Genomic DNA, 72,089 nt, shown 5'->3' with positions numbered 1-72,089 from the left:
ATTGGATTGGCTAGGGCAGGTGCCCTAGCCAATCCAATTGGCGCCTCCTTGTAATTTTTAAGAGGGGTCACCAATCCAATTGGCGCCTCCTCCTAAAAGTGGGGTAGATTGGGAATTTTTTTGAAACCTGGGTTATTTTGGGAATTTCTTCGAAAAAGTGGGTTATCTCGGTAAATTTGCCACAAGAAAGATGGAAAAGAAGAAATAGATAAAGTACTAAATTCCATTTATGCCTTGTTCGCTACTATTAAATTGAAGAAGATATGGAGGCAACATCTTCAATACCTTAAGTACATAGGATTCCAACCAAATAAAAGGAAGAAGAATGATGATGTGTTCTTTGTGTCATATATGCCTCCTTAACGAATGAGAAAATGGTCAAGCTAAGAACCTTAAATAAGTGTTGCGTGGGAGGCAACCCACAAATCAGTGTTATTTATCTTTATTTTATCTTTCAATTTTTTGTTATATTTTAGTTATTTTCCTTTCGTACTATGATCCAAGAAAGAGTACTAGCTAGATGTCATAAAGGTTTTTCCATTTGTATTTTTCTTTGTTTGAAATTAATGAACGTGTTTGCTTATGTTGTTTCTTAAAGTTTAATTTTCTACATTACCATTGCTATCATGAAAAAGAAAAGAAAAATTCACCAGAAAAAGAATGAACAAAAAGAGATCAATAGTGAAGTTCTCTTGCAGATTAAAAATTGATGAAGAAAAGGGAAACCAACTACATGTACTCAATCTCCAGATACCCCAGGTAAGATTTTAGTCAAATATTTCCACTATTCACTTTTCCTTCTTATGAGATTATCTGTACATTAGTAATTTTCTAGAATTTTAATTGTTTCTAATTTGAGTCTATTGGTCTGATAAAGACACACTCAGACAATTATTTGTGAAAACTCTAAGCCTTTTTAAGCCACATATTTCAATGTTATTATATCCCTTGCTAACCACTTTGAGCTATATCTATTCATTCAGTGACATTGCCATATTATTTAGCCATTTGACTTGAAAGATAAAAAATTTCCACTATCTTTGGAGTTAGGTATAACTAAATATTTTACTTGTTTGATGCAAAAGAATAAGTTTGGGGTTCAGGTACTAAAGAAATTAGTCAAAAGAAAAGGAAGAAAAACAAGAAACACAAGAAGTTAAAAATAGCTTCTTCCAAAAAATAATATGAAAAATAACACCAACAATATGCATTCTCTAGTATCAAGTAAATTAGAAAATAGTGATATGAAAGAAATTAAGTTAACATCAGGAAAACTAGGTACCTAACTCTAAATATTTAAGCCTACTATTATAAATTATCCTACCCTGACATAAGACATGTTACAACCTTGAAAAAAATTTCCACTATCTTTGGAGTTAGGTATAAATAAATGTTTTACTTGTTTGATGCAAAAGAATAAGTTTGGGGTTCGGGTACTAAAGAAATTGGTCAAAAGGAAAGGAAGAAAAACAAGAAACACAAGAAGTTAAAAATAGCTTCTTCAAAAAAATAATATGAAAAATAGCACCAACAATATGAATTCTCTAGTATCAGGTAAATTAGAAAATAGTGATATGAAAGAAATTAAGATAACATCAGAAAAACTAGGTACCTAACTCTAAATATTTAAGCCTACTATTATAAATTATCCTACCCTGACATAAGGCATGTTACAACCTTGAAAAGACCTCAAAATGTATGTTTAAATATGAATTTGATTTATTCAATTAGAAACTTTACAAATTCATTATTAAATTCTTTTGTATGTTGATTGAGAGATTATCCTGTCAAATTGAGTGCATATATGTGAGATGAGAGGTGTGTTTAGTACTTGTATGTTCAGAAGAAATTTTAAGAGTTGATTGGATTGAAGCAGACAACCAAAATCTTGATCAAAAATAAAATAAAGGTCACATACATTGGTAAGGGTAAGTATTTTAATTCTGATGAAATATTCAGTGTGTAGACATGTTACTTGAGGACAACCAACATGTTAAGTTTGAGATTATGATGAAAGTCATCATTACATGATTTTTATGTGAAAATTCGGATGAAATCAGAAGATTAACAAGTAAAAGTCACGTTAAAAGTGTGAAGAATTTAGCAAAAGTCTACCACGAGGAAGAAATAAAGACTCGGTGCAAATATTGGAGAAAAAGTGAAGAATGAAAGCATGTGGCCCCGAATTTCTCGCGCGTGTGATGCATCTGATCATGGCGCGATGAGGCTGGCATCATGGTGCGACGTAGCAGTATTGTGGCGCGATGACGCGTTTTTTGCTAACACCTATAATTTCTATTTAAAGGTATTTTTGTTAACTTTTTTAGAGTACTAAACTTTGGAGATAAAGTGACGGCTATGAGTATTCAAGAGGAGAACTTTGAGAGCATTGGAATCATTAGAGAACTATTTTCCCATAGATTTTGATGATTAAAACTTACCAACTCATGACATTTGTAAATTTATCAATGAGTAGCTAAGTTTCTCTATATTAGGTCTTTTTGAGATGAACCTAATTTTTACTTTGTTGGATCATATGTTTGCTTGAGATTTATTGAATACTTTTATTATTATTATCTTATTTAATTGTTCATGAGTTTGATGCTTTTGTTTGTTTACGAGCGCGTAAACTAATCTAGATACATAGTGATTTATGACCGTTACTCTAAGCATCTGACCTAGGGAAAATTATTCAACGTAATAATTAACTAGGAATAGATAATTATAAGTTGTTGCTTTTGAATTGACACTCGTAGAATGCCTAATATTACTCTGAATTAGTCTAAGGAATTAAGTAATTATTTTTTAGGTTAATGAGCTACACACCAAGGAATTGGGTATAGTGATCTTGTTAGTTCACAGTAAGATAACAATTAAATTGCAATTCAATAAGTACATAGTTCATCAACAAGTAAAATGAGGGGATTCAATATAAAAGACCTAATCGTCTTTCTCATCTTGAATTTTATTTTTTACTTTTCTCGTTCTTTCTCATCTGCATATAATTACTTTCTTAAATTACAATTCTCTTGGAGAGGATCTTTTTATTATTACTTCAATAATATCGGTACATTTTCCGAGAGGTCGTCATGTTCCCACAAAACAAACCCTTTTTCTATCCCCAAGTATTTCTCAATCTCTCCAACTCTCAATATATAAACCACACAATTACAATGTATTTAAAAGTATTTCCCATTCCTCTTAGATACTTTCAAAGATTTCCAAAATTCTAAGAACTCTCTGGAGTTTAAACCCTTGCCTCTCTAAATTTACTATTAAGATTCCTACACCTTTCTCTCTGTCTTCGGTTAATAAAGTTCTTAAGGTTATAAAGATAAGAATGATAAAGATATATATTTATAGTTGATGAAATTCATAGGATCTTTAATGAGTCCAAAACGTAATCCATTAATTGTTAGAATAAAAATATTATAATTATCTTATAATATCTTTTATTTTAATTTATAATATTATAAATATCTTATAATATATTTTATACTATAAATATTATAAATATCTTATAATATATTTTATAGTAGTATTTATTTAGAGTATTTTAGAGTATCTCAAAATTAATATAAAATATTCTAACATTAATGAAAGAATCCACGAACCGAACCGACCAAACCCGATACGCACGAACCCCCCTGACCAAACTCCTTTTTTGACTTTCTAATTTCTAACAATCTCGAAATATTTTTTCTTTCTCTTCATCACTCAAAGGTTTTAATGCACACTTCTTCAATCTTCACATTGACTTGAAACTGTGGTGATATCAATTCACCCATCAACCATCTTGTTGCTTCCCACCATGTTGAATCACTATTCAACAACCTTGATCAATTTAAAGCCACCCTTAACCTTGATATTGTCACTTGCATACACTTGCTTCTAATCACCTTTTTCTACTTATGTATTCTAACAAGCCCATAAACATGGTTCTCCATCCATCTTTAACTCTCCTTGCTTTCGAATGACTCCCTGAAGGTCTATGTTTCTATATTTTGCAACTCTTCAGCCACATTCAAAGCATAACACTCAAGATCAGTATAACATTTCCTTTGATATGTTACAATATCCCTCCTTTCCTTATCACGGGTCAAATGATAATTAAAGGCCTTTGTAATTGTTCCCTCACTATTACTAGTATCCATAATAGGAACCTCCATCTCAAATTGAGTATTCTCTCCTATAGTTTCTAAAACTTCTTCCCCGAGTCTTTACTCTTCTTCCCCTAACAAGACTCATTGAAATTAATACATCTATGATTAATAAGCTTTTAGCCTTAAGTTTCCAATCCCAAAAACTCATAAACCTTCCTTCCTCTTGGATAGCCATTGAAGACAAAATCCATAACTTTACCATCAAGCAGACTGATCTTGATTTGATCAATAAGTAAAGTTTTGGAGACCTTTGAATAATATTAGGTTTATAAATTCCTACTACAAATTATCATAGGTGTTTGGAAGTTTATTCATGTAAATGAACACCTTCAGACCAAGTAAGCTTCTTTGGCACTAGCCATACCCCAGAAACTCAATGATAACTCATTGTTCAAATGTGTATTTATCCCTTGTCTTATGCAAAATTCATTAAAGTTCTCTAGAAAAACCTGCATACATCCACCATGCCTTGACCTCAAATTCCATAGCTTGTTATCTCATGAAAGTCTTCACTAGATAATGTTGAATGAACAAAAACATTGGGACCTTCTAAACATATATAAGCCACATATTTTAGACCCTTTAGATATGATAATTTCGCCATGCTAAATCTTTAACACCCCATGTTCAACTCTAGTGCAATAGCCTAAACCATCAAACATGCTCATGCATAACAAATTTTTCCTGAGTTTTGGAACATACCTCACATTATGAAGAAGAAACTCTCGATTATCAGACATTTTAAGTTTGAATGTAACAATACTATAAAATTTGTAATCCTTTTTGACACCAAGGAGAAATACTCCACCTTGATCCAACTTTGAAGTCACAAAGTATTCTTTTCGTGGAAACATGTGATAAGACCAACTAGAGCCCATGACCCAACAACCCTCTTCAATCTCTAAACTCGATACCACTAATGCATCAACACTCTCATAATTATCCTCATCCGAGAAAACTTCAATACTAATAGATCATAGTTTCCCCTCCCCCGTGACAATCCCTTTTGAAGTGACCTGGTTTTTGAAAAGTAAAGTATTTTACTTTTGGATTTTCGAACTCTTTGACTTGAACATCCCTCTAAGTTCACTTCCTCCTCTTGAGACACTTAATCCTTCACCATTATCGTCAATCTTAAAATATTTAACCTTTGAAAATTCTCTAGATCTCAGATCCTTCTGGACTTTATCCAAATTAATAGTACGTTCCTTACCATAAAGAAAGGCCTCCTAAAAGTGCTCAAAGGATTTGGGTGATGAGCTCAACAAGAGTAGAGCCTTGTCCTCATTTTCAATCTTCAATTCAATATTCTCAAGATCATCAATTAATCTTATGAAATTCTACTAACTTATCTACTATGGATTTGTTTTCTACCATTCAGAATGAGTAGAGTTGTTATTTTAGACATAACTTGTGAGGCAAAAAATTGGTCATATATAATGATTTAAATTTTGCGCACATCGAAGTCACGGGCTTCTCCCTAGCGACTTCCCTTGGAACTTTATCCTATAAGCATAAGATAATTTTGCTCCTGGCATTATCCACCATCTTTATATTCTCTTCTTGTGTTAGGCGTTCAGGCATCAATGCATCACCCTTCAATGCTTCAATACTCTTCTCTTGAGTTAAGATTGCATGCATCTTCACTTTCCACAACCCAAAATCGTTGTCTCTAGAAAATTTATCGACCTCCCATTTACTTATGGTGCACACTTGTAAACAATACCCCTTTGCCCCACGGTGAGCGCCACTTATTTTGAAAAACTTGTAGAATAACTCAACGAAATAAAGAAGAATTATTCAGATTTCAAACACACCAAGAAATTTAATATGTGGGGACAAAGAACAACGACAACCAAAATAAATGTCCTAAAGCAACATAATAACCTGCCAAAAGTGAAAGCAATATTTTAACAAGTCATAAGAAGATAAAATACAAGAACATAATAACTTGTTTACCCAATTCGATCAAACAATCTAGTATAGGAAAGAGGGTAACTCTCTAATTCATTATACTTCCAAAATTTGTTACAAGATATTACAAACGAGTCATAATAAAAAACCTTTGGAGTTCCCACAAACCAAATCATATTTCTACCTAAGAGTTTCTCAATCTCTCCAAATCTCAATATATGAATCACACAATCCTAAGGTGTTTATAAGTGTTTCCCGATCCTCTTATATATTAAGATCAAAGGTGCTCATGTGGATGAGGGTGAGTAAGATTTGAAGGTGACTTTTAAAAATACGTTGACACCTTGCAAGTTTTGATCAAAAAATGGAGGGTGGTACATGTAAACACTTTGATGCTTAAGTCAGATATCATCGATAATGAGAGGTGTGATTTAGGGTTAAAATGCAAGTACCTCATTTGATGTCTTACTTCTCCTTTTATATCTAGGTCAAAGGGTTTTGAGGACCTAGAACCTTATATGCAAGACAACTATCTAAAAGTGACAACTATTAAAAAATTATTTTCTCTAAGACCGGAACATCCCACTTCAACCATTTTATATATTTAAGTTTCCTTTTAAACAAATCCATGGTTGTTTTCGTGGTGGTAAAACCTTCTTATGGACCTTAGCTGGAAAGATGACGTCCTCGTCCTGACCTAGTCCTAATGAAGTCGTAATACATTGATTCTAATTTGAAGGCCCATTGTATTCCTAAAGGGTTGAAGCTTCTAAGGGATTTTGTATTAGGTTGGATTGTGGTTATTTTAGGCCTTCCGATCAGGCTGGAACAATAGCCTCCTAAGGCTAGTTTGGTGAGGCCAAAATGAGGGTGGTATTTTTATTTTTCGAGAAACTATTTGCGAATAAGGTTCTTGTCAAACTCGTCCTTTTTAAAGTTGACATGTTATAGTTTGTCATTATCGGTCTTGGGGTACCAACAACTTTGTAGTCGTTAGTCTCCATCGACTCATGTTCTAACCTATGCCATATTATATACTTTCGCATTGGTTATGAAAATTTTAGATTATTACACTTATGACTCCTTGTTTATTCCAAAACTATATTCTCTTCGTCTCAAAATAAAAATATTTTAAGATTGTTGCACATAGATTAAGAAAAGTAATGATTAAATAATTAAATGTAATAATTTTACAAAACTGTCCTTAATTACTATCGATTGTCATAAAAGTATAGTATGATGTAATATCTTGAAAGTAGTGTAGACAATATTTATTAGAGGTAAAGTTGATAAAAATTAATTAATGTTGTATTAAAAACGTAAAAAGACTCTTATTTTGGGACAATTTTTTTTACTAGAAAGAGTCGTATTTTGGGACAGAGGGAGTAACGTGTCTTCATAGGCCTGACTCTATAAATGATAGGTTTGGGGTGTATTAAATTCTCCTTATCGTAATTCCTCAATGTAATAATTATGGCGTGAAAAATGTCTATGTAATGACTAGTGTCAGGTCTAGGTGGCCTTTAATGAATGGCCTCCATCGTTCTAAATCTCTATATAGTGAAAATTTTGGGTTATTACGCTTCTAACTCCTTGGTAAGTCTTTTGTGTTTTCCCACTTCCTTCACTCTGTTAGCTCAAATTCAAGTTTTCTCCATTTCCTAAGAAGTGCCTAGTTCTTTCTAGTTTGTTTCTTTTATTGGATTCCATTTATTTCATCAATTTATTTCTCTAGTGGTATTTCTCGATCCTTGCCACTATATTACTCATGTCTTGGTGTATACATTTTTTGGTAGTTCCATTTGACTATGTTATGTTCTCTTTAACTATGTGTTTACATGTTTGTGGGTTTCATACTTTACAATTGTCATTGGTGGTGATGACATTCATTCCTCCCTCTTTGATGGTGGTGTTGTCCTTCTCTAATGGTGGTGATGAAATTTTATCCATATCCTCTTATTAATTTATTCTTCTTATTTCTCTTTGTCATTCATACTCATAGGAAAAAGTTAATTTTTAGGAACGACAGAGGGAATGCAGAGTTTGATAGGGAAGTGTTAGTGTGTGATCCATTATTTTTTACTTTTTATCTATGGATTAACTTCATTAGTATACCTCTAAAGTACTTTTCGTATCTGTCGATTTATATGCCTTGGAAAATCACATCAATCGCGCCTATCTTGGTTGTTGGTCTATTTACTTTGACTCTGACGAACTGTGACGTTTTAATTCTCAGATGTACTTTCCTAGTGTTGAAGACCAAATATGGTTGGTACCCCATTTTGGTTTCCTATGTATGATACTACTTCTTGGGATTACAACCTTTAGTTTCCGTTGAGTGTTTTGAGCGCCATTTTCTGTCAAGTTTACCACTGGCCCCTTCACAAATTTACCTTTTATTGCGGGCCCACTCCTAGAATTTCCATTACCTGTGAGTTTATCTTAACTTGAAACCCTATGCCTCAGTATTTTGAACCATGTTCTATTTTAAATAGGATTTCTGTAGAGATATCTAAAGTTTAGTTATTAGTGTGTTTGTATTTACGATTTTCAATCTTGTAACACGCCCTGTTATTGAGTTTTGTTGGAGGTTAATGCTCCATTCTCCCATTTCTAAGACTTTGTATGAGTTTATGCATACTATCAGTTCACTTTATAGAGTAGGCTTTAATAGATGTGGTCGGGCACTTTAAGGTAAATGTAAAGGACTTGTGCCTCACACCTGAGAGGTTAAAGTACGGGGACACGCAGTCTTTTAGGAGAATGAAAGACTGCAAAATATCTGAATAAGAGGATGTTTCCTTGTTGTGTAGATTTGTCCCATCATTTCTGATGCGAGGGATGATGCCATTGAAATATTAGGTGTTTATTAATCATCCTTTATTTTTCCATTTTTTCGTATTTATTTATTGTATTTGTTTATTTCATTGCAGCTGATATGGAGGATGATAATATACTCTAGAGGATTATGGAATGGAAAACTGATTCTCTAAACTCTAATTCAATAATGTCTACATGTGTCTTATGTAACCCTAGCCATAATAAGGGGACTTACATAGTTGACTATGATGAAAATGGAAGGTCGTCTTTGTATCCAAAATGGTTGAAAGTTAGCACAATCTTGTCCACCAAGGAGCATTTTGAGATGGTGATCTCTAACGACGGAGGTGATTCTAGGTTTCTTCCTTCAATTGTGACTCCTTTTACCTCATATCCTTCAAACTTTTGAGACATCAATTGCGTCGTCTAAAAGTGCAACTTTCCATTAGATGTATTTTGCATGATGTCAAAATTGAGACACTTTAACATTAATGTATTTTGAACGGTATCCTCTGATTCTTAATGTGCATCTTAGCATTAGGAAACATAAAATCATTTGGAAACAAGTCTGAAGATAACAACTAAAATCAAGTAAAAGGCGGTTAAAGAAGCAATCAGATCAATATGGTTTGATAAACTTGATTCACCGATGTTGGCATCTAAATGGAATATAATTCAAGTCTCGTCTCAAAGTAAAGCTCAAGCAAGTTTCTACAAAAGTGAAGCATCTGATAAGACTTGAAGTGTGTGAAAGCTCTCCCTGATTCGTCTGAGTGAATACCATTATAAAAGCATAAGGGCTTCCTTGTAAAGTTATACGACTAATCACACACACACACACACACACACACACATACACACACACACACACACACACACACACACACACACACACACATAAAAACAACTTTTTAAACATGTTTTTCTCAAGAAAATATTTCTAAAAATGTCTTGAACTTGTGTTAGATGACTTGGAATTTGTCAAAAATGTTCTAGAAATATTTTTGTTTTTGCCAATCGATTTCCACTTCACCCAATTGATTGGGTTAGTGAAAAAATGTGCCCTAATCATTTAGGACACCATCTTAATGAGTGGTAATGACTATAAATTTTTTATCCTTTTAAATCAAACCAAACGATTATTTTTAGGCTAACCAATTAATTGGTACATATGCCAATTGACTAGCTCATCAATTTTGGCCACAAAAGTTTTCTTTTTTATGCCAACCTCTATCCTATAATTAAAGGTCCTTTCCCACATATTTTCACATCCAAAAACATGAGCTTTCATTCCTCACTTCTCACTTTCTCTAAAATATTTTTCTTTACTTTCTCTCACTAAAATTTAGCCATGGCCCTTTTGAGAAAGTCGCTTTACAAGTGAGAAAATTATAATTTTGGAAGGGTATAACTGTATCTTAACCAAGGGAGTTTGTTTTTACCTTGGTTGGATATTTCATCCATTTAGGGATTATTTATCTGGTTTTGAAGCTAAACTTGTTAAAAGCTTAGTTTTGGGGATTTAGTTTCTAAGTCATCGGTTCACTTTGAAGGCTCATCCCATTAAAAAGTATTCATTTGATTCGAGATTCACCCGTGGTAAAATTATCATATTGGTTGGGGGTTATCCTATGTAAAACATCTTTTCAGTTTAAGCTTAGTCCGGTTTTAAAAGCTTGCTAAGGTTAGAGATCAACCCAGAATAAAATCTCATAGGTTTGTGAGTTCATGCCGGTTTTAAAAGCTCACCCAGGTTCAAGACAACCAATGTAAATCATGGTTTGAAGCTTGAAGACTAACCGCTTCGATCCATCGTTTGGAGGGAAGACTCACCGCTTCTCTCGGTGTCAGCTGTTTGGTTGGAAGTTAGCCACAAACTTCATTTTCCTTGTTTAAGGGGATTCAAGAGTTCAACCTACTAAAAGCTTTTAAGTTAACTAGATACTCTCATGAACAAATATTGGGGAAATGATTAGATCTTTTTCTTTTGACTGAACCTCTATAACTTCTAGTGTTTACTCTCTTCCCTCAACTTTTATTTTTTGCATTTTACTTTATGAATTTTATTTTGCGCTGATTATTTTTAAAATCTTTTTCTATTTTTTTTTAAACTTTGAAATTAATTGTAGAAGTTTTTCAAAATCACTTTTTTTCTAAAACACACAATTCACCTCCCTTTTGCGTGTGAAGTCACATGTCCAACATAAATGATTCTCATCTGGCTCTTCTATAAAGCGAGTTATCAAACTGACAGAATATTCAATATCTGATGTTATAGCTATAAGGTACATAAGACTTCATCCAAACTTCTTAAATAGAGTCGTATCAACCTTAACTCGTTTGTCTCCTTTTAGGAACTTGTTGCATGGAACTATAAGACTCTTTATGGGATTACAATCAGACATGTGAAATTTGTTTAACATATCCTTAATATATTTATTTTGACCAACGAAGATACCATTGTAACCTTGCAAAAATTCAATGCCCAAAAAATATCTCATCTTGCCTATGTCAGTCATTGCAAATTCTTTTATCATCATAGTTTTGAACTCTTGAAATATCGACTTATAATTACTGGTATATATAATATAATCTACATAAATACACACAATTAAAATTTCACATTTCTCTTTCTTCTACACAAATAAAGTGGGTTCATGTGGAAATTTCAAAAAATCATTTGCTACAAGATAAGATTCCAACTTGTTGTATCAAGCTCTAGGAGACTTTAAGGTCATCTTAAGCTTGTATACTTGATGCTTACATCCTTGAAATACATAACCTGATGGCTTCTCTACTTAGACATATTCGTTGATTTCTCCATGTAAGAAAATTGATTTAAAATCAAGTTAATGAATACCCCATTTTTTGTAGTTGCCAATGCAACAAGAATTCTGATGGTTTCACGACAAACGACTATCACAAAGATCTCACTATAATATACACCTTCCTCTTGAGTGTATCCTTTTAATATAAGTCTATCCTTGAATTTCCAATCTCCTTCGGCTTTATTTTGAAAATCCATTTGACTTCTATAACTCTACAATTTGGTGGTAGATCAATTAGCTCCTATCACTACTACAAATAACCCCATTTCACCTCGAACGCGAAGGAGATTTAACCTCGGTTATATATGCGAGGTAACAAACGGTGACATGAAAACTTGCCACTTTACCCCTCAGTTTTTAAATAACCGATAGGAAAAGTGACACTTGTCATGGGTTAGATCCCCATCAACTTCATTTTTTGGATTCTCAAAACTGCCTTACACTTTACCTTGATTTTTAATAATAACCGAGGGGTAAAATACTATTTACAAAATTTTATTTTTAACCTGTTTTTTTTTAGTTTTAACTTGCAAGACATCAAATTTGTTGACAAATTCTAAATCTTCATCATCATCAACACCACCACCAACAACAACAAAAACAAAATCAATAGAATCCTTAAACATTAAATCTCATCAACAAAAACAACAACAACAACAACAACAACAATAACAACAAAAAAATCTATAGAATCTTTAAACAATAACAACAATAATAACAACAACAAAAACAAATAAACAAAACCAATAGACTCGTTAAATACTAAATTTCAACAATAACAACAACATTATTAAACATTTTACTTGATACAACTACAACTAACATTAATAAGTTACTTTCAAATTTGCTTAACTAATATTAAACATTTTTAACAAGAATTACTAGAGAAAAGATTACGTTAAGAAACTAACTATGAAATATTTTTCTGTTCTTTCTTTCATTATCATTGTTTTTAATATTTCGGTTTAAATTTTAACACTTTGCATCCAAGATGGGTAGTTGTGACATTAACGATTTGATTGGCTATTGAGAATTTCACGCGAATCACTAATCTTTCACGTGGATTGATAATTTGACAATGTCTTGACCATTGTTACTTTATAAATAGACGAAAAAGATTTGCTACTTAATTTTTTCTCAAATTGGTCATAAATAAATAAATAAAAGCTACTTTACCCCTCAGTTTTCAGCAAAACCAAGGTAATTGGTGATAAAAAAGTTTAAAAAAATTAAAAGGGGGATAAAATGTAGTTGATGTGATTCAAAGACGTGTACTCTAAATACTTTACCCATCGATTTTAAGCAAAATCGAGGTAATAAGTCATAAAAAAATTAAAAGGTGATAAAATGTTGTTGCTGAGATTTGAAGACTTGTCCTGTAAATACTTTATCCCTCGGTTTTCAGCAAAGCCTAGGTAATATGTCATAAAAAAAATTAAAAATTTAAGAAATGCTAAAATGTAGTTGTTGGGATTCGAATGCGCGTCCTCTAAATAGTTTACCCCTAAGTTTCCAAATAAACAGAGGGAATATATAGTATTTTAAAAAATAAATTAAAATATGACGCATCTATGATTTATACCTCGGTCTTTTATTGGGTGAGGTGCAAGTTTTATCATAAAATATATTATTTGTAGTAGTGCATGTATCATTCCTTTGAATTGCTTGAATTTCATCATTGTATCCCTTAAATGTTGTATTTGCTTATGCTTATTTATATGTAATTGGATATGAACCTACAAACATGGAAAAATTCATATAATCTTCCTCGATTAAATCATCACCAATGACATAATCTCATCCATTTGGTGGTCATCTAGTCCTTCCTTCCGCTTAATTTTCTAAAGCTCTTGAAATGGTGGAATCCAACATATTTGAAGTTGAATTTGGAGCTGCATCACTTGTAATTGTTGTTGTATCATAATAATTTTTTTGGATTATATCTTCATCTTATTGACTAGATTCTTCCAAATGATTCAACTCATTTGTATCAAGTGTTATGCTGGTTTTTGCTTCACCCCAATCCCACACAACACCCTCCTGAAATTTAACATCTCTACTTATCAAAATTTTCTTTTTGATTGGACCATAAAGTTTGTAGGCCTTAGACTCCTCACTCACACCCAACATCACACATTTGATACTTTTGTCATAAAGTTTTCTCCATTTCTGATCAGGTATATGAACGTATCAAATCCTGCCAAATATTCTAAAATATGAAACATGTGGCTTAATTTTCCTCCATGTTTCCTCTAGTCTGACGTTCTTGACAGCAAGAGTAGAACTTCTATTTAAAATATGAATCACACATTTTATAACTTAGGTCCAAAAAGATCTCTGACCTCATTTTTCCATCAAAACACTATGAACCATATTTATAATAGTTTGATTTTTTCTCCCAGCTACACCATTTTGTTATGTCGTGTGTGAACTAGTGAGATGCCTTTCAATACTATGTTTATTGTGAAATTCAACAAACTATTTAGAAAGATACTCTTTAATGTGTGCTTTTCGCAAGTATACGAACGCGTCAGAGTAATATAAAAGATTGTCGAATCCACAGAGACCAAGTGTCAATCTATCGTTATCTATTGTTATGGTGTTTATCTAAGGTAATCAAAATATGGGTTTTTAGAGTGTGCAATGAAAAGTAAAGTGTTGAATAAAGTTCAATATAATAAAGACAAGCTCGAATGTAATTCACATAATCAATTAATAATCCAAGTATTGCTAATAGAACTACTTATGGGCAGTATTTCCTACTTTGAAAAGAACCAATTTAACAGGAACTGTCACTTTCGCATATTCAGAACCGAGTTGTACTCCCTAATCAAACCCTCTTATTGTCACTTATAAAAAGACGCGCATTGCGTTAGAGTAGTAAACCTATTTTTAAGAAATATAGTATCTTGACTAAGTTGAAAAATATTTTAACCTGGATTTCTTAACCAAAAGAGGTTCTCACGAACCAGACTCTAAACTTATAAACACGTCCGAAAATAGTTTTAAAATCACTTTTCTTTTTAAGTTAAAACTCCTAATGAACTAAACAAAGCGCTTTCGTTGTTTTTGAAATAGTTAAAAACAACTAAGTTTAAAAAGACGTTGGACGGCTTTCGATCTTATCCAACGGAAATTAAGTGCGGGAAAACTTAAGTTGAAAGTTAAAATAGCCCTTAAGTGTTTCTACGAACAATTGTACGGATTATCGGTTCAATTACGATCCTTACATTCTAACCTTTATAGTTTTAGTTAAACATAGTAAAGTAAAAGTGTATTAATTTAAATAAAAGTAGTGCGAGTGCGGAAAGTAAATAAAAGTAGTGCGAGTGCGGAAAGTAAATAAAAGTAGTGCGAGTGCAGAAAATAAATAAAAGTAGTGCGAATGCGGAAAATAAATAAAAGTAGTGCGAGTGCGAGAAATAAATAAAGTAAAGTGAGTGCGAGAAATAAATAAAGTAAAGACAGTGCGGGAAATAAATAAAGTAAAGCGAGTGCGAGAAATAAATAAAGTAAAGCGAGTGCGAGAAATAAATAAAGTAAAGCGAGTGCGGGAAATAAATAAAGTAAAGACAGTGCGGGAAATAAATAGATAAAGGTAAGGCAATAAAAACCTACTCCAATCGGAGGATTGAATAAAATGCAAAGCGGAAATGAAAATGGCGTCAGGATTAACTTCCTTCCAAAATGCTCCAAACTCGATCACAGACTTGATTACACAATTGTGGTAACACCTCGATGTGAAACGATTACCACTTTAAAATACTGAATATATGCCTAACTGAAACTAAGTTTGCTCTAAGTTTGCCTCTGTTCTAAGTTTGGATGCTTAAACAAATGAAAACGAGTCTGTATTTATAGGCAAGTAAAATATTAGAAATGACAAGGATGCCCTTCAGTTTGAAATTGGGAGGGAAAACTTTTCCTCTTGTGGCGCCCGCCACAAGTCCATGACGCCCTCCATAAGGCCAAATTATGGCGCCTTAGTGGAAGTAGTGGGGAACATGGCAGTTGAGGGAAGTTGAGCTAGGACACGTCATGGCAGGGTCCATGGCGTCAGCCACAGTGGGAGCCACAAGTGTAAAATGCTGAATTTTAGGGGTTTTAGCTCATTTTCACTCCTTTTCTCGATCGGGGCTCCGATTAAAGTAAAAACCTGAAAACAAAGAGAAACATAGTAATAACACAACAAAATAACAATAATACAACTAAAATGCATGCGAAATCGGAGTCGAAAATACAGTGAAATTCAGTGTCATCACTCTTCCCCTCTATCAGTACACAATATTTGAATGAGAGCACCAACTTATTTTTCAACTAAGGCTTTAAACTCTATAAATACACCAAGAATATCACCTTTCTCAATAAAAAATACATCCATACTTTCCTACTTAAATCATAAATGAAAGTGAGTATGTACCTTTTATTTTCATTGAAATTTAGGATTGATAGACCCACAAATATCAGAGTGAATTAACTACAATAACTGAGATGCCTGCAAATTACTTGGGGTGAAACAAGATCTCGTTGATATTTCCCTTTGCAACAATGTTCACAAAGTTGAGTTGTTGGTTTAAAGGAGGGCAACCCTTTCACCATATCACGTTCCATTAAACTTTTCAGTCTAGTGTAGCTCAAGTACCATAACGAGAGTGCCATGATTGGGCTGCTGGCACATAACTAACTTGAAAACATGATTGAAAGACACTTGACTTTACACTAATATCAAACATACGGTTACTAATAATTAAGATTTTAAAAATAAGACAATTTTCTTTAAACACTCTACACTTGTTTTTGCTTTATTTCAACCGTTAGTCCTCTTTCCTGAAGTTTCCATATACTAAATAAATTATTTTTCAGCTCATGCACATAAAATACATCATTTAGTAAATGAATGACTCAATTTATCAAAAGTTTAACTATACATTTCCCACTAACCTTTAAAGCATAATTATTCCCTAATTTTACTTCATTTGAAAAAGAAGCATCAAAGGAGGATAATGAATGCTTTCTTCATGTCACGTGGTTGCTGCAACCTGAATCAATGAACCACATGTCTTGTGTATTTGATTTTCCATCTGATGAAAGTTATGCCATGAGCAACACTGCTTCCTCATTGGTCTCAACATAATTTGCAATGTTGTCATGTGGTTTCTTTGGGCATTCATACTAGAAATGTCCAAATTCATGATTGTAATAACATTCCACTGCTGCCTTGTCTACTCGTTGTCTACCTCCTCGGCCTTTTCCTCGAGCAAATCCAGTTCGAAAGCCACCTCTTATGCGGCCACAACCAATATTTGTCTCATCTTGAATCACTTTCAACACCCGCTCTTCATGTGAATTGTGGTCATTCATTTGTTGCGTGTGTACGAACAAACTACTTTGGAGTTCATCTACAGTCATGGAATCCAAAACATGATATTCTTCAATAGAACACACTACATAATCATACCTAGAGGTCATTGAGCGAAGAATCTTTTCAACAAAGATAAGATCTAACATTTGTTCATCGTACATTCACATCTTATTTGCAATAGTGAGAGTTCGAATAAATAATCATTAATTGATTCTCCATTCTTCATCTATAAAATCTCCTAATCACGTCGTAGGGCTTAAAGCTATGTCGCTTCATTCTAACCCTGCCTTGGTATTTCTGTTTTTCTTGTTTGATGTCTCCTTTAAAATTATTTTAAGCACAAATCAATTGATTGTTTGATAGAGATAATTCTTTCCCTTCAAGTCTTTTAGCTTAGGCTCATTCACTATTATATTCTCTAAGATTACCCGATAATCATAATACTCACTCAAAACTACTTTATATGTGTTATCAAAACGAAAAATAACTAAATCACCCATATTTTGCACATGATAAAAAATTAAAATAAAACAACTATGATAAGAAACAATTTATCATAAACATGAACATAATACTAATTTTAATAGTGAGACTTTTGTTTTAGAAAGGCCATGGATGAACGCTCGTAAACGTGGACAAAAAATCATGGTCTGTAACCCGCTACGTATTCCACACAACACCTCTTATATAATTTCCTCTCTCAATAAAGTAACCAAATATTTTTCCATCGGCCACGTGTAAAACTCACGATCCACAATTTTTATTTATTTATTTTTCAAAATATCTCCTCGTCCACTCCAAAAACGCCACGTCGTTAATTCTCCAACACTATCTTCTTCTCAAAGCTCACGTGTTCCGCTCAGGCACCGTAGATCTTATAGACGCTAGTTCTTGACCGTTGATTTTTCAAAGACGAAAATTGTGGTTACCGTAATTTTCGAATTTGAGTTAAATACTAGAACCTCAAGTTCTTATTATACCTTCTCTTTCATTCTCCAATAGATTCTTCGTCTAGATTCATCGATTCATTGATCAAAGGTACTTTGTATTAACTGCTTCAATGTTCTTTGAATTGATTAATTGATTCCACAATTTTTTCACTGATCACTGAATATAGAGAAATAGGGTTAGTTAGTTGAGTGTTGTTTTTATGAAACTTGTAATTTGAAGTAATCAATTGATGATAGATTTGAGTTTTTATTAATTTCTTTAGTTGAAGCTTGTTATTGATTCATCATCGATGTTATTTGTTGCTAGTTTAGTTAAGCAATAGATTTTATTTGATGTTATGTTCATGTATTCTTATTTTGGTATTAATATAGATGCTGAGTTGAGTGGTTAATCAAGTGATTGTTTAGGGTTTAGTGGTTGATAAGATGATTTAGTGATGCTATTAGTTATGCTCTAGTCATTTGGTAATTTAATTACATTGTGGTTGTGGTGTTGCAGGGTTTGGCATTGAGAATCTGTTATTTGAATTTGTTTATAAATACTGATTAAGTGAACCTGGTATGGGAGTTGTGACGGTTTCTAGCTCAGCTGCTCGGACTCCGCTAGGATTGAATTCTAAGTTTTCGACTCACCATTCGGTGTTGAAGAGACCGTTGACGGTAGCGTTTAAAGGAGATAAACAGAATGACATAGCTTTGGTTGCAACTCAAGAGAAAATTCCTACGCAAGATGAGACGGTCAAGACGCGCAAGAAAAGGATAGCAAAAACCAAAAAATTACCTAAGAAAGCAAGAGGTGTCTTAGTGGAGGAGACTTTTCCGTCTTCGTTGGATGTCGACTATAATGAAGCTGCTGCTATACTTGAAAATATATACAAACTTAGCCCGACATCTGATGCGTGTGATGCAGATTATATAGATAGTGAGATCAAAAGAGTCTCTCGAAGAGGTAAGAAGGTTGGTGATGCAAGTAAAGAGGAGTTAGTGAATGATAGGGTGGTTAGAACCCAGAAAACGAAAGCCAAACGGATGAATCTTGATGAGAGGATTGCACTAAAGATGGACAATGATAGTGAAGATGTCACTCCAACTCGGAAAAAAAGAAATGGCAGGAAAAGAATCGGGAAATTTGAGGAACTTCTTAGGGAGTTTTCTGTACCAGCTGATTTGGTGAGTCTGGATTGGAAAAAAATGAAAATACCTCCGGTTCTTCCTTCTTCGGAGCACACATTTTTATTCAAGCTGATGGAACCAATGAAGGTGAGCAGCTTTCTTTGATTATTCTCTTAAAATAGTTTTGATCTTTTCATTGCTAAGTGGCAAGAAAACATTCAATCTAATTGCTTAAGCTGGCAAGTCAAGGTTCAGTTGCTTCTCATGGATTTTCATGTTAACACTCTCTGAGGTCTGAGCCTGAAGGATGAACAAAGCAAAGGTCATATGATCTATGTGTTGAGAATCTACATCTTGACCTTATGATCATTTATTTATTTCATTCTGTTTAATGATGATGGCATAGTGGGACTTTGAACTCGTAAGTTAAAACCTCCTGAAAACCTAAAACCGTCACAATTAGCTAGGGATTCAAGGCTTTGGATACCATTTTGAGAACATTTCCAATATAAATTGTCACTGTTGTTAGGCAAAAACTCAGAATTTGATTCTATTTGTTTTTAAGCAATAATTGTTAATTTTCAGGCACTCCTTAAAGTGAAAGAAGATTTACAGAAGGAGCTGGCAAGAGAACCTACTGAGGAGGAAATAGGTGACGCAACAAATATGAGCACTGTTAAAGTAAAGAAAGCAATAGAGGTTGGTCGAGCTGCAAGAAACAAGCTGATAAGGGTAATTCAAATTGTTCGATTTTCTTACAGCTTGGCTTTCAGCTAGTTTAAAAGATTGGCTATATAATGTACTTAGATTTCACCCGGTTTGTAAGATTTCGGGCCAATAGCAAGCCCCATTCACCTCATGGGAATGGCTCAGGGTCTGAGGTTGTATACTCGCCTATGCTTTTGTGCCATCCTCCGACTAAACAAGCACTTTTCACCTAATGGCTCAGGACTCAAAATTTTGGGACTGATTCCCCAAGATTTCTGGGTCAAGCTATCATTTTGGTTTAACAATCAAGACATGGTTATAGATTACTGATTGTGATGGTAAATAGTTATCTTCCTATAATATTCTTTCTGAATTAAGTGGCATAAACAAGTTCTTTTGATAAGTCTTACACATATCTTCGATCAAATCTTACTATGTAGATATTTATGGAGACATTTTAATTTGTATTATGACTAAGTTACATTATTTAGAGGTTTGATTGGATGTATGTGTAGAATTTTTACATTTGCAGTGCATAGTTTTTAAACTCGCTAATTTTAATTATGTATTATAAATATAATTTGAGGTGGAATTGAAATTAGTTTTTGGTTTTTGGAATGAGTAAGTTATATCAATAATTAAGAAATGGTGGTCATATGATCTTTTGCAGCACAATCTCCGACTTGTCTTGTTCGTGATCAACAGATATTTTTCAGATTTAGCCAATAGCCAAAGGTTTCAAGATCTTTGTCAGGCCGGAGTTAGGGGACTTATAACAGCAGTTGACCGTTTTGAGCCAAACCGGAGATTTCGACTTTCAACCTATGGTTTGTTTTGGATAAGACATGCTATCATTCGTTCCATGACCCTCTCAAGCTTCTCACGTGTTCCTTTTGGACTTGAGTCGGTATGTGTTCTTCCTCTTACACATGCTGACTAATATTTTTGGTTTAAGCAGCATATGCTTCAATTATTTGTTATGTATTATTCATGTTAGCAGCGCAGCATCCTATTATATTTTCATTGTCAACTTCTTTTTTATTCCTAATCAATCTATTATTCAAATAACAATTTTTTCTTTGTCCAATAACTGGTAGACTATACAAGATTTCATCCTAGGATATTCAAAGAAAATATGGCTATTGAGAAACATAGGAAATAAAAAAAAATGAACTTGGTTAATTTATTTCACCAAACCTGGTATCTTTAATTTTTGTGCAGGTTAGAGCAGATATCCGAAGAGCTAAGATTGAGTTAACATTCGAGCTTCAGAAGCCCCCAACAGAGGAAGAAATAATAGAAAGAGCTCATATATCCCCTGAAAGATACCGTGATGTAATGAGGGCATCAAAACCCTTTCTTTCATTGCATGCAAGACATCTAACAACGCAAGAAGAGTTTATCAATGGCGTCATTGATGATGCTGGTGTTGATGGTGATAACAGGAGGCAACCTGCTCTACTAAGGCTTGCTCTTGATGATGTGGTAACAGCTCTAACCTAAGTCTCTGTTTGATACTAGTACTATGTTACAACAGGCCATTCTATTCAATTTTATTATTTGAACAATGAACATAATTCAATTTGTTTGATGAGTTGCTATAATTGGTTAAATTTTGCCATTGTCACACTCTGCAACTAATGTTAGATTTTTGTTGTTGTTTTCTAGCTTGATTCACTGAAGCCAAAGGAAAACTTGGTGATCAGACAGAGATTTGGACTTGATGGTAAGGGTGACAGAACTTTGGGAGAAATTGCCTCAAACTTGAACATCTCTAGGGAAATGGTGAGAAAACACGAAGTCAAGGCTCTCATGAAGCTCAAGCATTCAGCTCGATTGGATTATCTTCGTCGTTATGTTGTATAAATCGGCTAATTCATATGACTCCATTACAGAAACACATATGCTTGCGTTACATAGTCACATAATTTAGTGATGATTTGCATCACCGGGATACCGACAGTCATAATTCGTAAGTAATTTGTACACTAGATTTGAAATTGTTCAATGTACATAACCACCTATACACGTTACTTGTAATGCGTCTTCTTTTGATGAAAATACATTCTACAATATACAATAAGTTGTAATGGTTAATCTCTCCTATATATGGTTAATTTAACACAACTTGCACAATGATTTATTCAGTTGGTGTCTTTTATATGATGAAGAAAGAAATACAGCAAGCATGCATTTGAAAAGATTCATAATCACTTTGGTCATCTGAAATATTGTTTTCCCTGTATAATGTTTACTCCATCAGAACAATTGTTTTCTAGTGAATATTTTTACCACGGTCAATTGTGACAGAGAGAAACACCTCCTCTTAATAATGTTTTTATGCAATAAATATTATATTTGATGAACATTATTTACCCGTTATTTACCAGCTAAACTCTACAAGTTGTAGATTACAGATAAGCTTTCGAAGCAGCTAAAATTTCTTTGATAGTGACAAGAATAGTTTGAAAATAGGCCACCTTTGGCTTATCTTTGAATGAAAGGATGCTAAGAGAAAAACCCAGCATTTGAGCAATCATGTCTTGTCGTCTTCTAACAGATGGATTTATTACGACTGATGATCTGCTCATAAACTTCCCCATATTTAAGAAGAAAAAACACATTCAAGAAAATCACAGTCCTTAGGTTACATCTGTAAAATGTTATCAATTCATCAACATACATAACATGATAAAGAACGTTAGAAAATCTTTAGGGCCCTTGATCAAAGATAAATCTTCATCTGCCACCACCTTTGAAATTCATCTTCTCAAAACCTCTTCAATAATGCAAAACAAAAGAGGTGACAAATGATCTCCTTGTCCTAATCATCTGCCTTACCGTTGACATAAAGAGAATTTCTTAAAACACCTTATATATTATTGGGAATTTTTTAAAACACCTTATATATTATTAGTGTTCAAATTAAAAATATTAAAATACTTACAGATTTCGGAGATGCATCTCCAGACTCTAAGTTTACGTTAAAAAATTTCGGAGATGCATCTTCGAATGTATTTCAAAGATGCATCTTCAGAAGATATTGAAACTTAAATCGCGTGAGAATCATTCTCCTTCCTCATTTCTAAAAAAAGGTAAAAAAAATTCAAACTCAAGAAAATTTTCATCACTCAAGTGCAAAATCAAACAATCAGACTCAAAGGTTCTTCAATCAACATCAAATACATCAGAGGCATCATCCAACATTGAAGTAAACTATGAATTTATAAGTTTTTAATGTTTTGAAAACTTTTTTTGAATTTATGTAAATGAGTAGAAATTGATGATTTAGGTAAGAAATGAATAGAAATTGCATCGATGATACTTTATACATTGCCGCCATTGAAGGACCTGAAAAGTTGTAGAAAATTCCGGAGATACATCTCCGAAATTTTCAATGTTTAATCTCACAGTAATCGGAGATGCATCTCAGAAAGTTATCAGTATGTTTTTTTCTTCTAATTTTCTTTCTTGTAATGTTACTTGTACTAATTGTCTGGTTTACTTACAGGCATTATGACTGATAAAGACAATAGACTGAGGCACAGGAGAATTGCACAATATGCATCAGTGCGGAGGGAGAATAGTTAGGTTTTAGAGGCTCATGTTCACTCTAGCCAAGCAGAGGCATTTATTTTTGGGGCTCATGCTTCTCAATCTTCTTCTTCCCGTAGGATACTGGTTTCACCTACCGACACATCACTCCCTTCATCCCCTCGCAAGAGATAGGTTTCACCTATTCAAGCGCCAGAGATACCCGAGTCACTGAAGGCATCTGAGGCACTAGTGCCACCTCCAAATGATGATGCTTCTGAGCTAGTGTCATCTCCGACTGGTGGGCTAGTGCCACCTCCAAATGATGAGACTGTTGAGGATGATGAGCCAGAGCCATCTCACGCATTTGGAGGAGGTCATGTAGAGGTGTAAGCCCTAGATGACCAATACTTTTGGTACTTGTATCGAATTATTTATTAATAATAAAAGGCTTTTTCTTTATTATGTTTGTTTAATAAAGTCCCTAGAATAGCTAGTCTGTTTAATGTATCAAGTGTGACTTAATCATGAGATCCCATTAAACATTAGGACATTATTCTTAAAGTATCCGTAGTCGAGCTTTATTATGAAGTGGGATAACATTAAAGCATTAAGACTATTATGTATATAGACTGATGATCACATCTCATGGATCATGGATAAGGAGTTATCAAGTCTTAAACATAGGTATGAATATTAAGAGTAATATTTATGTTGGATTGACCCGCTATGAGAATACTATATAGAATGTTATGCAAAATGTCATAAGTTATTCTCATGGTGATAATGGTGTATACCACCCTTCGACCTGAAACCACTATGGACCCTAGATGTAGAGTCGAGTGCCTTATTGCTGATCAAACATTGTCCGTAACTGGATGACCATAAAGACAGTTGATGGGTACTCCACGAAGCATGCTGAGGGACATGAGTGACCTAGATGGAATTTTCCCATCCTGCGTAATAGGATAAATGTCTACGGGTCCAATATTGAACTGGACAAGGATGACACAATCTATGCCTTGTGTTCAATATAGACACAAGGGCAAAAGGGTAATTATATACATAAGTATTATCACAAAAGGATTTGTCAGATCACATGACATTTTCGTGTCTTGGGTAGCAGTGATGTGTTGCTAGATACCACTCACTATTTATTATGTTAAATACGTGATTTAATATAATTGCTAATGTCGCGAAAAACTACAGGGTCACACACAAAAGGACGGGTTGATGAGAGATAGAGTAACTAAGGAACACCGTAAGGTACGGTGCACTTAAGTGAATTGTAGAACATCGTAAGGTACGGTGTACTTAAGTAGAATACGAAATATGGTAAGGTACCACACGCTTAAGTGATTTTGGCATATCATAAGATATGGGTCACATACACTTAAGTGGGCTTTTTAGCTTGCAGCCCACACAAGTGGTTCTATAAATAGAACCCTTGTGCAGAAGCATTTGTGTAGTTGTAATTTCGTCTCTCTCTCTCTCTCTCTCTCTCTCTCTCTCTCTCTCTTTCTCTCTCTCTCTCTCTCTCTCTCACTCACTCAAAGCCTTCATTCGTAGCAGCTAGCACTGAGATTGAAGGAATCCGTTCGTGTGGACTGAGTAGAGGCGTTGTCACCATTCAACGTTCGTGATCGTCCCTAGATCTGCATCAAAGGGTTCAATCGCCACAAGAGGTAACGATTCTATCATTGATCACGCCCATTTGTAAGGATCACTAAAGGAGAAATTTTTAAATTCTGCTGCGTTTTGGATCGATATTCTCTATCAGTCACTACTGCCTTTGTACCCATACCATATTGTCAGACTTATCTGGAATGAAAAGGTAACATTAGTTGGATTCATTCTTTTTAATTTACGTTTATTATTATATTACAAGTTTCTGACATTGATTTATTTTTCCACAGGATCGCGATTCGCTGAATTTTATTAACCACAGGCGAAAGATTACTGAATTGTCTTAGTCGAATGAGGAGTGGTTTCATGAAGTTTTGTCCATATTTGGAATGAAGGACTTGTGCATGAACGGTTATATCACGGTCAACCACAGGATGCTTAATGCATTTGTGGAGAGATGGCACACCGATACCTCGTCATTTCATCTCCTGCTTGGTGAGATGTCTATCACACTCGACGATATGTTTGTAGCGGTAAATTCGTGATCATCAAGCTATGGATAAGCTAGAGATCAATAAAACCAGAGTCGCCGCCGCACTTTTATTGTTTCCAAGGGAAAAGGGAAAAAGTACGAACAAAACCCAAAAGTAAGAAGTTTTCAAATCAAAACTAATAAAATGTCAGAGATTACAGGTAAGGGGGTCGGTTACACAGAGGGAAGGTGTTAGCATCCAAAGTGTCCTTGGTACTCCTAGGGAGCCCTTTTTGTGTGCATATGTGTTTTTATACAAAGTGATGTTTACAAACAAATAGAATGGGGGGATGAGAAAAGAATTCATTAATTATATTTTTGTGTTTGACAAGACCTTCGGATTTGTTCCTACGTACCAACATAAAAATGAGGGATCAAAACCTCATAGTTTGTGATACAAATTTCAAAGTGGATGCATTGCTTTTAACAAAATTTAAGTTTGAAAGGGACAAAGGCCTAAAAATGGTTTGAATGAGTTAGTTCTTTTTTGGATTTTTGAAATTTTAAGTCAAGTATAATTAAGTTTATTTACAAGTTTGATTTAAGAAAAGAAGTTTGAAAATGCAATGGCATAAGGCCAAAGTTTCTATCTTTTTGCAAAGTGGTCAAGGTTTAGAACAAAACAAGTTCAATCAAAGACGACTTTAAAAAGGGAGGGAGAGATTTTGAAATTTAAGAAATGGGGAGAAGATGAAGAGACTAATCCTATGCACAAAATTAAAAGTTAAGAGTTGAAAAGATCTTACCGATGGGTAGCAATCCAATAGGCAAGAATGCCATATAGAAACCCAAATTCCCTTGGATATTTAGAATCAAGCAACACACAAATGCATAATTATATTATCTTGAAGAGCAAGACATCAAATAAAGATAGCCACATCCAAGCTTAGCCACTCCATGATCTTCTTCAAATTAGCCCATGCAACAGATGAATTCCATAAGTCACAGGTTCAAAATAACAGCTTCACAATGATCATGTTGCAGATGAACTCCAAGGGATCTTGAATGATGTATCAAATGAAGTTTCAAATTGCAAGCACTTGGTTACACAAAAGTTGGCATTGGCCAAGTCCTTTAGCATAGGAATGTTACCTAAGTTCTAAGTCCATTTGTCCAAGATCAAGCCAACAGTCCACACAAAAGTTCTTTAGGGTTTTTGTTGTTATTATGCATATTAATGGTCAAAGACCACACAAACAAGCAAAGTATACATAAACAAGATATATCATACAATATGGTCCAAATGGACAAAGTGAAAATTGCATTAACATAAACAATTAGAATGGTATAATAATGACAAATAAATAAAGACTAAAATTAAATGACATTAAAATAAATGGCTTGAAATTAAAAGTTAGTTGTGAATGAGTTAGAAGTTAGTATTGTTTCGCTTTTGCTTTTCATTTTTTAAAAGTCATTCTTTGGAGAACACTCAACCCACTTATCATAAGCATGGATCCTTGAGCCAAGACATCTTCCAAAGGAAGGAAAAAAGGCCAAGTTTCCACACAATACCATGAAAATTTAGCGCTATGTTACAATCTCACTAACTAGAATGCTATGCCTTTTATGTCACAAATTTAGCGCTATGTTATGCAATCGTAATTGGACTTATGTAGAAGTCACAACTATTTGAGGCCGAGCAATAGAATTTTGGTGTTAATGCATGTTAGAGACATAGTATAATCTACTATGCTCATGAAACATACCACACACAAAGAGAATATGCAAAAGAGGTGGCATAATCTCATCCATACTTATGTTGATTTTTCAATCAACTAGCCTTAGGACTTTGAGATATCATAGGCCAAATGAGATGAATGCATAAAGAATGGGAATGAGATGAAGAGGGAAGGGAATGGATCAAAACTCAAATTGGTCAAAGGAGGACTTTTACCAAATTAATATCATCCATTCATTTTGGGAGATGGAATGTACATTCCATCAATCCCCTAAATTCAATGATATTAACTTGAAAGAGTCAAATCAACCTTGACCAAGGCCCAACAACAAGAGTCAAACTCAAACAAGTCATCACAATGGGCCAACACAATTAATTGATATTTATTCAAATTAAAAAGACTAAAATAATACATTTAAATTAAATATGGTTTGTCAAATTCCTAAAACCTCATCAAAATACCAAAGAAATGACTATGAGATTTATCATAGGTCAAACAAGGTCAAAGGACCTTGGAGAAAAAATTTCAGAATTTTTAAAGACTTAAAAGTATTTTTAAACAATAAAAAATAATCACAAAATCAATTAAATCATGAAAAATATTAATAATGATCCAAAAAATAATTTAAATTCAAAATATGAAAGAGGAAATTATTTGAAATTTTTTGGTGAAACTCATATTTTTTGGATCAATATTAAAATTAATATGAATTAATGAAAATAAAAGGAATAAAAGAAAATCAGAAAATAACAAAAAAACGAGGACCACTTGATCTGCCTCATTAATTGAGGTGGCAGATCAAGTGGTGGAGAACACGCGTTCCATGGTACGCGCTAGTCAACTCATCCACACGCCTGGTATTCATAATGAGCGCTCCAGATTAAAATGTTTTAAAACAAATCAATGGCTCTGAACACTTCCAACTCATCGCCGGAGTCCAAAGAGGACATGATCTGAAAGATAAAATGGTGTAAATCACGAATATCACCTCAATTTTAACTAACTCCACATATATAGAAAGATGTGAGGAGTTGAATTTTGAGGTGCATCAACTGAGTTGCTTCAATTTGACCTCTAAGCAACTCAATCTTCTTGCCTACATTTGTAGGACTTCAGACAACCAAAGATCCAAGAGAATTAAGTAGAATTGAGTGAGAATCGAAGAGATGAAGTTTTCTGAAAATTACCTTCAATGCTATGCAGTTCTTGATGTTTCTTGCTCCAAACACGATCTGATCACACTTGAGAAGCTAGCAGGAAGTGATTAGAGAGGTTGCAAGGCTTTGGATCCTGGAGTTCTTGAATCTCCAACAATTGAGATTCAAATTGAAATTTCTCAGGTTTTCCTTTAGAATGGGAGGGTTTCAATATGGGGCAAAGCTAGCGCGCAAAGTGTTCTTCAAATGAGCTCAGAGGCCTTCTATTTATAGCCAAATGGAATGATATTTGCACACTTCAAAATCTGTCCAAAATTGGCAATGTGGATGGCACGAGCGCATGGGTATGTACAAGCCCATGATGCAATGCAATAAGGTCCAAAATGATTCCAAATGATGTTTGAATGAAGCTTGAATGGCAAGGCATTGTGAATTGATGTTTGTGCCATTGATTCTTTCCAATGATGCAGCCCTGTTAAAGCCATGCACAAACTTAGCAATCTTTGTCCAAAATGCATGAACTTGGGTTCTTTGAAAAGCTTGGATCAAGGGGAACAAGTTTGATGTTAAACACTTTTTCATTTGGAGCTTGGGTCATGGTGAATTTTGAGGTGGAAGTTTGGAAATTTCAACATGTTGAAAAATTTTCTAAGTGTCAAGCCATATACCTCAACATTCCACCTTACTTAACTTTTTATGTGAGCTTCAAATGAGAAAAGTGTCTTCATCAAAGTTTTATCTCTTTCAAATACCTTAAAAATGGTCACAAATTTCATGTAATTTGGATTTAGAATGATAGAGTTATGCATTTTTGAAGTTTGGAAAAATCACTTGTTCAATGGTATAGGTCAAAAATGACCTATAATGTAACCTCATATCACATGCTCATAAAAGTTGAATTTGCTTTCACTCCAAACATCAAACTTGAATTAGGCATCTTGAATTTAATTTTGAAACTTGGAAATATTTCATCTCATAAAAATTGAGCAAGTTATGGCCTTGGGAAGTTGACTTTCAAATTAGGGTTTAGACAAAATGACCTATAATGTTTCAACATAGAAAATGATTTTCCAAGCAAAACTAGCTCTAGGTCTCAACATGAAAAGTGTTTAGAATGCCATTTAGAGTAACTTTTCTCTTGGAATAATTTTCATATGGTGAAAATTGTAGGAGATAGGGTCTAGGGAGACCTGGTTTTGATTAAATGAATTCATCTGGCCAACCACTATCAACCAACTTGCTAACCTTCAATTCTATTGACTTTCTAGGATCATAGTAGATCATATATGCATAAGATGATGAATTTTAAAGTGTCCTTTGAGAAACTTGATCAATTGGTGAGATAGCTTGTTGGAGAAGTTACTCAAGATACCCAGTCAAACTAGGGTTTCCAAGGCAAATCACCTCCAAACTCTTGAAGAAAATTTGATCAATATATCATGTAGGAATCAATGGAACTCATATATGATGCTCATAACCATTCTTGGATCAATTCATGGTTGTGCTCTTTGTCATGAGGGTCTCAAACCCTAGATATGAACTTGATAGATCAATGGAGATCATGCCCTACCTACAAAGGAGTTAGGCAAATGCAAAGACATATTTTTGGTATTTTGGTTAGTAAAATGATAATATACAAGTATGATACAATCACATAGTGCTTGGTGATCTCTCCCAAAACAAACTCAATGAAAGAGGGGTAAGGAGGATGCCAAGGTATGATCCCACTGCTAATGCTTATGATGAAATTGCATGAGGGATCTTAGGTTCAAAATTGGGGTCTTACAATGTCGTGTTTGCTTCATCTTCCAATCAGGGGGAACTTCTAGACCATGAGAGGATTAGACAAGACGAGACACTCAAGATGATGGTAGAATATCTAGGAGTTTACCCAGAGGATGCCATGCCGGAGATGGAAAAAACCATAGGGGATAAGCTAGGTTTGAGTTCCTGAAAAAGGTATATACATATGAGATACTTAAAGCACATGAGGCTAGAGTGGATGACGAACAGGTAGGGCTCCATAGAGCGTATGCTATGAGAGCATACATGCTAAATTTGGTTGGCACTGCAATATTTATGGACAAGAGTGCAACTTATACAGATGCCGTCTACCTGCGATGTTGTTACCTTGAATTTTCGACACCAACCTTGATTGTAAGAATTTGGAAAATTTTGGAGACTTTGATGATTTGGGTTCTCCTTAGGTCGAAATAGTCATTCAACCATGAGATCAAGCATGTGTTTTGCGACAAACTGATTCCTCGGATGATGTTGGTGACTTTGATCGAATTTCCAAGCAGTTAAAGACCAATGAATGAATCGTTTTTGGACTTAGTGAAATTCCAAGTTTTAATATTTGATGTTACTCCACACAGTCGAACGGGGCAAGCAGATAAGGTCAAACAATTATTCTAAGACACGTGGAAGCTTGTTAAGAGCGAAAATTGCATGGAGACGAAGACATGACATTATTTGATGTGTCGACCGTTGCAGACATTTATGTTAGGACTAGTATATAAGTAGTGTTCACTTGTAGTTTTAGGCATCTACAATTTTACACAAATTCTAAAAACTCGAAGTATCCAAATGTTTAGTGAGAAAAGAGTATTCTGATAATGTATGTATTTGCATTCCATTTTATGAATTAAGTTCTTTGCTTTCAAGTCATTTATTTCTTTTGCAGTTATTTTCAAATCTTTTACTTTTGAAGTTAAATTCAAATATGTTTTGAACTCATAACTTTTGCACAATATATCCTAGGATATTTTCGAGTTTAATCCCTTAAGTGAAATTAAACTTGTTCTTGTTTACCAAATTTCACAGTAAATAAATTAGCACGCCCAGTGGCACTCTTTGTGCGAAAGTTTACTTTTTTTTCTTTCTAAAGTTCTTCATTTGTGAAACTTCTCAAATTTGTGAGTGTACGTGAGATTGAGGAGTGGTAGAATAACCAAAAATACGTTAGAAAATAAAAAAGGAAATACGTTAGAAGAATGGAGAATCCCATAAATAATAACAATGGAGAACAATCGTCGAATAACACGGGAGAAGGCACGGTCGCTGCAAATTTGACTGAAGCAATTCCCTTTGTAGTCAATACGACGGCCATGTCGTCGACTACGCAATAAGGGGTGGTATTCTCCCCATCAATAATACAGAGTCACCCTATGACTCATAAGCCACCCATGGCAAGTGACTTCAGGCCTTTTGCCACAAGTTTCACAATGCCCATGCTTGGCTGGGAACGACCTTATGGCTTGCCAACTTCAACGATGGAAGGTTTGAATATGAATGCTTCGACATTTGCTGACAACGTGGCGACTGCATATTCTCCACTATTGGCATAAGGACCAACTATAAGTAATCATGGTTGAACCATGTAACCCCAAGTGGGGATAGGATTCGGTTCCCAAGCAGTGCCGACTTTCACCATAAATTTTGTGATGCCAATGAGACACCAAATGGACGAAAATAACCATGATATGGTTAACTTGCTTACCCAACAAATGGGTATTATATTAAACTCTTTGATTCAAAATACAAATCATAATTCAGTAATTGGCGAATCAAATGAATCGAATTGTCGATTTCTTTGGCGTCCCTCAAGTGCAAGTTCGACCAACTGTACAACCCTAGGTGGCTAGGCCGATTCAATATGAGGGAATAACTCTTAAAGAAAGCACAGTTAATCAGGGCCAACAATTTATGCCCCATGTAGTCGAATAAGAAAGGTCTAGAGAAGTTAATCGTCTGCTAGTCTTAGTGGTTAATCAAAACCAGGACACTGACCAAGTGGTCCAACAAGTTCGACAAGAAAACATGGTAGGGGAGAATAATCTTGCAGCCATAATCGAAAGAATAATGGCACAAAATGGTATGAACCTAGGTCTGCAAAGACCAAATTATACATCCCTATTGTTAGAGTACGTGTTATAGACATAACTTCCAAGGGGTTGGAAAGTTCCTTAGTTCACCAAATTTTCTGGTGACACTAATGAATCAATAGTCGAATATATCGCTTGATATTTGACTGAAGCGCATGATATAACAAATAACGAGAATTTAAGCATGAGATATTTCGCTAGTTCTCTTATAAAAAATGTGTTTACATGGTTTACAATGCTTCCTGCACATTCCATTAATGATTGGACTCGTTTAGAAATATTGTTCCATGAACAATTTTATATGGGGCAATCTAAAGTCATCCTGAAGGAATTGTCAAGCGTGAAGCAAAAGTTCACTGAATCGATTGACGATTACCTAAATTGGTTCAGATTTTTGAAAGCAATGTGCTTTACCCAAGTTCCTAAGCATGAATTAGTCGAGATGGAGGCTGGGGGTTTATATTATTCCATCAGAAAGAAATTGGGCACATAATATCTGAGGGATACGGACCAACTGTTGGATAGAGTTTGACAAGTCGAACTGTTGAAGGCTGAGAAATCCAGAGTGAACAAAAATAAAAAAGAAAGAGTGGCTTATGTCGACATGGATGATAATGATCTGGGTTCAGATGTTGAATATAATCATGTTGAAGAGAACGAGGTCGATTTGGATGAGTTGAAGCCAGGACCCCCCATATGTGTGTAAAATTGTTGCACCATCAAAAGGAAAGAACTTTGTTGAGCCTAAAAAGAGTGACAAATTCCCCAAAAAAATCAATACTTTCAATGTGACCAATTATGATGAGATCTTAGATCTATTGGTTGTAGATGGACAAATCCTAGTTCCAGAGGGTTTAAAAGTGTCACCCTTAGAACAAAGAAAGAAAAGAGGTTTTTGCAAATATCAAAATTTTTTGGGGCATAAAACTTCGCAATATTTTCTTTTCAGGGATCTTGTCCAAAGTGCTTTAAATGACAGAAGGATAAAGTTTTCTAAGAGTAAGGCGTCTATGAAGATTGATTTTGATCCACTTCAGGTCGAAGAAGCCTGCTATGTTGAACCGGTGGAGATTAACATGGTCGAAATTACTAAAGATTTTGACATGGAGGTTGAAGAAGACGTTGTCGAAAGCAGCGAGAATCAAATGAAATTTGTCTACCCCAAAACTGAGGAAAGTCTGGTCGACTTCCTTCATCGCTATAAGGCTAAAGAATCGGAGGTGATGCTCTGCCCAAGATGCAGTACAGTCTTCGACAAAAAGGATGCTAAAGAGGTAGAGAATGCTAGACAGGCGCAACCGAAAGGGAAATGGAAGAACAACAAACCTCAATTCTACTTTGAGAAAAGGGAGTCCCCCGGAAGTAGGGCTGGAAATGAACCAAACCAACTCGAAAATAGTTCGAGACTCGATTCGATAATTAATTCGTTGGACTTGGTTCATGAACCAAATGAGTCGAACTTGAGCTCAAAACTAAGTTCGTAAAATAAATGAGCTGAACTTGAGCTATGTATAGTTCGACTCGTTAGGTTCATGAGTCGACTCGGTTATATATATATATATATATATATATATATATATATATATATATATATATATATATATATATATATATATATAATATTTTTAAATCATATATCTCAATAGTATCATTTAAAAAAATAATGTATAGATTTTAACCTTTTAACTTATCAAATTAAATATTTTAAAAAATACTTGTGACATTTTTTTATACAAAGTAAAATACTTCTAACTCAAAAAAAAAACATAATGCACCGTGGCTTTTAATTTTAAAGTGCCATTTTAAACTACTTCTAAATTTGTTTTTTAAACTACCACTTTAAAAATAACGTTTTTTAAATATTGGACCATTTATATGATTTAATTTGTATCCTTTTATATTATTTTTGACTTTATTATTATTATTAACTATTTTTAAGATTTTAAATATGCCCATTTATTAGTATTGCATTTTCCAAAAGCAAAACCTTTAGTATTCCTTTTTAAATTTTAGATTTTAAAGAACTTCATTCATCCTTCATATTACGTATTTTCAGTCTTTGTTCTCTATTCTGAAGAAAAAAAACTTTAACTCTTTCTTCCAGATTCAACAATTTTTTTCAATAGAGATAAATATTATTATTCTCATCATCTGATTGTTTTAGTAGCTTTGTCATATGTTCTTCCTGTATATAATGAACTATAACTCTGTTATGAGGATTTTATTTATTTTCTTTATTTTGTATATGTTTTTTCTGAATCTATTTTTCTTGGTTTGAACTAAATATATAACTCTGTTATGAGAATTTTTTTATTATGTTCTATTTAAAAAATTTAATGATTTTTTTAATGGAACTTGTGGTTTTATTTATTTTTCTATTGTAGATATGTCATACAGTTCCTCACTTGAATCATTGGGAGATTCACAATCACCACCAAAAGATGGAGAAAAGTGTTTAAATGTATTGAATCCTATCATTGATTTAAATGCAAATACTAATGAAGAACCACTAACAAATGAATCAACACCGACAAATGAAGTTGTGAATGAAGAAAATGTTAAGAGCAGTGACATTGTTATTCAAAAGTCCAAGAGGAAGAAAACTTCTCTAGTTTGGGATCACTTCAAAAAAGTGGAATTAAAGAATGGAAAAAAATGGCAATGTATACACTGTAAAAACAATTATTCTGTTGTTGCTAGTGGATCAACCAGTCATTTGATGAGGTATTTAAAACAAACATGTCATGTTTACAAGAAGCTAGTAGCACAACAAAAAAAATTAAACTTTCAGCCAACAAAAAGCAAGATTGATGAGAAGCTTTATGGACCACTACTAATGAATTCAGGAGGTAAATATGACCATGAAAGACAACGAGAAGCCACTGCACATTGGATTATGATGCATCAACATGCATTTAGTATTGTTGAGGAAGAAGGTTTTCATTTTATGATGAAGTGTTCTAATATTTCATATGAGAAAATTAGTCGAAAGACATTGAAGAATAATTGTATTGCTGTTTATGAAGCTGAAAGAAAAAAGTTGAAGTCTACTTTAAGGACAGTAAATAAGATTTGTTTGACCACTGATTTATGGAAGTCACAAAATCATAAGATAGAATACATGGTGTTAACTGGCCATTTCATTGATGCTGACTGGATTTTGCAGAAACGCATTCTTAGTTTTGTTCATGTTCCTCCTCCTCGGCGTGGTGTTGATATTGCTGATGCTATCTTCAAATGTCTTAAAGATTGGGGTATTGAAAATAAAATATTTAGTGTGTTAGTGGATAATGCACATTACAAAGATAGATGTTTGAAAGAGTTAAAAGTTATGATTTTAAGGCACCAGAAATTAGTGTTAGATGGAAAGTTATTTCATGTGCGTTGTTGTGCGCATATACTAAATTTGCTTGTTCAAGATGGTATTGGGAAAATAGCAAAAATAGTTGAAGACGTGCGTGAAAGTGTGAAGTTCATCAATCAGTCTGAAGCAAGGTTGCAAACATTCTCACAAATAGTTCAACAACTAAAGCTTGGTGGTAAAAAATTAATTCTTGATTGCCCTACTCGTTGGAACTCCACCTATCAAATGTTGTCAGTTGCAATGCAGTTCAAAGAAGTCTTCCCTTATTTTCAAGATCGAGAACCAAGCTATACAACTCTTCCAAATGATGATGATTGGGAAAAGGTTGAAAAAGTTTCCAAGTTGCTAGAGGTATTTAATGTTGTTACAAATATTATTTCAGGTAGTGAATATCCAACTGCTAACTTATATCTTGCTGAGGTATTTCGAATCAAACTAGTTTTAGATCAAGCTATCCAAGATGAATATGATTTTATGAAAGAAATGGCAAAAGTGATGAAGGGAAAATTTGACAAATATTGGAGCCAATGTAATCTTGTTATGTCGCTTGCTTCTGTTTTGGATCCTAGGATCAAAATGATGGGTGTTAACATGTGTTTTCCCTTAATTTATCCGGAAGTTGAAGCTAGAAAAAATATAGAAAATGTGCGTATCGCGCTTGATGATATGTACAAAGAGTATGCTGATATACTTAGTGAGCATAGTGAAGAAGGATCTAGTAGAAGTCGTGTTGATCAAAATGGCCTTATTTTGGAGTCACAAAAATCCTCAGGGTGGTCATTGTTAATGAATTATGTCGAAGAACAACAAACAATTCCTGCTGTAAAATCTGAAATTGAAGAGTATTTGAATTAGCCAACTTACAAACCTAAAGATAACGGCCATATGTCATTTTGTGCCTTGGAATGGTGGAAATTGAATTGTGGAAAATATAGAGTGTTGTCCCATATGGTGTAGCGGTGTATTCGTCACTTTATGATTTATTGATTAAACCAAAAGCAAAGCATACAAAGAATCGAGTCGCCACCGCACTTTTATTTATCCAAAGGAATGGCTAAAAAGCGAACAAAAGCCTAAGAAGTTTTACACATAGAAAACTAATGAAAAAGGTCAGAGATCTGGGTAAGGGGTTAATTACGCAATGGGAAGGTGTTAGGCACCCAAAACGTCCTAGGTACTCCTAGGGAGCCCTTTTCACAACTTGTTGTACGAAATGTTATTTGTTTATGAGATATTTATTGTGCAAACGTTGATTGAGGGGATGGGAAAAGAATGTACAAGTTATTATTTTTGTGTTTGAACGGATGAACCCGTTGCCTACGTACCTTTCCATGGAAGGTAAGGATCAAAACGCCGTAGTTCGGCTAAAAGATTTCCAAAATATGAGTGGGTTGATTTTAAACAAAAGCCCTAAGGTCTTTCATTATCCACGGGAGAAAACTCAACCTATACAACCACAAGTCCACCATGTGAGAAAAACTTCAACTTGCTAGTGAGGGACCATGCCCTATAATAAGCAAGGAAGTCTTACAATTCAATCACTAAGGACAAAGGTGAGATTTACATCAACCACTAAGATAATTGAGATCTATGGCTAATGTATGAAAACTTATCAAGAATGGACAAAGCCACAAAAACAATTGAATGAGTGGAATTAATCAATTAGAATTTATTCACAAAAGATGGTCAAAGTGTGATTAGAATTCAATTTAAAAGAAGTATTGTGAAAATGAAGTTTGAAAAATCAGAGGCTTAGGGCCTAGGTTTCTAATTTGAAAAGAAGTGAAAAATGTTTGCACAATAATTTTCCAGTTTTGGGTTAACATGCAAATGGAGGTTTAAAGAAACAAAAGGTGGGGGGTAAGGAAGTAAAACTTCTTAGATGGTCACCTCTTGAAATCATATGTAGATGATTCAAGTGATTCCTTTGGAAAATGCAACAATGCAATAAGCAAATAAAACAAGATGGATACCAGATGCCAATCAATGGACTTATTCCAATCTCCTAAAACAAAATGGATACCAGCTGCCAATCAATGGACTTATACCAATCTCCTAAAACAAAACAGGGATACATGATGCCAATCAATGGACTTATACCAATCTCCTAAAACAAAACAGGGATACCAGATGCCAATCAATGGACTTACACTAGTCTCCACGGAATGATCATAGGAAACAAATGCCAATAGCTGGACTTACAATTGACTCCTCACAAGAAACAAATAACAAATGCAATAAGCAAGAGGAAACAAGTTGCTAATAAATGGTCTTACACTCGACTCCAAGGAAAGGAATGCCAATGAATGGTCTTAGTTCCAAATCCCTCAAGATCATAGGAAACAAACTGCCAATAGCTGGACTTACAATTGACTCCTTAATGGTCAAAGCATAATGTTACAAAGTAATGAACAATGATTATGAAATGATATACAAGTAATGAAGATACATGCACAAAGGCACACCTAAGTAAATATGCACAAGTGGATCGAATAAGCAAACAAACAAGTCAATTAGCACACACTATACACAATCAATTAGGCTCAAGCAAGGTTAGGCTTTACAGCCAACTGGAATGGGGTATTTTGAGCTCTTAACCCTAACATTGAGAGTTAGGGTGAAGCAGATGAAATGGAGATGAGGGGTGTGCCTCATAGCTCTTATCCCTGGTCAGGGAGAGCTTTGATCAATGGAAAGTGTGGGAGTTCAGAAAGTAGGAACTCTTCTCCATAAATGATTGACTCTATAAGATCTTGGGTTATTATTCACCATGCATCAACACATGGTGTGAGCAAGGTGAATGACACACTGAGTAGCAGGAGATGGATTACACATCTCTTTTATCTGCCAATTGCCTCTTAAGAGGACTTTACCTGCTTGGCAAAAAATTAAACAATCACAAGCATTGCCTCTTAAGGAGGGCTTCAGACAGGTGCCTACCAATAACAGTAGGTCTTCCAGACTACATGAAGATTAGGGATTATACCTAAGTGGTTAAGCAACCAAGCAAAGCAAAGTTCAAAATGAACTTAAAGCAACTTAAGTACCTGTGGAAACAACTAAACAAATCAGTACAATACTCAGACAAACAGACAACAGTCAATAAGCAACAGACAATTCCAATGTACAAAAGGTGTAAGCCAAAAGGCAAACTCAAATGAGTTAGCATCAACCTACAAAACACACAAGTGTTAGTAATCAACAACAAACATCAATATTCACATGATGAAGCATCATCAACTATGGAACTTGAATGCTCAACCTGAAATCAAAGCTCAAAGGTAAGCAACAAACCACCAGGTCAAAGCCTAGGGTCAAAGATGGAGAAAATTTTAAAACAGGAGCTGAAATTTAACACAAAGCAACTTCAAACATATATTGACATATCCTAAAAAGGCTCACATCAAAATCAATCACCAAAAGCATTTCATGATTAAGTGAAGTTAAAGGTAATTTTAAAGCTCATATGTGATCATCATGAATGAAAAATTCAAATCAAAACAGAAATGATTCAAATAAATCTGGAAAAATTCATGCACATTCAAGACATCTAAAACATCCGTCACACAAAAAAATCAGAAGCATTGGACATCATTTGGCATGGCAATCATATGGCACAAGTTGGACAAGCAAAGGTGTGACACAAATTGTCACACCAAGTTAGCACATGCATAAAACATAAATGGATCATGAGAAAAATGTCAAACCAAAACCAAAATGTCCAGCAATGTGTCTAGAATCAGCATGCAAAATTTCACATTCATTGGATAAGAAACAAGCATTTCACAAAGAGATAAGCAAGGCAAGGTCACAATTAGACATATGATCAATCAACCTAGGACAAATTATTTTTCCATCCAGGCACAACTTGCAAATTCATGCTCATAAAAAACTAGACAGGATAAGGAGCATTGTGCAAAAAATTGGAGTGAAATTGATGCATTTTTCTATTTTATATGATTTTTTGAAGTTGATGGAAAATTTTGAAATAAAAAATGAATAAGCATGGCCAAATATGATGGAAAATGGAAGGCAATTTTGAAAAGTGGTGCGCGCCAGGATCGAACCTGGTTGATTTTTAAATTTGAAAATTTAGCGCTAAACCCCAAAACGACAGCGTTTCAATCGAAGCCCTAAGCCTAGCGCATTTCCAGAATTCGTAGCAAACTGATGAATGTTTCGTAGCAAAATCCTAGCAATTCCATAGCCAATTCTGGAAACGATGAACTTCATAGGTTGAAGATGAAGATCATGATGATCTTCATCTGAATTTTCCAGATTTTTCAAAAGGTGTCCAGAAATCAAAAAAATAACACCAAACGATTCATCATGTCATGTACATTCAAGATCCATAAGCAATTCATGCAAAAACATCAAAACAAGTTCGGATCGAAGAGAATCATTTCAACATGTCAAATATTCAATCATCCATAACTAACTCAAAACAGCACCAAATCACACAATTCAAAGCTCAGATTTATCAGGACAACAAGATCTACAACAATATCCTAATGAATTCAAGAATAATTGAGATCGAATCCTGACCTCTTGAAGAACAGCAACTGGAATCGTGCGCTACCAAGCTCAGCAAGGCCTCAAATCTTCTCTACAATGCTCAATGAAGTGATTGATGATGAATTTGAAGCTCCAGCATACACGAATCCAGCTCAATTTGCAAAATCCATGGAACCTTCAAGCTTCGAGTATGGCTCAATATGGCACCAATTGCTCCAATTCCACGTTCAAACTTGCTCAGAAATGCTTCCTCATCATGAATCAATCAAGAGAAATGGTTCTTGTATGAAGAATTGCAAAATATTTTTGAGAGAAAAAATTAAATGATTCTAAGATTCAAATTTGAAATCCATTGTTAATGGCAAACGCAGTTATGTTTAACCTTATATATGTCATGCTAATCATGTTTAAAACCTGTTTAAGCCAAAGCCAATTGAAATTAATCAAGTTTTAAGGTGTATGCACAAATTGGATTTTCACCCCCATGCATGAGGTATCCACGTGAACAGTGCACGAATTTGATCCAAATCCTCTTAAACAAGGCCCATGCACACTTTTGAATTGGTTTTGTATGCATACAATCATCCAAAATGGTTTTATGAGATTTCCTTCAAAAATCTTCATGAGTGAGCACATGATAATGCAAATGGAATTCATGCCATGTAATGAGATGTTAAGAAACTACAAGTCATGAGGAGAATATTGCAAAAAGAACCACTCATTTTGGAGCTTTGGTTGAAAAGTTATGCTCATTTGAATTTCCATGCATACTTTGCCATGATTTGATCATATCTCCTCAACCACACATTAGAAATTCATGATCTTGGACTTTTTGGAAATGGGAGAGAAAGATATACAACTTTCATGTTCAACAAAATTTCATTTGAAGCTTTCTTGATGATGTAATCTTGAGTTGAAGTTGGTCTAAAACCTTTCCATTTTTGGAAAGTTCAAATTATGGGTCACTTTCTATTTTGGGAAATTTTTGACTGGACCTCAAATTCTTCAATGTGAGTGTTTGAAATGTCAAATGAGACTTGTTTGAACATGAATGAAGTATCTCTAATCACTTCCCACCTCCAAATCCACAGTTGACTTTGCAGTTGACCTTCTAGGTCTTCAGATAACCTGAAAATGTTCTGATGAAATTCAAGCCTCTACCACTTGGGATTTTGCTTCAAAATGACATCATAGCTCATATGAACCCTTGTGAGTGATTGTAGGGTCCAAATCTCAAGAATGACCATCATCTATTGCTCAATGAATGTCTTTAATTGCCTTGACCTGTTAATGCTTCATCTGTAAGACAAAGGTTAGATGACATATTTTTGTACTTTTTGGTTAGTGATAAAAAAACAATGATATACAAATGCAAACATGCTTGGTGATCAAGAACCACTCTCAAAAAGGATAACCAACCCACAGGGAAGGAAGCAAGGTGTCCAATGATCCTTGAGGCAATGTAATGTTATGATATGATGCCATGAGGGAATGTTAGGGACAAAATTGGGGTCTTACAGATGCCCCTATTTAAGGTCATTCTAGCCGGAGAAGTGAAGGTTAAAATCTTCATCTCGACGTGGTAGAATGGGCTTAAATAACAGTAATGAGACAAATTTTGGTCCCTAAGAGACCTCATGATGTAAATGTATGAATGCAAAAGAAATAACCTCTGTGGGGAATACTGGTCCACAAAGAAAAGACGATCCATTGGAGTAATACACTCACCAGGAACAGAGACTCTAACAGGACTCTCATGGGGATAAGAAAAAGAAAAAGATTGCGTGAGCAGGACACGACTCTGAATTAGGGGAAACTGACGCTGTGTGAACAGGACACGACTGGACTAGAGACCTCACTGGTGAGTAAAGGACTCAAACTGGGGAAAAGAAAATTCCAAAGGAAGACACATCCACTGGAAAGACTCAAGCTGACTCAAAACTATCCACAAAGGATACTTCGGATGAAAATCCGGACTCGGACTGGGAAAAAGATTCACACAGAATCTCCCTGCCGGGGAAAACGCCAATACAGCAAAAGGGTAAGATCACAACAGAAACTCCACTGGGGAATGTCTAACAAAAGAGACTCTCCTGGAGAAAATCTGCAAGATGAGGTGTTACCGGCTACTGGGTAACAAACTCAAAGAGACATGTGATCTAAACATCGATTACTGGGTGAAAGAACAACAAGCTCAGGAAGAATGAATATCTAAGACCGGTATAAGGGTGAGAGATATCAATCAACCAAACATCTGAGAAAGACCTGAAAAAGGTACATCAACTCAGGAAAATCTGACTCCACAAGGGACCAAGGTCATAATAGGGAGCAAGAAGGAAGGAACACCAGGGATACCGGTTACTGGGTATATAATAGGTGACCGACCAAAGCGTGAATTGGTATATATGCCAAAACACTCATCATCCGAAAGGAGGGCTTGAAAAAGCAAATCGACTTACAGGATGGACATTCGACTCCACAACGGGAAAACGAATCTTACTCAGCCGAGGAAAAAACCCAAAGAGCGCATGAGATATAATATCCATTACCGTCAGAACATGGATAGTATACTCGCATGAGATATATTATCTTATTATCGTCAGAGCGTAGATAGTATACTCGCATGAGATATATTATCTATTACCGTCAAAACGTAGATAGTATACTCGCATGGAAGGAACACCAGGGATACCGGTTACTGGGTATATAATAGGTGACCAACCGAAAAGAGAGATAATCGTTACCAACCAACAGGGTAAACGAAAAAATAAACTCACAGGGGATAAATTGCAAGCATCCGACAATTATCCAGGAGACACATCACCGGTTACTGGGAGATACGCTCAAAAAGGAGAACAAAGAATATTCGATTCCACAAAGGAATACAAATCTTACTCGACTGGGGAAACACAACAGGCTTCGACTGAAGAGTGCATGAGATATATTATCCATTACCGTCAGAACATGGATAACATACTCGCATGGAAGATTATCCACAACCGGTTACTGGGTTAATAAAGGATAAATCAACCGAAAAGAAAGGCATCGGGATACCAAAATTAGGTATATAAAGATGACCGATCAAAGGGAGCAACGATCATTACCGGCAAAAGGGTAAATGAAAGAGAACTCACCGGGGATATATTGATAAACATCAATGATCCGGGGGAACAAATCACTGGCAAACGGTGAAAGGACCCGCTGAGGATAGAATTGCTAGCATCCAATAATTATCCACAAAAAAGATCTACTGGGGATACAACTGCTAGCATACGACAATTATCCACAAGAAAGCACAGACTCCGCTAGGGATACAACAACAACATAGGATTTACAGCTACCGAATACTGGGTAGAAGACCACAAGATCCACTATCAATCAGAATGAACCACAAAGGTCACCTCTGCTAGGGGATAAAAGTAGGATTTATAACTACCGAAATATAAGGTAGAAAACTAACAACTCTATTGAGGAATAAAAGGTATATAACCACAAATTCCGCCAAGAGGGAAAAGGAACATAGGACTTACAACTACCGGTTACTGGGTAGAGGCCCAAACTCCGCTGGGGATAAAAGAGAACTATTGCCGGTTACTGGGCAATTCATTCATTTATTCCACAGGGAAGCACAAGAGACAGTTGAAAAATGCCAATTCAGGATCAAACCAAAAAAAGCAAACTGAATCAAGACTCGTCCTAATGAGGATATAACTCAATAGGAAAATCCATCCCAATATATGTGTTGGGAGGAAACGGAAATAACCGTAATCCACGAGGGTATATTTCAGTGGGGGAATGGCAGGAAAGGGTAGACACTTTTTGCTTAAGGGGCTGACTCTTTATTGAGAGATTAGACACCCGACATCTGCTTGGGGAGATCTACTAGAGAGATCTATATCACCATTAGCAGGAGACAACAAACAAAAGATATATGGCAAAAAATGCAACATGAATATCTGTATGTTTATGATTATGCATGAATATGCGTGATTTATGTTTGATGAATGCTGACAAAACAGACATCTCTAACACAAACAGGTTCAGGAATCAAACGCCCGGTACTACACTTCCAGAGGAAAATCCAAGAAATCCAACCGGAAAGCCAATCTGCTGGAGATCTATATGCTAAAAAGAAAAGATTTGCTGGAAAGCAAAAGATCAGAGATATCAAAGAAATCACAAAATCTCTGAGTGATGGATCATCAATCAACCCAACTAGGGAACAAAAGTTCACAACAGGCAGCAACTGCCACAAAGACAAATCTGTTGGGGAAATGGAGAAATCCTGAGATCTCTGCAGGGGGATCCTCAGTATCAACTGGGAAACCAGAGTTCACTGCACAAGCAAGAACTGCTGAAGAGAACAGAACACACAAGTAGAATCTAGCCGCACAAGCAACTCTACTGGGGATACTGTCAGCCACTCCATTGGGGATAAACCCACTGAGGGAAAAATAGATCACACAAGTAGATTCTTCTACAAGCCACTCTACTGGGGATCAAAAGCATCAGGAAATCAACCAAATCTATGAATGATAGATCACCAACCAACCCAACTAGGGAACAGAAGTTCATAACAGGCAGAAACTGCCACAAAAGCAACTCTGTTGAGGATATCAACTCTGTTGGGGATACTGCAGGGAAATCACGAAACTTCTGCAGGGAAACATCACAGACACAATCCACCATACCACAAATCTACTGTGGAATTATCTGAGGAAGAAGGAGAACTGGGGATCAACCACCAAATGCTGAACCTTCCAAGAAGAAACCACCAACTGCTGAAGAGGAAATAATCACTGCTCTGCTGAAGGGATAAGAGGCGAAAACCTCAACAAGCACTCTGATGGGGAGATATATCATAAATGAAATATATCATATCAACAAACCCGCTGGCGACTTTACTGAGGAAACAGACAAAGTCCCGGGATGTCAACCCACCAACTTCCGAATCTTCCAAAAGGAAAGCATCCATGCTGGGGAGAGAATATTGTTGGAGAGGACTGTGAAGTTCTCAACAAACACTCTGCTTAGGGAACAAAATCTCAACAGAAGCTCTGCTCAGGGAAACAACATCTCAACAGAAGCTCCGCTTAGGGAACAACCCTAACAACAATCTGGAGAAAGAGGATACAACCATGCCAGGAATATGAACAAATGTCTTACCCTGTTGGAAATCATGCCACCCTTGGGAGAGCACTGAGAAATTCTTAAGTATCCTTTCATCATTGTGAATGTTCACTTTGTTTAAAAACAATTTTGAAAAATTTGTTTGTTTAAAACAATGACATTTTATCAATTAAAACATGCAAAACATTTGTTGAATTGAAACAAATAAGAGTGCAAATAATTGGATAAAAGCTCAATTTGATTTGATGGAATGGTAGCCTACAAAAGGCAAGACTCCATAGATCTGTACAAATTTGAAATCGGTGATGTATATTGGAAGAGGGCTACATTGAACATAATGATCCTTTCTCTACCAATTTGAATTTCGATGTATTCGAAGCTTCAGTCGACGACGAATCGAGAATCTCTGACGAAAGGACAACTGTGAACCAGAAAATCTTGTCAGGGTGCAGTTACTTGCCAAATCCCTAATTTTTGCCTAGATTGCCCCAGGGTGAGGTACTCAATCTAGCGGGATGCAAATATACTCTTTTTTTAATGCCTCTAACTTTTGCCTGGATCGCCCTTTCGGGTTTTCCACCGAGACGCTCATTTTTGCCTAAGCCGCCCTTTCGGGTTTTCAACTTAGCGAGCTATTCTGTTTTTCTTTTATATACTTTTTTTTCTAGGCAAAGTATTTCTTGACTGCATCTGAATTCACAGGACGAGTGAAATCCTCCCCATCCATTGTTGTAAGCATCAAAGCTCCGCCTGAAAAGGCTCTCTTGACAACATATGGACCTTCATAGTTTGGAGTCCACTTGCCCCTGGAATCGGGCGCGAAAGACAAGACTTTCTTGAGCACGAGGTCACCTTCTCAGAACACACGAGGCTTGACCTTCTTATCGAATGCTTTCTTCATTCTCTGCTGATATAACTGACCATGGCACATGGCAGTCAATCGCTTCTCTTCAATCAAATTCAACTGGTCGTAACGACTATGAATCCATTATGCATCAGTCAACTTGGCTTCCATCAAGACTCTCATTGATGGGATCTCCACCTCTACTGGGAGAACGACCTCCATATCGTAAACAAGAGAAAAAGGGGTTGCCCCTGTTGAAGTGCAGACAGATGTACGATATCCATGCAAAGCAAATGGCAGCATCTCATGCCAATCTTTGTACGTAACAACCATCTTCTGTATAATCTTCTTGATATTCTTATTAGCAGCTTCAACAGCCCCATTCATCTTTGGTCTGTAAGGAGAGGAGTTATGGTGTGCAATCTTGAACTCAGCGCACAACTCTTCCATCATCTTATTATTCAGATTAGATCCATTATCAGTAATGATCTTATCTGGCACACCATAACGGCAAATCAGCTGATTCTTGATAAACTTCACAACCACCTGCCTGGTCACATTCGCATACGAAGCGGCTTCAACCCATTTGGTGAAGTAATCAATTGCTACGAGAATAAACCGGTGTCCGTTGGACGCTTTCGGTTCAATCATGCCGATCATGTCGATTCCCCACATAGAGAAAGGCCATGGTGATGAAATCACATTTAGGAGTGTCAGAGGAATATGAATCTTATCCGCATAAATCTGACACTTGTGGCATTTCTTCACATATTTGCAGCAGTCAGACTCCATTGTCAGCCAATAGTAGCCTGCTCTCAGCATCTTTCTAGCCATGGCATGTCCATTGGAATGAGTACCAAATGAACCCTCATGGACCTCAGTCATCAACAGGTTTGCTTCGTGTCTATCCACGCATCTGAGCAAAACCATATCAAAATTTCTCTTGTACAACACTTCACCACTGAGGTAGAAACTGCCTGACAACCTTCTTAAAGTTTTCCTATCTTTCACAGATGCCCCAGGCGGGTAGACCTGGTTCTGGAGGAAATTCTTGATATCATAATACCAAGGCTTATCATCATTCACTTCTTCCACTGCAAATACGTGAGCTGGTCTATCCAAGCGCATCACGGTGACGTTGGGAACTTCATTCCAATACTTGACTACAATCATTGAAGCAAGCGTATCTGCCATCCGATTATCCTCTCGAGGAATATGATGAAAGTAAACTTCAGTAAAGAACGTTGAAATCCTCCTCGCATAATCTCTGTACAGAATGAGACCCGGCTGATTCGTCTCCCATTCTCCCTTGATCTGATTGACAACTAAGGCCGAATCACCATAAACATCAAGATGCTTGATCCTTAGATCAATGCATTCTTCTAATCCCATAATGCAGGCCTCATACTCAGCCATATTATTCGTGCATTTGAAAGTTAGCCTTGCTGTAAAAGGAATATGTGTGCCATGAGGAGTAATGATTACTGCCCCAATTCCATTTCCATACTGATTTACAGCGCCATCAAACACCATCGTCCATCTGGAACCAGGTTCTGGACCTTCATCAAGTGTAGGCTCATCACAATCTTTCGATTTCAAATACAAAATCTCCTCATCTGGGAAGTCGTACTGAACAGACTGATGATCTTTAATCGGCTGATGTGCTAAATGGTCAGCCAAGATACTACCTTTGATAGCTTTCTGAGCTCGATACTCGATATCATACTCAGACAACAACATCTGCCAACGGGCAATCCTCCCAGTTAAAGCAGACTTCTCGAAAATATACTTGATTGGATCCATTCGGGATATCAACCAAGTTGTATGATTTATCATGTACTGGCGTAAACGCTTAGCAGCCCAAGCCAAAGCACAACACGTTTTCTCAAGCATAGAGTATCGAGACTCACAATCAGTAAACTTCTTACTGAGGTAGTAAATAGCAGATTCTTTCTTCCTTGATTCGTCTTGCTGACCGAGTACACAACCCATCGAGTCTTCAAGAACAGTCAAATACATGATCAGAGGTCTTCCTTCTACAGGCGGAGACAAGATCGGAGGTTCAGACAGATAACCTTTGATACTGTCGAAAGCTTTCTGGCAATCCTCGGTCCAATCATGAGATTGATCTTTCCGGAGGAGCTTGAATATCGGCGCACATGTGGCAGTCATGTGGGATATAAATCTGGAAATATAATTCAAGCGGCCAAGAAAACCTCGGACTTGCTTTTCAGTTTTGGGCGTAGGCATCCCTTGTATTACTTTGACCTTTGCAGGATCAACCTCAATACCTCTTTCGCTGACAACAAAACCCAACAACTTGCCAGAACGGACTCCAAATGTACATTTGTTCGGATTCAGACGAAGCCTAAACTTCCTCAAACGCTGAAAAAGCTTCAACAAATGCTCAACATGTTCAACTTCCGTTCGGGACTTAGCAATCATATCATCAACATAGACCTCTATCTCCTTGTGCATCATATCATGAAACAAGGTAGTCATAGCTCGTTGATACGTGGCTCCGGCGTTCTTCAAACCGAAGGGCATCACTCGGTAACAGAATGTTCCCCAAGGTGTGATGAATGTTGTCTTCTCCATATCCTCGGGTGCCATCTTGATTTGATTATATCCGGAAAATCCATCCATAGAGGAAAAGACTTTGAATTTAGCTGTATTGTCTACCAACATATCAATGTGTGGTAGAGGGAAATCATCTTTCGGACTAGCTTTATTCAAATCTCTGTAATCAACACTCATACGGACTTTTCCGTCTTTCTTAGGCACGGGCACAATGTTGGCCACCCATAGAGGATATGTAGAAGTCACCAGAAACCCCGCATCAATTTGCTTCTGAACTTCCTCTTTGATCTTCACTGTCATATCTGGATGAGTTCTTCTGAGCTTCTGCTTCACAGGCACGCACTCAGGCTTCAAAGGCAGGAAATGTTGCACAATATCTGTATCTAGACCTGGCATGTCTTCATACGACCAAGCGAAGATATCGGAATATTCTCGTAGCAAACTGATCAACCCCTTCTTGACAGACTCTTCAAGAAGTGCCCCAATCTTCACCATACGAACACAATCTTCAGACCCCAAGTTGACTGTTTCCAGATCTTCGAGATGCGACTGAATGATCTTCTTCTCGTGCTCAAGGAGACGGGTAATCTCATTAGGAATCCCTTCAACATCATCTTCCTCTGCCTCGAATACAGGGAATTCAAAATTGGGAGATGGCGTTGGATCATTATGTTCAATGGGTTTTAGAATCAACATGCATAATGATTTTGGATAATAGAAACTTTAGAATTTAAACAAGCAAACCATTATGCAGATGAAAAGGATTGCTTTTATTCTTGTTTTTAGGGTTTTTTGTGATCACCGATTTCATGCAAAAAGCAAAAAGTGAAAACAAATGGAAAAACAAATGTTTAACAATGCATTAATTGAATGAAATATCATTGTATAAATGCTGCCAACAATGTCATCACTTCTCCTTTTGGCATGGGAGAAGGGTTTTTGAACAAAGTGAACAAATTACGCTGACTTATGAATGACCGTAGGAACATCCACAGCGACCCAATTATGGCAGACACCACCAGGGATGACAAAGTTGCTCAAATCCTCTGCATCCTCTTCCAGAATAGCAACAGTTTCTTCAGCTTGATCAGCATGGATGAAACCTCCACTCTTGAACAGCCCTTTCTCATTGAAGACCCCAGAAGAATAGCCAATGCCAGCCCGGGATTTGTTGTCTTCAAGCTCAATCATCTTCCCTAAACCAGCAACTGCACCACATTCAATGGCCAGTTTCGCATCACGATAGGAAGCAAATGAAGGAGACTTCTTCTCAATTGGCTCATCAATAGACAAAGCTTGGAAAGGCGTTCCAACTTCATCCTCCGTATCAATATATGAGAAAGAAGACAGGTGGCTAACCAGGAGAGCCTTTTCTCCCCCTACCACAACCAATTTCTTATTCTTGACGAATTTCAGCTTCTGGTGTAGGGTGGATGTCACGGCGCCAGCCTCGTGAATCCATGGTCTGCCAAGGAGACAACTATAAGATGGGTGGATATCCATAACCTGAAAGGTAACTTGGAAATCACTTGGTCCTATCTTGATTGGGAGATCAACTTCCCCAATCACGGTCTTACGTGACCCATCGAAAGCTTTCACAACAACACCACTCTGCCTCATGGGAGGCCCCTGATATGACAATCTCGAAAGAGTGGTCTTCGGCAATACATTCAAAGATGACCCAGTGTCCACCAGCACGTTGGACATGGCATCAGTCTTGCAATTCATAGAAATATGTAAAGCCATGTTGTGGTCTCTTCCCTCCTCAGGGAGATCAGCGTCACAGAAACTCAAAGTGTTGCAAGCAGTAATGTTTGCAACTATACTGTCAAACTGTTCAATTGTGGCGTCGTGATCGACATAAGCCAGGTCCAATACTTTCTGCAGAGCCTCCCTATGGGGTTCTGAATTCAGAAGCAAAGATAGCACGAAGATCTTGGACGATGTTTGTAGAAGCTGGTTTACAACGTTGTACTCACTCTTCTTGATGAGCCTCAGCATCTCATCACAATCTTCATTCACAATGCCACTCGGGCCAACAGAAGAAGCAGGAGTCTTTTGTACAGAGGAGGGTTTAACAACAGCAAGTGCCGGGTTCGGAACATTCACTGCAGTCCCAACCGGACGCTCGGCAGAATCAAAAACGACGTGAGGCTTCGGGGGTGCAGAAAACACACGACCACTACGGGTCAACCCGCTCAAATCAGCAATATTTACCACAGAAGTTGAAGGCAACGACACTTCTTTCCCATCTTCAACAGCAACTGGATTATATCGGAAGGGAATCGCTTTCTCTGAAGCATAAGGCACAGGGCCTGCAAGCTTGATCACCAAAGAAGGAGAGACCTTCTGCTTGCTACCGTCATAACGGATGACAACAGGCTCAGGAATCTTGAACACAGGAGAAATCACATTTACTTCTGGTTCATCCTCATCAACATTTCTGTTTTGAAGAATCTCAATAGTACCATCATCCAACAGCTCTTGAAGCTCTCTGCGCACTTGGCGGCAACCCAATCTATTGACGGAGCAGATACGGCATTTGTCATGGTCGTGCTCCATATGACTGTAATCATACAGCAGACGATGCAACTCGACCAATGACTGTCGAATATGGCTTACATATTTGACCTTATATTTGCCAGGGCAACCCTGGACCATGTTAACCGACTTCCCATGCTCGGGCAGTGGGTTCTTCGTAACATTGGGGCCTGAGTCCTCAAATCTCAGAATGCCGCATCTCACAAGGTCTTGCACCTTAGTCTTCAATGGATAGCAGTTTTCTATATTGTGACCCGGAGCACCGGAATGATAAACACAATGCTGGTCGGGCTTGTACCACCACTGCGGGTTAGTAGTTACAACCGGAGGATCCCTCGGGGTAATCAGTTTCCGCTCTATTAACGAGGGATATAGCTCAGCGTATGACATAGGAATAGGATCGAAAGTGATCTTCTTCCTATCATAATTCAAATTAGCCTGATTACTGTTGCCACGAGGCTGGTAAGCCTGTTGTTGCGGGCGATGCTGCTGTTGATACTGAGGTTGTTGCTGATTATGCTGCTGATTGTCACGGAAGACAGGTGCTATATGAGCCACCTGATGCTGGTTGCTGGCATGACGCACAGGCTTCCTCTTGGAAGAGGGTCTTCTTGGTTTAGCATGGGATTGCACAGCATGTGCCTCCCCATCTTTCTTCTTAAATGCCCCATATCGTTTAGAAGAGCCTTCATCCTTAGTCAAACGTCCTTCCCGGACTCCTTCCTCCAATCGCATCCCCATATTCACCATCTCGGTGAAATCAGAGGGAGTACTAGCGACCATCTGCTCATAGTAAAATGAACTAAGAGTCTTCAGAAAGATCTTAGTCATCTCCTTCTCTTCCAGCGGAGGAGTAATCTAAGCTGCCAGCTCTCGCCACCTCTGGGCGTATTCCTTAAATGTCTCTTTGTCCTTCTAGGACATAGCTCTGAGTTGATCACGGTCAGGAGCCATATCAATATTATATTTGTATTGCTTGACGAAGGCTTCGCCAAGATCGTTGAAGGAACGGATGTTTGCACTATCAAGGCTCATATACCAACGAAGAGCTGCACCAGACAAACTATCCTGAAAATAATGAATCAGCAGTTGATCATTATCAGTCTGAGTAGACATTTTCCTGGCATACATAACCAGGTGGCTGAGAGGGCAGGTGTTCCCCGTATACTTCTCAAAGTCAGGGACTTTGAATTTGACAGGTATCTTAACACCGGGAACCAAGCACAGTTCAGCAGCAGACTTGCCGAACAAATCTTTCCCTCGGAGGGTCTTCAATTCCTTGTGGAGCTCAAGGAATTGGTCATTCATCGCATCCATCTTTTCATTAACATCTGGGCCCTCAGACGGCTCAGAATGATAGATGGTGTCGTCTACCCTGGGAGTGGTATGCACGATAGGAGGAGGCATTGCAAGGACCGGGCTAGATGCCGGCATGGAAGCAAAAGTAGGAGCTGGAATATCAGGCATAAAACCAGGAGGCATACCCCATGGAAACCCGGCTGGCATGGATGGCATGAAATGAGCACTGGCAGCTAGCACAGTTGAAGCAACCACTTCAGATATAACAGTCCTCTGGGGAAGAGTTGTAGACGGTGGAGATGGTTGATTCTTAGCAGCCAAGAATTGCTCCATTAGATCGGTTCTCTTGTTCAAGTTGATCCATCACTCTTGCAGAATTAGCTCGGGTGTAGTACCGATGAGTCAGCTTGTCTTCAAAATAAATGAAGAGCACAGAGTTAGGCCACAGACAAGAAGACCAGAACAACACCTGCTTATGCAAAATGATGCATGCAATGCTCGTGCATGTGCTTTGTTTTTATTTCAAGGAACCTTTAGGGTATTATTTGCAAATTTTGAAATTTAAAGCATTAAATCGCATATGGAAAATATCTCATCAAATTATATTTGAGACAAAAGAAGTACATCATTGTTGATTATTACAAGGGAAAAGGAAAATGAACATCCTATGGATCCCTAGAAGCTCGAGATGCCGGAAGACGAGATACGCAAAGCCTCTTGATCTCTCTCTCATATGCTGCTTCCATATCCGCTTTCTCCTTAGCAAGTCGATCATACTTCCTCTTCTAGAATTTGGAAGACCGGGGAAGCAGAGAAGTCCAGGTATCATTCGGATCATCTATCACCTGATGCTTGAGGAACTCGATCAGAGCGTCCTTCTCCTTCAATTGTTGAAGCAACTCTTCTCTTTAACGGATCCAGGCACGTGAAAGGTCTTCGTCTCTCAACTCCTCTACGCCTTGGTTAGGGAGGGTTGAAGGCCCAGCCACATCCAACGGTGTAGGTCTCGGATAATCATAAGGCATAAGATACTCAGAAGCTCTCTGCCTGACCCAAGTCGTATACGGCTCCAAAGCTATGCAGTTCTTCGGACCCAACTCACCTCTACCCTTCTTGTGAATCTTGCGCCAAGCGCGGACCATCCTGGCTTTCAGGCCTTGGGGATCTTTACCCTCCTGAAAGAATACACCTTCTAACAGAATGTTATGAGGTTTATCCTTTAGGGGGAACCCAAGCTGACGACGTGCTAATATAGGGTTGTAGCTGATCCCACCACATGTACCAAGAAGAGGCACATTAGGGAATTCACCACAATAGTCAATGATCTGAACAGTATCATACACACGATCATACCAATAGATATCGTCATTAGTGAGAGACATAAGTCTCGTAGACCACCGTAGACATCCCTTGTTCTCCTTGAAAGCGACCGTCTACGGTAAGTGAGAAATAAACCACTTATACAACAGAGGCAAACAGCACACAATAGCTCCTCCACCCTTTGCATTCCTCAGATGCAAAGAGAAATAGGTATCGCCCAACAGAGTAGGAACGGGATTAAGAACAGGAAAGATCCTAATGGCGTTCACATCCACAAATTTGTCGATGTTGGGGAACAAAACCAAACCATAGATGAGCAGCACGAATATGGCCTCAAAGGCATCCTCACTCATGGCCCTCCCATAAACGGTAGCTTGAGCAATGAGGAACTCAGAAGGAAGACCCTGAATTCCACCTTTGGTGGTCATATGCGCTTCAATCAGGGATTCATCTATGTGCAACAAGTCTGCGATCTCTCGAGAAGTCGGCATACTCTCCAAACCACTGAACGGCACCTAATCCAGAATAGGAATACCCACAAGATGAGCATACTCCTCGAGCGTAGGCAACAACTGAAAGTCTGGAAAAGAGAAGCAGTGATACAGAGGATCATAGAACTGCGCCAAAGTACTCATCAACCCTTCATCAACCTGAGTAGTCAACAGAGGCAGAAGCTTCCCATAACGAGCTTTGAAACCCAAGGGATCTAATACATAAGATGTCAGATTCCTTAACTCTTTCACATCGGGCCGTCGAAAGCTGTACTTCTTTGTATGCCTTTTTGGTCTTTCCATGTCTGAAATTTTTGCAAATAAACCCTTTAAGTTCCTTGAAAATTTTCTCATTTTTTGATGACATGAATGCAGATGAATGTATGGATGCATGAATGCAACAATCACACTCAAGGATCAAGCAAATCACACCAGACAAAGGTCATGGGAAAGCTCACAGTATCCTTAATATCAATCATCCATTTTGGTGGATTATGGTTTACACCTTATCAACACCCAAGTTCCATTGATATTAACGATACATGAACCGGCTCAATCATCCTTAATATCAATCATCCATTTTGGTGGATTATGGTTTTCACCTTATCAACACCCAAGTTCTATTGATATTAAGGATGTCTGAACGACTCAACCATGAATCTCGGGTTTGTTGTGAGTCACGAGCATGGAGTCTCGGTTAAGAACCACCCAAAGGGAGTGTACTAGGGTTTAAACCTGCCGAACATGTTCTACAAGAGGTTCCCATAGTCATCATCCCATCTTTCGAATATTATCGGAGGAACGAATACTCGTATTCCAAAAATATTCTCAAGAGAGACTCTTATGAGTGTAGTATCGCGTAACAATCGCATCAGATCTTACATCTGAACGACCTCCGCACTACGTCCTAAAAAATAGGCCAAGATGGGCTTGGTAAACTAAGGTCCTTGACTTCTAAGGCACATGATTGAAAGAATAATGCCTAACCACAAATAACTTGTGTGACATTATTACTCCAACATGACCTCCACCAAGTGAATGGACTCGCAAGTCAACTTGCTAAGGAATACTCCACACAAGTCGACGAGACTATGCCATTCTCCTATCCTAAGGTGCACTCGAGTTCGGGTGTAGAACTCATCTCACAGAGATCACCAAGCAAACAGCAATTGTATATCAAGCAATTCAATCATTACAATCAATACAGTAATCCCAACTTGTACAAAAATATGTCATATAACAAATAAACAATATCATACAACAAGGGTGAAAAGTAGGCAAAACCACCAAGGAGTATCCCCAGTGAAGTCGCCACTTTTCTGTAGCAAAGTATTCGTCACTTTATGATTTATTGATTAAACCAAAAGCAAAGCATACAAAGAATCGAGTCGCCACCGCACTTTTATTTATCCAAAGGAATGGCTAAAAAGCGAACAAAAGCCTAAGAAGTTTTACACATAGAAAACTAATGAAAAAGGTCAGAGATCTGGGTAAGGGGTTAATTACGCAATGGGAAGGTGTTAGGCACCCAAAACGTCCTAGGTACTCCTAGGGAGCCCTTTTCATAACTTGTTGTACGAAATGTTATTTGTTTATGAGATATTTATTGTGCAAACGTTGATTGAGGGGATGGGAAAAGAATGTACAAGTTATTATTTTTGTGTTTGAACGGATGAATCAGTTGCCTACGTACCTTTCCATGGAAGGTAAGGATCAAAACACCGTAGTTCGGCTAAAATATTTCCAAAATATGAGTGGGTTGATTTTAAACAAAAGCCCTAAGGTCTTTCATTATCCATGGGAGAAAACTCAACCTATACAACCACAAGTCCACCATGTGAGAAAAGCTTCAACTTGCTAGTGAGGGACCATGCCCTATAATAAGCAAGGAAGTCTTACAATTCAATCACTAAGGACAAAGGTGAGATTTACATCAACCACTAAGATAATTGAGATCTATGGCTAATGTATGAAAACTTATCAAGAATGGACAAAGCCACAAAAACAATTGAATGAGTGGAATTAATCAATTAGAATTTATTCACAAAAGATGGTCAAAGTGTGATTAGAATTCAATTCAAATGAAGTTTGAAAAATCAGAGGCTTAGGGCCTAGGTTTCTAATTTGAAAAGAAGTGAAAAATGTTTGCACAATAATTTTCCAGTTTTGGGTTAACATGCAAATGGAGGTTTAAAGAAACAAAAGGTGGGGGGTAAGGAAGTAAAACTTCTTAGATGGTCACCTCTTGAAATCATATGTAGATGATTCAAGTGATTCCTTTGGAAAAGACAACAATGCAATAAGCAAATAAAACAAGATGGATACCAGATGCCAATCAATGGACTTATTCCAATCTCCTAAAACAAAATGGATACCAGCTGCCAATCAATGGACTTATACCAATCTCCTAAAACAAAACAGGGATACCAGATGCCAATCAATGGACTTATACCAATCTTCTAAAACAAAACAGGGATACCAGATGCCAATCAATGGACTTACACTAGTCTCCACGGAATGATCATAGGAAACAAATGCCAATAGTTGGACTTACAATTGACTCCTCACAAGAAACAAATAACAAATGCAATAAGCAAGAGGAAACAAGTTGCCAATAAATGGTCTTACACTCGACTCCAAGGAAAGGAATGCCAATGAATGGTCTTAGTTCCAAATCCCTCAAGATCATAGGAAACAAACTGCCAATAGCTGGACTTACAATTGACTCCTTAATGGTCAAAGCACAATGTTACAAAGTAATGAACAATGATTATGAAATGATATACAAGTAATAAAGATACATGCACAAAGGCACACCTAAGTAAATACGCATAAGTGGATCGAATAAGCAAACAAACAAGTCAATTAGCACACACTATACACAATCAATTAGGCTCAAGCAAGGTTAGGCTTTACAGCCAACTGGAATGGGGTATTTTGAGCTCTTAACCCTAACATTGAGAGTTAGGGTGAAGCAGATGAAATGGAGATGAGGGGTGTGCCTCATAGCTCTTATCCCTGGTCAGGGAGAGCTTTGATCAATGGAAAGTGTGGGAGTTCAGAAAGTAGGAACTCTTCTCCACAAATGATTGACTCTATAAGATCTTGGGTTATTATTCACCATGCATCAACACATGGTGTGAGCAAGGTGAATGATAAACTGAGTAGTAGGAGATGGATTACACATCTCTTTTATCTGCCAATTGCCTCTTAAGAGGACTTTACCTGCTTGGCAAAAAACTAAACAATCACAAGCATTGCCTCTTAAGGAGGGCTTCAGACAGGTGCCTACCAATAACAGTAGGTCTTCCAGACTACATGAAGATTAGGGATTATACCTAAGTGGTTAAGCAACCAAGCAAAGCAAAGTTCAAAATGAACTTAAAGCAACTTAAGTACCTGTGGAAACAACTAAACAAATCAGTACAATACTCAGACAAACAGACAACAGTCAATAAGCAACAGACAATCCCAATGTACAAAAGGTGTAAGCCAAAAGGCAAACTCAAATGAGTTAGCATCAACCTACAAAACACACAAGTGTTAGTAATCAACAGCAAACATCAATATTCACATGATGAAGCATCATCAACTATGGAAATTGAATGCTCAACCTGAAATCAAAGCTCAAAGGTAAGCAACAAACCACTAGGTCAAAGCCTAGGGTCAAAGATGGAGAAAAAGTTTAAAACATGAGCTGAAATTTAACGCAAAGCAACTTCAAACATATATTGACATATCCTAAAAAGGCTCACATCAAAATCAATCACCAAAAGCATTTCATGATCAAGTGAAGTTAAAGGTAATTTTAAAGCTCATATGTGATCATCATGAATGAAAAATTCAAATCAAAACAGAAATGATTCAAATAAATCTGGAAAAATTCATGCACATTCATGACATCTAAAACATCCATCACACAAAAAAATCAGAAGCATTGGACATCATTTGGCATGGCAATCATATGGCACAAGTTGGACAAGCAAAGGTGTGACACAAATTGTCACACCAAGTTAGCACATGCATAAAACAGAAATGGATCATGAGAAAAATGTCAAACCAAAACCAAAATGTCCAGCAATGTGTCTAGAATCAGCATGCAAAATTTCACATTCATTGGATAAGAAACAAGCATTTCACAAAGAGATAAGCAAGGCAAGGTCACAATTATACATATGATCAAACAACCTAGGACAAATTATTTTTCCAGCCAGGCACAACTTGCAAATTCATGCTCATAAATAACTAGACAGGATAAGGAGCATTGTGCAAAAAATTGGAGTGAAATTGATGCATTTTTCTATTTTATATGATTTTTTTGAAGTTGATGGAAAAATTTGAAATAAAAAATGAATAAGCATGGCCAAATATGATGGAAAATGGAAGGCAATTTTGAAAAGTGGTGCGCGCCAGGATCGAACCTGGTTGATTTTTAAATTTGAAAATTTAGCGCTAAACCCCAAAACGACAGCGTTTCAATCGAAGCCCTAAGCCTAGCGCATTTCCAGAATTCGTAGCAAACTGATGAATGTTTCGTAGCAAAATCCTAGCAATTCCATAGCCAATTCTGGAAACGATGAACTTCATAGGTTGAAGATGAAGATCATGATGATCTTCATCTGAATTTTCCAGATTTTTCAAAAGGTGTCCAGAAATCAAAAAAATAACACCAAACGATTCATCATGTCATGTACATTCAAGATCCATAAGCAATTCATGCAAAAACATCAAAACAAGTTCGGATCGAAGAGAATCATTTCAACATGTCAAATATTCAATCATCCATAACTAACTCAAAACAGCACCAAATCACACGATTCAAAGCTCAGATTTATCAGGACAACAAGATCTACAATAATATCCTAATGAATTCAAGAATAATTGAGATCGAATCTTGACCTCTTGAAGAACAACAACTGGAATCGTGCGCTACCAAGCTCAGCAAGGCCTCAAATCTTCTCTACAATGCTCAATGAAGTGATTGATGATGAATTTGAAGCTCCAGCATACACGAATCCAGCTCAATTTGCAAAATCCATGGAACCTTCAAGCTTCGAGTATGGCTCAATATGGCACCAATTGCTCCAATTCCACGTTCAAACTTGCTCAGAAATGCTTCCTCATCATGAATCAATCAAGAAAAATGGTTCTTGTATGAAGAATTGCAAAATATTTTTGAGAGAAAAAATTGAATGATTCTAAGATTCAGATATGAAATCCATTGTTAATGGCAAATGCAGTTATGTTTAACCTTATATATGCCATGCTAATCATGTTTAAAACCTGTTTAAGCCAAAGCCAATTGAAATTAATCAAGTTTTAAGGTGTATGCACAAATTGGATTTTCACCCCCATGCATGAGGTAGCCACGTGAACAGTGCACGAATCTGATCCAAATCCTCTTAAATAAGGCCCATGCACACTTTTGAATTGGTTTTGTATGCATACAATCATCCAAAATGGTTTTATGAGATTTCCTTCAAAAATATTCATGAGTGAGCACATGATAATGCAAATGGAATTCAAGCCATGTAATGAGATGTTAAGAAACTACAAGTCATGAGGAGAATATTGCAGAAAGAACCACTCATTTTGGAGCTTTGGTTGAAAAGTTATGCTTATTTGAATTTCCATGCATACTTTGCCATGATTTGATCATATCTCCTCAACCACACATTAGAAATTCATGATCTTGGACTTTTTGGAAATGGGAGAGAAAGATCTACAACTTTCATGTTCAACAAAATTTCATTTGAAGCTTTCTTGATGACGTAATCTTGAGTTGAAGTTGGTCCAAAACCTTTCCATTTTTGGAAAGTTCAAATTATGGGTCACTTTCTATTTTGGGAAATTTTTTACTGGACCTCAAATTCTTCAATGTGAGTGTTTGAAATGTCAAATGAGACTTGTTTGAACATGAATGAAGTATCTCTAATCACTTCCCACCTCCAAATCCACAGTTGACTTTGCAGTTGACCTTCTAGGTCTTCAGATAACCTGAAAATGTTCTGATGAAATTCAAGCCTCTACCACTTGGGATTTTGCTTCAAAATGACATCATAGCTCATATGAACCCTTGTGAGTGATTGTAGGGTCCAAATCTCAAGAATGACCACCATCTATTGCTCAATGAATGCCTTTAATTGTCTTGACCTGTTAATGCTTCATCTGCAAGACAAAGGTTAGATGACATATTTTTGTACTTTTTGGTTAGTGATAAAAAACAATGATATACAAATGCAAACATGCTTGGTGATCAAGAACCACTCTCAAAAAAGATAACCAACCCACAGGGAAGGAAGCAAGGTGTCCAATGATCCTTGAGGCAATGCAATGTTATGATATGATGCCATGAGGGATCTTAGGGACAAAATTGGGGTCTTACATATGGCAGCAGATGTTCTTGCCATTCCAATATCTACTGTGGCTTCAGAGTCAACCTTTAGCGTCGGAGGAAGAGTTATCGATTCATTTCGAGCTTCTTTAAGTTCATCTACTGTCGAAGCTTTAATTTGTAGTGGTGATTGGCGTCGAATATTGAATGGAATTAGGAACAAACCTAAGATAATATGCTCTCTTTTGATTATTAAGTATAATATAAACTTTTAAAAATAGCATTGATAATTTTTAAAACTAAATTCTTCTTTTTATTAATAGGTGGAACAAGTGCAAACAGAAATTACATTACTCCCTTGATGATAAATAGAGAGCTATCAATGCAGGTGAGTGAGATTGTTGTATAATTAACTGTGTATTTAGTCTTTATTACTTGTTAGTTGTTAGCATCTCATACAATTAATAGGGTGTTTAAACCATACCAGTGTTGTAACATAAATCTAGAAATTTCATGAATTTAAAAAGAATTAATAATTTAAAGTACTGCTATTTGTTATATATGAGGAACTAGTATTGTGTTAATTGTGATATATTTAAAAGGTAGCTGCAATGTATATTAATTTGTGAGCTTTAATATGGTGTTCAAACCATACCAATGTTGTAACATAAATCTAGAAATTTCATGAATTTAAAAAGAATTGGTTTAAGGTACTGCTATTTGTGATATATGAAGTACTGAGATTTGTGATATATTTTAAAGGTACTGCTATTTGTGATATATTTAAAATGAATTTATTTATAGAAGTAATTGATTTAGCATAGCATACCATGATCATGTTGTGTTGGTATTCTGATATATGAATTTAATTGGCTTAAAAATTATCCTCTTCCATCTTGCAGGTTATCCTTTCCTTACTAGCTATGACAGTAAATCAGTTGACAGTTGGTGTAATGAAGATTGAAGTTGAATAATCATTTTGTGATGGAAATGTATCAATTTCTAATAGTTTTTGTTGTACTATTTTATTATATTTGTAATAGTTTTTTAGACAAACTTAAACTCAAAAAGAATAGTTTTTGAATTAGACTTTTAAATTTATCTCTTGAAAGCTTTATTTTGTTTTAATATTTTCCCTTTAAAAAGAATAATTTAAAATGTCAAATATAATAAAAAAATTTAAACTTTAAAAAATGACTTTTTAGTCCGTGAAGTAAACAAACTGAACCTAACGAACTGAACCTAACGAGTTGAACCGAGTTGTTCAAGAACTTAAAACGAGTCGAGTTCGAGCTTAAAAAAAAGTTCGTGTCGAACTCGAGTCGAGTTTCGAGCTAAACCAATTGTTATTGAGTCGAGTCGAGCTGACGACGGGTTCGACTCGACTCGACTCATTTCCAGACCTACCCGGAAGAGATAGCAGTTCCCAACTCATTAGAGGAACAAACCTGAAGCTTATGTTCTGACATCCAACGCTCCCCACGGGAAGTGAGTGCGACCCACGGGTAAAGAGGGATCTGGACACAAGATATGAAATAATTTCGAGATGGGTAGAGGTTCATCACTAACTTATCGATATAAATTTCAAATGTCAGAGAAATGTTCCTTTGGGTCCAGCAATTACAAAGGGAAGAATCCAATGTCAATGACCTAATGGAGGAGGTTCCAAAGGAAAAAGAAAGAAGAAAGGGAGGATATAGTTTACTTAGATAAAGAGATCATTTCTTTTAATTTACTTCGACTCATTTTATAAACTTTTTCACAGATGAGGAAAAGTTTGTGATACATAAAATATGATGTTAAATCGTTTGCCTCGTTGTCTTTGTGTTTTTTCATAAGACACATATTTGCTTCTCCTTTTTTTTGAATCATTGGAAGAGTCCATGTCATTATTATCCAATATTATATATGTCTTCTTTGTTTCTTTTTTATGTCTTTTGAGTTTTCCATTTCTCTTTTGTTTGGGGGAAATTAGATTTTATGTGACATTTCATTTTGCATTGGAATCAAGTTGGCACGAGCAAAAAAACTTTATTTTACCTTATACTATTTATGTATCTTTCTCAATATAATAAAAATTTACGACCATGAGTACGAACATGTGACTATCTTCTATCCACCATATAATTTTATTGTAAAAAAGATCACAAATGAAAGAGCTTCTCTATAATTTAATTTAGGATTAGACATTTCCGTTCATCTTTGAGGTCTACAAATTTATATTAAATATATCAAGTTATGGAAAGGAAAATCCATGGGAAACCTTGCTAATGTCACTTCACTAATACTCATTTTTGGGTTTCTCACCTCAGAGGGTTTATTACCTCTCCCTCAGTATGAGACGGTGCATCATTGATCTCTTCATTATTGCTTAAATCTAGGAATGAGATGTTTGATCTTCCTATATGACTATGACTAAAAAAATTATGGCAACAGTGAAAGGAGAGAGGGAGAGATAGATACCTTGAATATTTAGCAAGTTTTGCGGAATGAAAAACGAATCAACAAGAAGAAACTCGATGGGAACCAGGCAATAGAAATTTCTAAAGAATGGATAGCGAAGCAAAAAAGAATAAAGAGTTAAAATCCATAAGTATTGATGTAGTTATAATTGAAATCACAAGAGGAAGAATATTAACAACACTCGGAAGCAATAAAAGACAAAAAATAAAAATCAACTTTGTTTTACCTATTTATAAGCATAAAAAATGCTAAGATCAATGATTGAGAATCCAAGAAAAATCAAAAGTCATGATGAGATTTCGATGTCGTAACAACGTTTGAGTGCACTTTAAGTGTATCACCTCAATATCCTGAGTTTTTTCCTGCCTTGCCCTCCTATTGAAATTTTTTACCCAATATACCCCAGTCTGAAAATAATTTTCCAATCTACCCCTTTTTCAGTTAGGGCTCGTCACTTCAAGTGACGAGGGGATGAAGACCTAATTTACGCAGTTAGGGCTCGTCACTTCAAGTGACGAGGACATGAAGAAGGATTTTTTTTTTTTAATATTTTAAATACTTTATTAAATACTAATAATAATTAATATAATTAATTTTTAATTATTAATTCTATATTTAATTAATATAATTGAAAATCAATTATATTAATTATTATTAGTATTTAATAAAGTATTTAAAATATAGAATTAAACATAGAATTAAATATAGAATTAATTATAGAATTAAATATAGAATTAATTATAGAATTAAATATAGAATTAAATATAAAATTAATATAGAATTAATATAGAAAATCAATTATAATTCTATTTTTAATTATTAATTATATTAATTAAATATAGAATTAATAATTAAAAATCAATTATATTAATTATTATTAGCATTTAATAAAGTATTTAAAATATTAAAAAATAAAAATAAAATTCTTTCTTCATGTCCTCGTCACTTGAAGTGACGAGCCCTACCTGCGTAAATTGGGTCTTCATCCCCTCGTCACTTGAAGTGACGAGCCCTAACTGAAAAATGGAATAGATTGAGAAATTATTTTCAGACTGTGGTATATTGGGTAAAAGATTTCAATAGGAGGGCATATGAAGCAAAAACTCCAATATCCTAGGCGCATGATGGGACATGGTAGCCTCCCCTAAAGTAATGCTTTAATGATGCAATGGGAATTTAATGCATCGTATATTCGATTCCTCTCCATAATGGAAGCCATGTCATGAAGAACAAACCATTTTAGTAATGTTTTAATAAGCATGATTGGCCTCTTATAATGCTTTATCGACAGAAGAGGCACTTGATAATTTAAAATAAATAAATACATAGCCAAAAAAACATTTTAGATAGCTTGAAATATCAAGTTACACGCGAGAAACTCGTCAATAATAGCTATCTTATGCTCACCATATTTTATGGAAAATAATCGTAATAAGCTTTAAAAAACTAGGGTGAAAAAAAAAACTGTGTTGTGCAAGTTGATAAAAAACTTCTCAAGTTGAATCTAAGTTCAAACATCTATATAAATAGAGCATTTCCAATGCTCTTCTTAATAGTACAAAATATTATCATCTCTTCTAATTATCTTCTAATTAGAGATGTTTGCAGAAACTCTTCGTTTGGCTGTTGCTGTTCTTGGTATATATTATTAATTTATTATCATACATTCTATATTATATATATTTATGTCTATGTGGATGTTTCAGACACATTTTTTTATCTGAACATGCATCTGTTTTGAATTTTTTTTTATAGTCTATCATGATTCTCAATCGTTTAAGAGATTAATCTTTGCAGATACAACTATAAAATATTATATTGCGTTTATATAATTTAAATAGTTACTTTGTGTTCTTTGAAGGCAATGTTGCCTCAGTTTCACTTTATGCTGGGCCAATGTAAGTTACATTACACACTATTCACTATTTTTTTTGTTGAAAAAATGAAGTAGTGAATGTTTTTTCATGATTTAATTTTCAGTGTTACATTTAGAAGTGTTATAAGGAAGAAAAGCACAGAGGAATTTTCATGCATTCCTTACATGATAGGATTGTTGAACTCTCTCCTTTTCACATGGTATGGGTTACCTGTGGTAAGCAACAAATGGGAAAATTTTCCTGTTGTAACCGTTAATGGAGTTGGAGTTGTTCTTGAATTTTCCTACGTTGTTATTTATTTATTGTATTGTTCGCCCAAAACAAAGGTGAAAGTAGCTGTGATTTCCACATTTGTTGTAGCTGTGTTCTGCATAACTGCAGCAGTTTCGGTTTTCGCCTTACATGAAACTCGTCGTCGAAAGTTACTTGTTGGTAGCATAGGGTTATGTGTTTCTGTTGCATTATACGGTTCTCCTCTGGTTGCAATGGTGAGAGAGACACTTTTCACTTGAGTAAAAATCAAAACAGAAGAATGTTTAGATATTAACTGAGTTTGATTTTGGTTTTTGTTTTTGCAGAAGAAAGTTATAAAAACAAAGAGTGTGGAGTTTATGCCATTACCGTTATCTCTATGTGCTTTCTCAGCTAGTGTATTATGGTTAGGTTATGGAATTCTCATTCGGGATGTGTTTGTTGCGGTTCGTTTTTTAATTACTCTCAATTTTGGAAGAGTGTATTAATATTAATGTTGTGATTTGATTAAGTTAGGGTTTTGTGATGTTTACAGGGTTCAAGTGTGGTTGGAACTCCATTGAGTATTTTGCAGCTTGTGATTTACTTCAAATACAGGAAAGAGAGAGTTGTGGATGAAGCTGAAATTGAGGATTTGGAAAAGGGTGGGTTAGAGTTAGAGAAGGTAGTGGAGTTGGAGTTGGAGTTGGAGTTGGGGAAAGAGGAAAAGATTGTCACAAATTGTGAACAACAATAAAACTAATTACATTTTAGAGATACGAATAAGGTGTCGGTGTTAAAAGTAATGTTATCATATCTTTTCTCTTTTATGAATTCTCCAAAGCAATACAGCTACACTATATTTCATTATTCATCAATAAAATTAGCAATAAAGTATTATAATAATACCTTCTTTTAAAAAATAAAGAATAAAATATTATTTATTTATTTATTTTACCATATAATAGTTATATAATTATTATGTTGACTTCAAAGATAAAATGAATATAATTTATTAAAATATCTTTGTAAGTAGAGGAGAAGTTACGTTAATTAAAATATAACACATTACTAAAAAAATATTAAATATTACATTGTTATTTTGAATAGATAAATAATTTTAAACAAATAAAAATAGTAAAAAGAACAATTTTGAGATAACTAAGAGTAAAAAAGAGAAAAAATTTATTAACCAATTGTTACTAACTACTATTATTTTTATCTTCAGTTTTTATTAATCTTTTTTACAATTTAAAAAAAATTATATAAATTATTTTTTTACAAATATATTTATAGTTACATTACATAATTTTCTGCAATCTTTATTATCATAAACAACTTTCTTAATTTTAGCAATCTTTAGAAAATACTCTTTTATGCAATCTTTAATAAATACTTTTTTTTTTGCAATCTTAATTAGATTACATATTTTCTCCAATCTTTAATAAATACTCTTTTATAAATATAAACTAATTTTCTCTCATGAGGATAAATTTATAAAATTATGTAATTTCTTAATAAATTTATTATCATAAACAAGTTTTTTAATTTTAGCAATTTATGTATATATATATATATATATATATATATATATATATATATATATATATATATATATATATATATATATATATATATATATATATATATATATATATATATATATATATATATATATATATATATATATATATATATATATATATATATATATATATATATATATATATATATATATATATATGAATTTAATTGATATACACTGACAGTGTAAAGATTTTTTACACTGTCAGTTAATCACAACCATTGATTTATTTAACATGTTTGACTTCTATTTTAACCACTTAAAAAGTAATACAAACGGATGATTGTGATGCATTGACAGTGTAAATTTTTTTACACTGACAGTGCATAACAATTACTCTCTCTCTCTCTCTCTCTCTCTCTCTCTCTCTATATATATATATATATATATATATATATATATATATATATATATATATATATATATATATATATATATATATATATATATATATATATATATATATATGAATCAGGATTCGTTGACACCAAATCTCAACGGATAACAATGCATCTAACCTTTAATTTTGATGATAACAATGTATTGTTTTTTAGAGAATAATTTTGTACCTTAATGATTTTGTCTAGTGTGTAATTTTTGCTAACAGATTATGACTCTGAAGAACTGACGTGTGACGTCATCAGATTCTGTACAAGATGATGCCAAGTTCTAGAAAGCTCTTAGACAACGGTTCTGATGAACGTTTGTGATCAAGCTTTTGACTGTGACTCTGTTAGAAGAGCCTCTAAAGGTGCGTCAAGCCTTCAAGATTTTGCGCTCTCAAGTTCTGAAGACTCTAAAGAACAATATCTGAAGATTATGAAGACCAGGTTCTGAGGAACTGCATCAAGACTCTAAAGACCAAGGTTCTGGATATTCTCTTAACTAGTCTCTTGATTCTTATAGGCATGCTTCAACATCATTTATTCAGAAGCCTCTGAAGATTAGAAGATAAAATCAAAAGGTTTTGCGCAAGGAAAATAGTACACAGTATAAGATCAACATTACCTCCATTATGTTAATTTTATGGACTAAGGACAGTACTATTGTACCACTTTGTCTCCTATATGCAAACTGTTATACAAGAAGACAATTGCATTCTTGATATTCCAATTCTACCATCTAACAGATCTTTTCACTGCCTATATAAAAGAGACTTGGAAGATTGGACAAGTTACTAATTCATGTTGTTATTTGCTACGCTATTACATAACGCTTTTTGCTGAAACATATATTATTGTGAATAAATTTTAGAAACACACATAGAACTTTTGTTCGTTATTGTGTGAGAATTTCACTGTATTAAACTTATGTTATTCTTCTTTTTTATAAGCAATCTTGTAAACATATTCTTGTAAATATCAATTATTTGAGTGTATTCCTTGAGTGACTATAGTTTTAGTCAGATAGACTCAAGAAGACAAATGCGGTTTGTCTTTATGTGTCTGTAATCAGTTTCAGTTATAGTGGATTAAGTCCTTGTTGAGAAGGAAAAATCACCTTGTCGGGTGGACTGGAGGTAGTTTCGTTAACAACGAACCAATATAAAAATAACCGTGTTATTTTTCTTGTTCACATTACTGTTTAATTGTGTTGGTTTTGAAAAGCTTTTATTTTTAGAAAACCAATTCAAATCCCCATTTCTTGTGTTTCTTGACACCTTCAATATATATAGTTTGCTAACGTAGACCCACTTGTTTTTATGAAGGTTTATTTTAACAACATGCACCTTAAGGTGCATTTAACCATTTTTTTAGTTAAAATTTGCTAAAATACACCCCCTTATTTATATGAAGGTGTGTTTTAACAACATGCACTTTAAGGTGCATTTAAGCATTTTTTATTTAAAACTTGCTAAATCAGACCTTCATAAAAACAAGTGGGTCTACGTTAGCAAACATATATATATATATATATATATATATATATATATATATATATATATATATATATATATATATATATATATATATATATATATATATATATATATATATATATATATATATAAATTATAAAGTAGGCATGACAATAAAATTCAAAGTTGTTTGAACTCAATCAAACATGTCTCAAATTTATTGAAACAATAAATTTAACTGGGAGGGGAGGGTATGGAGAAATCCCAAATTTTAAAAATGAGGGGGCAATGCAAGGGAGTGAGTTGGTACTCACCCTCACTCACACCGCCTACTCAAAATCACTATGTTATCCCTGTATTTATGAATTCTATTACATATTTACCTTATTAAGATAGTTGGTTATTTTGATGATTTAATATTAACTTTTTTGATTTTTTTGTGTTTAAATATAAATTGTGTGGTTAATTCACGTTGAATACTCTTATTTAATTTAATTATTAGTTTTTAATATTATGAGGAAATGAAATACAAGGATTCGAGAACACGTAAATTCGTTTTATTTTGATGAAAAAGTTGTGGTTTCTTATACACCATCGGAGCAGACATTGAAGGAGGTAGTGTAAGATGACATTCTAGTGATTCGACAAACTTGGGAAAACATAAAAAAGGGAGAACAGTCACTCGTCTTAAAATCTAAGAAGAAGAAACATACTAGTCATGCTCGAAATGCTGGTCAATTCTATAACACCGACTCTAAGAGTGTAGTGGATCATTTAGCCAAGTAAAGCTAAAGTTTGATAGGCGCAATGCCAAGCATGAGAATGAATTATATCACAGTCTATCTTCCGATTATCATTTTGGAATAAATAAAGTTTGGTGGTAACTATATTATCACCCCAAGCGTGCAAGTGATTTTGGTCATTTTTTGTGCTACGACAACGTGTAACCGTATTTGTTCCGTACATGGGGAATATTGCAGTCGAGCCATTCAGAGTCTGTCTTAATTTTATTGTACCATATGACATTTATTTCTTACCTTAGAAGGGTCACCACCAGACTCGTCAGCTTGACGTCATTTCCTTATACTCCAGATAGTTGGCATGTGAGTCTTCTCTTATGTATCCTTATCATCCTGACCGAGCGATTCGCCAATTTGGCTACATTCAGATTATTCTGATACCTCCCTATGAGTCCTCTCCTCCCTCAATCCTCCACAGAGATCTTTGTGCGATACTGGATGATTTCGACAGTCACTTGGTAGCAGAGGAGTATCTTCGGGTGTCAGCTTTTATACACTGGGCTTATGCAGAAGACTACATAACATGGTTCTATAGGGTTTCACACCCTATCATGACACTAGACGTTCCTATAAGACCACCTAAGTCGGCTAACCAAGAGGTATTTAAGGCTCATGACGACCACACCGAGAGCGTGACAACGGTCTCTCAGCGTGTTGTGGAGATGGGTAGAGCATGCATAGAGTCATGACTCTTTGAGGCTGACAATCCCCAGTTGATCCTCGTGAAGAACATGGTCGCCGAGTTACGAAATGTTGTGCAGTACAGTCGGATGAGAACAAGGTAGGGGGTTCGACATGCACAATAGTTTTGTTTGGATATATTATTTTTTGTATTTTCAGACAAATATTGTGTATAGTGTTGCATTTTTAAATTAATGTAAGAAATTTTACTTTCATCTACCTTTAATTATATTTGATTTTACTGAGATTTTAATTTTATTTTAGGTTAATATAAATTGGCCTAAAAAATTTATAATGTTGGGACAATGGTGTTGTTCTGAAACAATTCAGGGTGATTTCCAGATATGCATCTCCGAAGTTATCCCTCCTTTAAACTATCACACTTCCAATATCTATAAAAGGACTTCAAGAGAAATTTTGGAGATTCATCTTCGAATACTCCCAAATAATATACAAATATGCATCTTCGGACCATATTTTTATCAAAATAGGTTGGATTTCAGAATAATGCATTTTGGTTTGGTTTAAGTGTATCCAGAGATACATCTCTAAACATATGAAAATTTCAAATTTTAAAGGGTGTGGAATGCATCACTGATATTGGAGCATTTAACTTGCCACCCCCACAGTTGTACTTGACACCTCCAAACTCAATAAATAGACAATGTTAGCCTTGAAATTTTTTTCACTCTTTTTCAAAATCTACCAGACATTTGCAAAAATCCTAAATTCTTTAAGCGATACCGGAAATTTCAAATTATCTCCCAGAAATTCGGAAATCATTAAGTATTTTATCGTAAATTTCAAAATTTGCGAGGAAATCATTTTAATTTGTACCGTGAATTTCATAATTTCTAGTATTTTTAAATACAATTTTTCCCGAAATTTCAAAATTTTCGGTATTTTCATATGCATTTTTCTGGAAATTTAAGAACTTCGGCAGTTAAACAAAATTTGGATTTTCCTAGAAATTTTAGAATTTCAGGTGAAGGGAAATATCAAAATTTCTGGAATTTAACTTAACTTATTTTTTTGTTTTTCCATTTTTGTAGTGAAATACAGGGGAAAAGACCATACTAATGTAGGTAGAGCCATAGATAGAGCGGCAGCCCGAGCTAGGGATGCTGAAGTTGATTCTTCCTTGTAGCGGGGTATTCCTTACCTTATGATTTATTGACTAAATCAAAAGTAAGCATACAATTCGAGTCGCCACCGCACTTCTATTTATCCAAAGGAAAGGTTAGAAATCGAACAAAAACCAAGTAAGAAGTTTTATCAAATAAAAAACTAATAAAAATATCAGAGATCTGGGTAAGGGGGATGGTTATGAAATGGGAAGGTTTTAAGCACCCAAAACATCCTTAGTACTCTAAGGGAGCCCTTTTTGCAAGTGTGTATTGTAAGTTGGTATTTGTGAAAAATATTTGTGCAAACAAGATTGGGGAGATGAGAAAAGAATATACATTATATTTATATTTTGTCGTTTGAATGGATAACCCCATTGCCTACGTACCATCACAAATGTAGGATCAAAACCTCGTAGTTCGGGGTAAAAATCTCAAAAGATTGGTGAATTGATTTGGTCAAAAGCCTTAAGGTCTTTTGTTATCAAAGGGAGAAAACTTAACCTAAACCAACAGTCCACCATGTGAGGAGAGCTTCAACATACTAGTAAGGGATCCACCCTATATTAAGTATGGAAGACTTATAGTCCAATCACTAAGGATAAGGCGAGGTTTACATCAACCACTATGATAACTCAGACCTATGACTAATGTTTATGAAAAAGTTTTAACAAAGGTGGTCATTGGAACCACAAAAACAACTTGAAGTGAGTTGTATTTACAAGTTAGAAATATTCACAAAATGAGGTCAAAGTTGACTTAAGGTTTATTCACAA

The 72,089-nt window shown here is 35.4% G+C and overlaps 3 protein-coding genes across 3 annotated transcripts; all 3 read left to right on the top strand.

Annotated features, from left to right (window-relative positions):
* The first annotated feature begins 17,959 nt into the window (after positions 1-17,959).
* LOC127082206 (RNA polymerase sigma factor sigE, chloroplastic/mitochondrial) lies at positions 17,960-22,001 on the top strand. Its single transcript, XM_051022444.1, has 6 exons — positions 17,960-18,125; positions 18,537-19,297; positions 19,736-19,882; positions 20,529-20,765; positions 21,080-21,343; positions 21,527-22,001. Exons 2-6 carry the CDS (start codon positions 18,599-18,601, stop codon positions 21,722-21,724), a joined length of 1,545 nt encoding a protein of 514 aa, XP_050878401.1. The 5' UTR covers positions 17,960-18,125; positions 18,537-18,598; the 3' UTR covers positions 21,725-22,001.
* Positions 22,002-34,662: 12,661 nt separating this feature from the next.
* Positions 34,663-36,495, top strand: LOC127079611 (zinc finger BED domain-containing protein RICESLEEPER 2-like). The gene has a single exon (XM_051019991.1). The coding sequence runs from the start codon at positions 34,663-34,665 to the stop codon at positions 36,493-36,495; it is 1,833 nt and encodes a 610-aa protein (XP_050875948.1).
* Positions 36,496-64,712: 28,217 nt separating this feature from the next.
* On the top strand, positions 64,713-66,095 carry LOC127082205 (bidirectional sugar transporter SWEET3). Its single transcript, XM_051022443.1, has 5 exons — positions 64,713-64,795; positions 65,019-65,055; positions 65,138-65,522; positions 65,613-65,732; positions 65,822-66,095. The coding sequence occupies exons 1-5, from the start codon at positions 64,756-64,758 to the stop codon at positions 66,020-66,022; spliced, it is 783 nt and encodes a 260-aa protein (XP_050878400.1). The 5' UTR covers positions 64,713-64,755; the 3' UTR covers positions 66,023-66,095.
* Positions 66,096-72,089: the final 5,994 nt, after the last annotated feature.

This window comes from Lathyrus oleraceus, chromosome 5 (assembly GCF_024323335.1).
Source record: "Lathyrus oleraceus cultivar Zhongwan6 chromosome 5, CAAS_Psat_ZW6_1.0, whole genome shotgun sequence".
NCBI classification, from domain to species: domain Eukaryota; kingdom Viridiplantae; phylum Streptophyta; class Magnoliopsida; order Fabales; family Fabaceae; genus Lathyrus; species Lathyrus oleraceus.
This window is presented reverse-complemented; position numbering and strand designations above follow the sequence as displayed.

Bases quoted from the DNA above. Each gene is read 5' to 3' on its own strand.
- LOC127082205 (XM_051022443.1), top strand. From the start codon at position 64,756: ATGTTTGCAGAAACTCTTCGTTTGGCTGTTGCTGTTCTTG. The intron at 65,523-65,612 runs GTGAGAGAGACA...TTGTTTTTGCAG, and splicing joins GTTCTCCTCTGGTTGCAATG to AAGAAAGTTATAAAAACAAA. The intron at 65,733-65,821 runs GTTCGTTTTTTA...TGATGTTTACAG, and splicing joins TTCGGGATGTGTTTGTTGCG to GGTTCAAGTGTGGTTGGAAC.
- LOC127082206 (XM_051022444.1), top strand. From the start codon at position 18,599: ATGGGAGTTGTGACGGTTTCTAGCTCAGCTGCTCGGACTCCGCTAGGA. The intron at 19,298-19,735 runs GTGAGCAGCTTT...GTTAATTTTCAG, and splicing joins AGCTGATGGAACCAATGAAG to GCACTCCTTAAAGTGAAAGA. The intron at 19,883-20,528 runs GTAATTCAAATT...GATCTTTTGCAG, and splicing joins CAAGAAACAAGCTGATAAGG to CACAATCTCCGACTTGTCTT.
- LOC127079611 (XM_051019991.1), top strand. From the start codon at position 34,663: ATGTCATACAGTTCCTCACTTGAATCATTGGGAGATTCACAATCACCA.